Source organism: Quercus robur, chromosome 9 (assembly GCF_932294415.1).
Source record: "Quercus robur chromosome 9, dhQueRobu3.1, whole genome shotgun sequence".
Classification (NCBI taxonomy): Eukaryota; Viridiplantae; Streptophyta; class Magnoliopsida; order Fagales; family Fagaceae; genus Quercus; species Quercus robur.
In genome coordinates, this window is record NC_065542.1 from 32,089,439 (window position 1) to 32,161,527 (window position 72,089).

Below are 72,089 nucleotides of genomic sequence, written 5' to 3' on the forward strand. Positions count from 1 at the left end.
GCAAAAGAACCTCCCAGCTCGACTAGAACCGCATCAGAGTCGCGGTATTCCTTGATTGCATCCTTTTTAGCCCGACAGAGCAGCTTCATGGACTGGGGGATTTCATCCTCCTTGTCCTTAAGCACTTTTTTTAGTGCCTCCCTATATTCCTCTGCCTCTTCTAGGAGCCTCTTCATCAAGTCAAACTTTTTCTCCTAGACAACCTTCCAGGCCTTAAGCTCCCCCAACTCAGCCTCCAATGCCTCCGCCCTCGCCCTCACATGGTCTACCACCATCACCTGGGACACGCAACGGTCCATCAAGCCCTTCACCATGAGCACCCCCTACAAGCATCCAAAATCAAGGTTAGAAAGAATAAACAAACAACATGATGGAAAGAAAAGGTAGACGGAAACATACCTGAGCGAAGCTAAAGAGACCCATCTCCCCCATGGCCTCAATAGAATGGTTACCCAGGTCCTCATAATCTTCACTCGTGATGATGGACGAGAATTGCTTAAAAGCATACTAAGAGTCTTCACGAAGGAGGACAGGGAGTTTTTCGTCAGCAGGTACTTGACCCGTCACCAAGCCCTTCCCATGAACAGGTAGGGGAGGCAGCTTTGTCTCTGTAGGAGTAACCCCAACAGACCCTACCATCACCTTAGGTTTCTTAGATGGACGGTCAGTCTTGTCCACCGGTTTCCTCTTTATGGACGGGTTGGACGGACCCATTCCCTCCTTTTTCCTCGCAGCCGCCTGCTGCTTGATGTAAGCCCTTCTCCTTCCGTCTTCTATTTTTGTATAAGATGGATCAAAAAGGAGTTAGATAGATAAAACTACTATAAAATAAAAAGGAAGGTAATATGTGATAGACTTACGTTTGTGCGCTAAACGATCGTGGCGACGGGCAGCTTCTGTGGGTTCAGGACCCTCGCAATACCAATGGATAGTGTCCAAGGTAACAAGCTTCACCCAAGTTCTCTCCGACAACTTGATCTTAAAGATCCGCTCTAGGAAACTCCACTACTCAAGAGTAATCTTTGGACGATCTCGAGCTGCAAAAGGAGATGGTCAAGACATTATATGAAACGGTTAATAACAAATAAAATGTAAGACCGACGAACACCTACCAGACGGGGGCATTATGCCCCAAGTCTTGTCCACTAGCATGAACTCCTGGTCATCAAGGTGGCACATCCAGTCGACCCCTCAAGCAAGAAGTACCGACTCTTCCAATTCCTATTTGAGTCGGGGGTCTCACACACTAACCTAAAAGACAGCTTCCTTGTAGGAAGCTGTACATTCCCCTAGACTGGAAGATCTTGGATGGACGATAGCAATGGAAGAATTCCTCCACCGTCAACTTGCGTGCCCCCTTTGAAAGAACTCCATACAGGACTTTTACGCCAAGAAAAACCCTCTAGACTTTCGGAGAGACTTGGGTGATGGCTAGCCTAAGGTATTGGAGAAGGCAACGGTGAAGAGCGCTTAATGAGAACCTAAGTCCCGCTTTAGACATTTGCTCGTACACTCCGATGTCATCGACACCCCAGTAGTAGCATTTTTCAAATTTGTATGGTAGACGGATTGGTATGTTGATAGGAATCTGGTATTTTTCCCTAAGGGTATCAAAGTGTTTTTACTTGATGGTAGACCTGAAGTCATTCACCGTCCATAAAGGAAGAAGAATGAACTACCTAAGGCCATCAAGTCCTATGACGGATTGGGAAGGGGGTTCAATACTAACTAAGTCCTCATTTGAGCCACCCTCTGACCCATCCACATTCACATCCTCATCCCCCTCCGCAGAAGATTAGTTGGAGGACGGAACTCATTCATCATAGGAGGTGCCAGGGTTATCCTGACCTGACAGATACACCTCATCGTAGCCCACCCCGTCGCGAACACATGATCGATCACTCGACGCCTCACTAGACATTTGTCACCTACACATCACGGATAAAACCTTAAAACCCTACAATTCTACATAGTGGACGGACATGCAATATTAAAGAAAAAGCAAAAAAATATATATAATAAAGTTCAGCTTAAGCCAAGGAATACTTACAGGTAAACGATGCAAAGAGATGACGGAGAAAATAGAAGATGGTAGCGATCTGACTAAAAAAGAAAACGATATGTTGATTTCTGGTCAAAGACGATAGCGCTCTGACTGGAAATTTATGATGAAAAGTGAAAAATGAAGGGAAGATGCAGCATATATATATATATATAGGAAATGGCACAGAAGACGAAGGGACGCTTCGATCCGAGTAATCAACCACTAAAAGTGTGACATATGCCCCTACGTCATTTATGGCCCTAGGCTAGCCTGTCAATCAAAACACGTTTCTCAAGGGCTAAGTTAGATCGTCACTCCACGAGTCTGTCCATGTATGAGGGTGACGGACCCATGAAGTGAGGGGATAACTAAAGAGGATAAAAATTAAGGTTGATGGACCCGTTCAAATAAACCTGATGATACTAAATTAATGGGATATCAAAAATAAAACGACGGATTAAGGTACTGGACGGAGAGATCACATGACAGATGGTCCCCCATAATAGACGGATGGTCCTCCTATATGGATGAATTCTAGGTACATGGGCTCGAGGCCGATGGATACCGAGGCCACGTGGCACCCATATGGCTTAAGTAAACTCCAAGGAATCCTAAATGGAAATATCTTGCGCCCTACGATAGCCCCTAGTCAATGGAGTCCCTATATGGAAAGAATCCCGCAAAATACGTACATTTATTAGGATCTCTCCTATAAGGAAAGATCTTTTTGCCCAATAAATAGGAATCGGTTCTATACTACTATAAAAACCCCAAGCCCTCAAAAACAAGGTACGCATAATTTACCCCAGCTCTGGCACTCTAAAATTGTGAAGAATTCTCTAACTTAACATTCAGAAGATATTTGGCCGGTACCACACCGGTACTCTCTGTAAGGTCTTCTTGTTTTTCTGTGTTGTATAGAATTTTGTCTAGAGCACATAAGGACTGTACAGCTTACTGAAGATTCTCAACATCATCAATAATAATAATAATAATTATTATTATTATTATTATTATTATTGTTTCAATCACTAGACTACAATGGAATAAATTTTTCCCATCAAATTTTTCATTTTTTTTACATGTGTTTTTACCTTACATTTAAGTGTAAACACAATCTTGACAACTTGGATAATTAAAATAAAAATAAATAAATAAATAAAACAAAGCCTTAATCATATCTAGGAATTTTGAACAAAATATAGTTTTATTTTGTCTAAAGAAGGTTTTTTTTTTTTTTTTTTTTTTTGAAGATAGGTAAATTGTAGGGGAGGGGAGGTGGAATTCGAATCAAATATGGAGTAAAAAATTTAAAAAGAAAATGTCATTACCACCGAACTATCATACTCCAAAAGGAATCTCATGTAAAAATATATTTTTTAACTTTTAGAATCTATGTCCTAGTTCAAGATCACTTTCTTGAGATGAGGAAAAAGCAATCCAATGCATCAATTCATATGTGTTTTGTTATTTATTTACATTACCTGAATTGTGGGTCACACAAAATAATTTTTCATACAATTTCTCTTTCCTCATGGAGCAAGGAGTGGAATAGTTAGTGTTTCCAACAATGATGGGTTTAGACACCCTATTTTGCAACCCCTATTAAAGAGCAAAATAATCATTTCAGATCAGAGGGGCAAAATTGTAATTTTCATCATTTTTTTTTTCTATCTTCTTAGACATCATTGAAAATAAATCTCAAAGTTTAAATTATTAGAATAATATATCATATGCTTAAATTGGACCACCAAATCAAAAGTTATAATTGGATTAATTGTAATCGTTTAATATCTATCCATACAAATCAAGGTGAATCACATATAATTATCACTAATTAATCATGATTGGTCTGTAAAAATATTAAGAATAACTAAATAAGTAGCATAATTTCATTGGATTGTCATGAAAATTGTGGGAATGCATGCCCAAAAAAAAACTCTTAAGAGTTTGAAACAACTAGAAAGTTCATGAATTTTAAATAACTATTTAGTTATCTCCAACTAAGTGTTTAAAAGAATATTTGGACTTCAAGAGGATTAAATTCAGAATTTAGAGGGAAAAAAATAACTCTAAAAACCCATCCAAGAGTCAAAAACCATAAAACACGGTGCAACAAAAGAAGAGTAACTAGGTCCAAGTCTAAACGGACACTTGAATGATTGGTTCATCTACTTGTTAATTATATGTTTAAGATTGATTCATCTACTTGTTGAGCAAGTTCAAGGTTGTTCACAAGTTACATGATTAACTTATTATGATTTTTATGTATATAGTAAAACCATGACTAAAATGTTTTATCCCTTCACGAATATACAAATTTTTACTCCAGATACATTATTTATGTTATGAATAAATTACAAATAATAATTTTATATCATATAAACCAATTTACAAATTTATATAATCTAATTTCAAGTCTATATAAATATATTTTAGACAAGAATATATATAGTATTATATATAATTAACTCAAGTTCTCATGTTCACAAATTTGTTCATGAACACATTATTATGTTTGAACTTAACTGAACTCGTCTAATAATCAGTCTAAACTCTAAAGTTGAGCTTGAACTTAGCTTATTTACTAAAAAAACGAACATAAACAAGTTTTTTCCTCAAGTTAAGTTATAGTTGTTCATGAATATCCTGATTCATTTACAACTCTAATTTTATTACATAGTCCGAGAATAATCAGATATTTGACGAGTTCTAGATACTTACATTAAAAAATAATAATAATAAAAAAGAAGAAGAAGAAGAAAAAGAAGATGATGATGATGATATTAGACCTCTCAAATTAGTGGTTGACTGGTTAAATATCGATTGGAAGAAAGTGATTTCATTTTTAGAACATTAGATACGGGAGGTCCTAGTAGTGAACGCATGTCATCGTACTTTCATAATATTGTGACTCACAATATTATGTCATAAATTTATTGTGTACACCACCACAAGTAGGTACATCCTCTATGCACGTGAATTGTACAAATTTTTAGTGATGTTTGAGGTTTGTTCCCTAAAGATAGGGAAATTTACTTGTATATGGATTGGGTATAATGGATGCCTTACAGACAGTGGTGACCATATACATTCGTGGATCCCATATCTTGTGAGATATTTTACGTGTAATATATGTACCATATACTTCTTGACAGTAAAAATTTGTAGGAACTGGGCGGCTTGATATATTTCGATATCTAAGGCGAAAAATGAATTAAGGTCTTTTATATATTTAAATATGACTTTTTAAAAAAATAATTTAATTATTACTTAAACTATATTCTCTTGTTTTAGAAAAATTACTAATTGACATGAACCTTGTAGATTTTTTTTTAGAAAGTTTATAGACAAAAAATTTGAAAAAACTTTTCACACCAATTGTTGATATGACAAATTGATAGTGGTAAGTTAATAGTGGACGTACTCAATTGTTGTAAAAAAATGTTGCTAAATTTTTTGTTTATTGCTTTTTTTTTCTTTTCTTTCTTTTAGAAGTGCTACATTCACAACATTTTCACAACAAATCTTAGGTGTTAAGTTGTTATTGGTTCTGAAAAATACTTTTTTGACCAATAATTAGAGTCGGTAACAATTTGCCATATAAGATTTATTGTGAAAGTATTATAAAAAATTATTATAAACGTAGCATTTTTTTTTCTTTTTTTTAAATATTATTTTATTTATTTTCTAATATTTGTGCTCAATTAATACTATTACAATGAAAGAAATATATTATTTGTTAAAACTATGGAGTTTTTTCTATTGGGGGCCTTAGTTGATTGCCTCTTTTGCTTATACCATAGAACCGGGACTCTGTAGGAACCATTCTTGTGTTTAGGGTATGGTTTTATTTTCTTATCTTTCTCTCTCACAATCTTTTGAAAGAGGAGGAGGAGAGAAATAAAATTTAAACCTGTTGTGTTCTCAATTAAATATATTATTGGGCCAATGTGATATGACATCTATGCTTTTTATTTATTACGTATAATTGTAATCTTCAGAATAGAACATCAATGACTTAATATGAAATGGCCTTAAATCTTAGTTCAAAGGTAGCAATCTAGTGTTAATTATATCTATCATTGATCAGAGATGATATTTACAATTTGGGTGTGGCTTGTGTCCAGTGGAAGTTTCCACTGGACACGTTGGATGGTGGACACGTGTCCGAATCCGGACGTATCCAGTGGAAATTGGACACGTGTCTGAATCCGGACGTGTCTAGTGGAAATTTCCACTGGACACAAGTCGTGTCCTATTTACATTGTAAGTCAATAACTTGCTCTGTATAAATCCTTAATGAAGTGGATATGATAGATAATTAAACGAAGATGAAATGCTATCTACTCATCGAAAAGAAAAAACGAAGATGGAATGGATTCAAAGTTTATAACTCGAGAGTAGAGATGTATGTTCACACATCATTTTGATGGCTTGGGCCTTGTATTTTAATTGGGCAATTGAAGGGTTGTGGTTTGAGGGATAAAGAATGAGCCTAGTTGAGCTTGTTCATGAATCTATATGAGGGCTTTACAGAGTGAGCTTGAAACATTTGTCAAAGCTAAAAGCCCGTGTGCTGGCCTTAAACATAAAAATAAGATCTAGCTTGCTATATTTGTCACAAATTCAAAGTAATTAACCTAAGTTAAGGATAATAATTTGGCTCATTTAATACGTCCTAACCACATCCCACAGATTTAGTAGGTGCCTTGGGGGTGTTTTCCATTAGCAAGACCCCAAAACATGAAAATGGTCAAAGTTTTCAAGTGTTTCGGTCGATATTGATATTTAGTAGTGGTGGCAATTCGTGTTCGCGTGTCGGATTCGTGTCGTGTCAATTCTTGAGTATTCAACTATATAGGTCAACACTAACCTGACATGTTTGTTAAACGGGTCAAGATTCCTCAACCCTAACACAACCCATTTATTAAATGGGTTAGTCGTGTCGACCTGTTTATCAAATTTTATCAAAATAAAAAAAAAAAATATGAAAAAACAAACAAATAAATATTTTTAATATAGAATTCAGAACTAACGAGTAATTGCATCACAAATAATCATTCAAAACTAAAGCATATCTAAATATTACAAATAATCAATCACAATATGTCAAAGAAAATAAACCACAACAACTAATAAGTTTATGTACCTTGGGTTTGATTGGTATATTAGTAAAATGTCATTTAATTAAACGGTCAAATAGGTCAAACGAGTTCCATATGTTGAACACTAACCCAACCCATTTATTAAACGGGTCAATTATGTTAACCCGAATATGACACTAACCCATTAAACCTCAACCCATAACCTACTAATTTCGTGTCGTGTCGTGTCGTATCGGGTTTACGGGTCGTGTCCAATTTTGCCACCCCTAATATTTAGTAGATTCTCCTAAAATATACTGAATAAAATACCAGGTTGTATTATGAAAATTTTGGATATTTCAATTTTTATATTGATGTTTTATTATATACACAATGGTTTATTTACATGGGATTATGTATTATGCTTGAATCAAGGATAATTAATATGAATTTACTTAGGATATAATAAGGGGACATAAGTAAGGTACCTACATAGTAAAAAAAATGAAAGAGCATATAGTATATACATTAACTCATAAAACATGTGCATATACTAGCTTTGAATTTTTCGTTCCCAACAGAAGTTGATGTAAAGATTTGAAACAAAAAGACTTACCAAACAATAATACTCTATTCCAAGGAGCATAAATTGTATCTGTCAATTCCTAAGGCAGGGCATGGATCCTTGGATTGTGCTGTTACTGGTGTCATCTCTAAATCAGCAATGGATTTAATTAGCAAGTAAATTTTCCTTGAATGACATGGGTGCCAAGGAAAATCCTATTTCTACTAGGCTGGTTCCTTGCTGGTAGACTGGTAGTAGAGTGCATGGCTTTTGTATACCTAAAATAGGTTGCGTCAACATGGTTAAGCTTTTGTAATTTTGATTTAAGAATGCAGATCCTTAATTTGCACTACTTTTTGTGTTTCATTTTATACTCCACCAATCACGGTTTGTCATGTATTATTTCTACTTTCCTTACAAAATAATCAAAGTTTAAAATAGAAAAAGATCAAACGCATCACACATGACAACATATAATTAGTACAATATAAAGTAAAACACAAAAAATGATATAATTTAGTAGCAGTTAGCAGAGAACCTTGTTTAAGGCCTTGAGATGCATCTTTAAAATTCCATCAGAGGTGTGACAAACAAGCCAATAAAAGTAAAACTATTCCTACCTACTTGTTACTTGCAAACACACCACCATTCAGTAGAAGAAACTAGGGAGGGTAATAAATCAGGTTTAGTTGAATTTTCATTAATTCAGCCCTTAATCATATGGTTGTGAGACAGTTTGAATGGGTTTGAAGTGGGTTTAAACCGAATCCGATTATTTATTTAAAATACTAAAATAACTCTAATGTTAATTTTATTTACACAAATCATGCATCTCAATCTCTATCTCTTAGGTACTTTTTAATTTAGTGTAAAAGTATTTACAAATGCTTAAATTAGTCAAATAATATTTAGGTTAACCCGATCTGATCCAACCATCCAACTTACGATAAGATAAATATGGATGGGCTTGGAGTGGGTTTCGGTTTTTCAAATATAAATAGTAAATAGGATGGATTTAATATGTAATTCCCAAAATCTAATAGGGTTTAGTAAGTGTTAAGGATAAGAGCAAATCAATAACCAAACCAGCTGTATCCTAGTTATGATAATGTGATACGAAATACAAAAATTGCAGATTATGATAGGATAGAGTTATTTGTATTTTCAAACTCAAAATAGGATAGAGCTGTTTGTATTTGAAACTCTGTTATATTTCAAATTCTTGTAATCTGTACAACTCTATATAAAGGAAAGGCCTTAGCCATATCAGGTAAGGCTGAAAATATTCAGTAGTTCATTGAGTTCACAGTAAGGGTATGTATGTAAAATATTTAGATGGTTTGGGTTAGGAAAAAAAAAATTGTCCCAAAGCCAACTTGTTGACATTCCTAGAAAAACTTGAGCTAAATGGCGTGAAACCCCGAAGTCATATGCTTGGCACAAAGAAAAACTCATCATCGTTGGTTTAAAATTTCTATAGAGCTGGACTTTGTGTGTTTCAAATACTTTCTTTTGAGTCCCACATTAATTAGAAGTGGAGTGGTTCTAGGACCACAATTTTATTTGTCAAAATTCACAATTTGTCACTTTCAAATAAATTTACTTTTTTTTTCACTACCCATAATGTATCACGTTATAGTTATAGCAAAATTTGTGGAAAAAAAATTATGACCCTAGATTTTGTCTAAGAAGTGTTCTCTTTTTTCGATTGGTACAATTTTGTGGGTTCTCTTTAGTATATTTATTTAGGACCTCGTGTAATGATTGGGTCTTATCTATATAATACCTCCGTGCCTTCCCCTGATTCACTTTTTTTTATCATATTTATTTTTCTTATGCTATAGACCTTTTCATTCTTGGGCTATGAGTTTGTTTGGGCTTTATAGCCATTTATTACTGATGCGGGCTTTGGAAACTACCTGATTTATATATTTGTCCAAGTAAGAGGGTAACTTCGTTTCTTTTCTCAATTCACAACTCTCTCTCTCTCTCTCTCTCTCTCTCTCTCTCTCACACAGATCGTTCTTGCTCTTTGAAACAAGAATAAATCTGGTTCCTCTCTTCTTTCTGTTGGCAATGAAAGGTTGCTTGAACTTTAGTACTTGGAAGTGTAAACACGAAGGTATATGATATTGTATAGTCTTGGGAAATTGATTGGCTAAGTAACCGCTATGCACTAAGTAATCACTATGGGTGACACGAACAAATTTTAAAGACAATGCATATGCATGATTCTATGGCTTGGTGAGATTGTTCCCAAATAAGCAAAATTTGGGATACAATCTAACCAAGTTATAGAATCATGCAAATTCATTATTTGTAATTAATGCTATGTAATTTTTGGAATATTTTATTTATTTTTTCTTCTTGTTAATTTATTAGATTTATTTTTGTTACGAAAAATTGTGTTGTTAATTAAAAATAAAATAAAAAGAGTTCAATTGGACAAATCTTGAGAATTCAATCCTATAAAAACCAGTTCTATTGGGAAATTTGAGGAAAAGTTGAAAACTAAGAATTGAAGTAGGCTTAGAGGTAGGGCTGTCCACGAAAAATCGAGACCCGACCCACCTGCAAAAACCGTCCGATCCGGCCTGAGAACCAGCCAACCCGATGTCAGTGACCGGTCGACGGCGGGTCTCTGCCTCTTGAACCCAAAAATGACAGGTCGGTTGGCGAGTTTGAGGCTAAGAAACCAATTTTCAACCGACCCGACCGTATCTGACCAGCAAGTCGCCAATTTTCTATACGATTTGTTGAGATTAGGCCTGATTCAAGTGAGATCCGTCGAGATTCAGCCTGATCTCTTTGAGATATGCCGAGATCTCATTGAGATCCGGCCAGATATCGCCGAGATCGGCCTGATCTCTTTGAGATCCACCGAGATCTCATCAAGATCCAATCAGATCTCGCCAGATCCGACGACTTTTGATAAAATCCGGCAGATTTTCTCACAACCCAAAACCGATCTGTACCCAATGAAAATCCGACCACTCGAACTGACTCTGTTCACCTGTCAGCTGCAAGTCTAGGCAGAGAAACCCGAAGTGAATCGGGTTGGTTTCTAGGTTGGGCACAAACCCGACCCGTGGACAGCCCTACTTAGAGGCACAAAATGAAATTTTTCTTTAAGATAATATTTGCCCAACATTAACATGATTAAGATTGCTAATCAAATCATCTCTAAGATACAATTAAATCAAGATTTTCCAACACAAGTACTAGTCTTGGAGAATCCTATACAACTTTCTCTCTATGGTCAGCAAAATCTATAAAAATTTGTATATAATGGATGTCAAATTTTTTTTTTTAGAGAGTTTTAACCTATGATGTCCGTTCCTGATGATAGCTCTTTATCACCAGACTAAAACACCAATCAGTTTTTGGTGTAGGCGGGAATTGAACTCCAGATCTCTTATTCAACTATCAAAAACTTTACCAATTGAGCTAACTGAAACCTACTAACATATGTCAATTTATAAGCAATAAAGAATTATTAATGAGAAGGCACCTTTAAAAGGTCACTTATATTAAGGCAAACATTCTAAACTTTGAATTATTAGGCACCCAAACAGATTTATACATGCTAATTGTCACGTTACAAAAAATGGTCCTTTTAATAAATGCTTTTAAAGTATTTGTTAATCAATTTTTTTAAAAAAATTAATACTACTTTTATTGAAAATATAAAAGGGTTAAATATCATTTTCATCCCTAAACTATCACAAAAGTTCGTTTTTCGTCCCTAAAGTTTCAAAAGTTCTATTTTCGTCCCTAAACTTTTCCAAATGTACTGATTTTCGTCCCTCCATCTGTTTTCGTTAACTTATGTCTTATGTGGCCTGACGGAGTGTTGATGTGGTATCTGAACTGGATTAAAATTATTTTGTTTTAAAAAATGCAAATACATGGCAAATAATTATAGGGCACGTGGGAACCATTTTTTTAAAAGCCCAAAATTACCCCTCACTCCCTCCTCTTGTGAATCACTGATTCTTCATTCGTGAAACCCTAACGCCTAAGCCCCACTATAATCGATGACCAGAATCAACTAGTCCAAACCCGCTGGAGACCCCAAACGGTCAGCCTCCTCCCTTCACCGACATTAAGGAGGTGAAATAGGGTTCAGAACTCCGCCGTGAAGCTGCTGTTGAAATCAAAGCTCGTACTGACTTATAAGGTAAAATTGTTGGTTTTGCTTTATAGCTTTATTGGAATGTACATATATGTTTCTATAGCTTGATGGGTATGGGTCAAAGTATATTGATTTATACGTTTCCAAGACAAAGTCTATTTTCAGGTTTTCAGTGTAATGAAAATACACAACAGTCCACTTTAAACCTGAGTTTTTTATATTTCAAAAGTTGCTCCAGTGGAAAAGTGACAAGGCAAACTGCAAGGCCAATGAAAAAGTGTGTCATATATATAGAGCTTTTTAGTTTTGTCACTATAACAAATTGGTTTACATAGAGTGTGCTATGCTACTGAAAGGGACAAGGGTTTATGTTTAAAAATTGGCGTAATTTGATTTAGTGGTCCCTAGTGTTTAGTGTTGAAGACTCCATCAAACATTGAGGGACCACATGCTATATTTGAGTGACTAATAATTTTGTTTGGCTTGCTATATAGTATTTGCACATGGTAACCATTATGTAACTTAGTCCACTAATTTTTTTAATGATATCACAAGGAATTATTGGCTCAGAATAACCGAAACAAATTTACTTGAATTCATCAGAAGATTGTTAGCAATATTAATGTAGATGTTACACTTGAAGTTTGTAATAGATAGGTACTTCGTCCAATATTTTCCTTTGTATTCATGATACTTCTTTCTTTTTACACTTTGTTTGTTATAGGATGGATGAAAACTTTCATTTCACCATATGTCTTCATTATGGTGGGAAATTTAAAAATAATCCATTCAGGTATGATGGGGGGAAGATAAAGAAGCATGAAGACTACAATTCCAATGAAATGTCAATGATCGAGATGATTAGTATTATTATAGTTTGGTTATGGGCCCCTTAATTTGTTGTTATATAGGGATCTTGGTTTACCATTTGTGGGAGGCTAAAGCCCTTAGTATATGACAATGATGTTGTGAAAATTGTAGAAATTATTAGAGGGCACCATGAAGTTGAGCTATACGTGACGTTCTTGGAGGACTTTGGGCACGAAGATACAAATAATAGAAAGGGGGGAGAGAGGGCAGAGGTTGATAATGGGGCCATTAAGGAATATGATAGTGCTTGGGAATGAGGAAGTAACACTAATAGAAAATACAAAAGGGAAGGAAATATATGAGGGAACATCAATAAATGGCAAGAAGCAATAAATGGATAACCATATGCATCCTTGTATATGTACAAAGGGACATTTGCTTATTTGTACACAAACAAAAACGCACACAGATACATCAATTTCACTAAATATAAATTCATAGATAATTCTTATATTGTGAAATTTTACAAGCCAATACCCATCACTTCCTTACATACTCATGTCAATTAATTGTACGTACATCCTATTACATGAAACAATCCCATTTTATACACCATTTTCCAAAATTTAGTTGCTGCCACAATGCCACTTGATTCTCTAGAGCTGAATTTAATTATCTTTGTTGCACCTGCACATACTTTGCTCGTTGCCACTTCATCCAATCTGAACATAAAATTAAGACAACATAAAAAAGATTTTAGCCAAGAACAACATAAAACCCAACTTTAAGAAAAACAAAAATGATGCTAAACTCTATATTAATTCCCAACAAAATTTAGTAACAAAAAAACTGAATGGTCACAATTATTCCAAACTCATAGAAGCTATCTACTGTAGCAACCACAAATGGTCCCAACTATTCCAAGCATTGACAAAAAGAAACATTCAATTCCAAATATGAAGGAAAGCTAGAATTTAACAACCCATAAATTATGAACAAAAAACTAATAACAACCCATAATTTAACAACCCATAACTGTATAGCACAACTAGTGAAAAACCTAAATTTCTTTTCATTAAAAAATTGCTAGCAACCCAACAAATAGCACAAAGAATAAATAGATCATTTCTTTTTATCCTTTACATATATCCTTTACACTGAAAACCTGAAAATAGACTTTGTCTTGGAAACGTATAAATCAATATACTTTGATCCATACCTATCAAGCTATAGAAATGTATATCTACATTCCAATAAAGCTATAAAGCAAAAAGAACAATTTAACCTTATTTCAACAACAACTTCACGGTGGAGTTCTGAACCTTATTTCACCTCCTCAATGTCGGCGAAGGGAGGAGGCTGACCGGTTGGGGTCTCCGACGAGTTTGGACTAGTTGATTCTGGTCACCGATTATAGTGGAGCTTGGGCGTTAGGGTTTCACAAATGAAGAATTCGTGATTCACAAGAGGAGGAAGTGAGGGTCACGTGAGGGAGTGAGGGGTAATTTTGGGCTTTTAAAAAAATGGTTCTCACGTGCCCTATAATTATTTGCCACATATTTGTAATTTTTAAACAAAATAATTTTAATCCAGGCTAGATACCACATCAGCACTCCGTCAAGCCACATAAGACATAAGTTAACAGAAACAGACGAAGTGACGAAAATCAGTACATTTGGAAAAGTTTAGGGACGAAAATAAAACTTTTGAAACTTTAGGAACAAAAAACGAACTTTTGTAATAGTTTAAGGACAAAAATGATATTTTACCCAAATATAAAAAGATGTAATTTTTTATAAAAAAAATTAAAAAATACTCCCTCCGTCCCACTTTGTTTGTCCTCTATTCCATTTTAGGATGTCCCAAAATATTGTCCTGTTTCTAAAAATAAAAGCTATTAGTTTACTAATGTTCCTATTATACCCCTAAGCCTCATTAAGAATAACTCTTTTTAAAAAAAGCTAATAAATTTATTTAAGGGTAGTTTTGTAAATTTATATATTTTTATAAGGCAGACAAAATAATAAATGATGTTCCTTTAAAATGTTTGACTTTTCAAACAGAACAAATAAAGTGAGACGGAGGGAATAATTTTTAAACCGATGCCGTTAGACACCGTTAACTTTTTCTAATGAAGAAAATGTTTTTTTTTTTTTTTTTTGGTGAGAAACCCAACGAAGAAAATGTGTGTGGCGGTTCATCTCTAATCATTACCTCCCTCAATAATTATAAAATAAAAGCATCACCATATTGGGTTCCACGTCCACCCCTTCCAGCATATATACATATATTATAATAAGCCCTTTACGTAAGATAGGTACACGTTCTCAGCATAACATAAGCTCATCGCACTTTGCTCCACAAGTGGCCAACCATTATTTGATGGTAGCCTCAATTATCTCAGCTGTCATTTGTACTGAACTCCTCCACTTCGTGTTTAACAAGTTGTGATGTAGTTCTCAAAAAAAAAAAAAAAAAACAAGTTGTGATGTGAGTGGTAACTTATTATTTTCAAATAGGAACATCATTTTTATTACTCAACAGTCAACACTCACAACTCACAACCTACCATCAACACCTTGTTAAATAAATTGTGATTGACATTTTCAACATCATATTATCTAAAGAATTAAGATGACAAAGGTGGGTTTTTTTTTTTTTTTAATTAAGAAAAAAAAAAAACCATCTCATAAGAAGAGCCAGTGAGTCAAATCTGAATTCATCCATTTGGAGGAGAGTCGCTGAAATTAATGAAGAAGCCTTCTCCTCATTGGCTACGATAAAACAAGTTTTACATTTTACCATTTAGTTAAAATAGTACGTTTTACCTTACAATTCAAACAATGTTAAAGGCACAAAATATTTTGTAACTTTATTTTTTTTAAAATTTGTTAAAGTAATATGTAATAAATTTTAATTTAGGAGAGGTTTAATATAATTTGAGACCTAAGGCAATAACTTTAAATAAATTTTCTTATTCTTCTCAAAAAAAAAAATTAGATCTTCTTATTTTCAAATATCACCTAAATAATATTTAGTTTATATTCTATACTATATATATATTTTTAATTCATAATTCTTACTTTTTAATTACTAAGAGTCTATTTAGATACCGCTTATTTTGCTGAAACTAAAAACTTATTGTTAAAAGTACTGTAGATAAAGGTAAAAGTTAGTTGAAATAGTACAGTGGGGCACATAAATAGTATCAAAAATTATAATGGGACCCATGAATAGTAGCAAAAATAAGCTGAATAGTGAAATAATTTATAATTTTAATTCACATCCAAACGCACACTAATTCACTTAATGGTGATTGGGTTGAATTTCTATTAATCTATCATTTTTTTTTTGAGAAAATGCTAAAATTGCTATAAATTTTCCTTTTAAAAAAACTTACAAATTAACATTAACATGTAATAAATGTAATTAATGACACTTCAACAAAATAATAAATTAGTATTTAAAGTAACTTTTTTTTTTTTGAGAGTCAAAAGTACCTTTTGTTATTGGTAATACATCAATGGGTAAAACCTATATATAGTAGGATTTATATATAATCTTCTTAAGAGTTAAAAAAAAAAAAAAAAAAAAAAAAAAATGAAGAAGAAGAAGTTACAGCTCAAATACTTTTTAGATTAAAAAAAAAAATACCACATATTGCATCCCTTTTGGATGCCTTCTCCGGTAGGAGATCTAGGTCATGGTCTAAGTTAGGGATGTGCAACCAACCCACCAACTTGACAAAACCGAACCGACCCGACCCAACCCGTTGGGTTGGGTCAGTTTTTAGGGCTTGGTGGGTTGGGTTACAAAATTTTTTTTGATAGTGAGTTGGGTTGGGTTTGGGTCATAAAATTTCAAACCTGTCAAACCCGACCCAACCCACCCATATATTTAATATATATTTAAAATATATTATATAATTAATATTTTTTTTTAAATAACCAGCTTTTCCTCCTATCCTATATAAAAGCCAATATTAATGTATATTAGTTCATATATTAATGTATAACTGAGTTGGAATATTAATTCATATATTAATATATATTTTGTTTATTAACTCAGGTGGCAGGTATGATATATTTTTTTCTACTCAATTTAATAATAATAATAATAATAATAATAATAATAATAATAATAATAATAATAATAATAAAAATTGTACAACCCATGGGTTCAACCCGACCCATATAGGTTGGGTTGGGTTGGACTTATGTGATGGGTTGGGTTGGGTTGGGTTGGGTTGGGTTGAATTTTTTTTAACCCACCATGGTGGGTTGGGTTAAAAAATCCTCTTAACCTGACCCAACCCGACTCATGCACACCCCTAGTCTAAGTGACCTAGGCCTAGAAGCGGTCTGTGACTCTATTGTAATGGGTGTAATTTTATTTTTACTTCAAATCATTATCAGCATCATTTTTTTATTGAAAAATTTAAGGAATGCCCTAAAAATATTGGGTTTTTTTTTTTTTTTTGAGAGAGAGAGAATGAGAGTTTTAACCTATGGCGTTCACTCTTGATGACAGTTTTTTATCATCAGACCAAGACACCAATCAGTTTTTAGTGTAGACGAGGATTGAACATCAAATCTTTTATTCAACTATTAGAGACTTTACCAGTTGAACTAACTGAAACCTACAAAAACATTGGTTTAGGATACACTTTTATTGAAAAATACAAGAATAATTAATTTTTTTACGGTTTTTTATATTTTTTTATAAAAGTGGTATCAAAATTTTCTGAAATAGTTTATTAACAATTCCTCTAAAGGCACTCGTTAACAAGACTTTTTTTTTAAAAAGAAGAAAATACTTATTACACATAATTTGTTGCGCACACATTTATACATCTAAAATTGCACTGAAACGTGACTTAAAATTTTAAGTAATAAACATTGCTCTTTTTTATATGCCATTAATATCCATGTTGTAATCACCGCACATTCTTGATGCGATACTCATTCCACAACTATAAGTGCTTGTGAGGTGTAGGGTCGGCCCAAGGCCTAGGCCTAAGGCTCCCACCACAAAAATTATTTACCCTTTACAAAAGAAGCCCCCCATCCCATTATAAAAGGCCCAAAATTTTACAAAAAATATGAATTTTTTCAAATTGTTGTGCACTTTTTATTATTAGTGATATTAGAGATATCACAAATTTTACTATAAATTTACAAACTGACATGTTACCAGCCACAAAAAAGTATTTTAAATATTCATTAATTACATTATTGAAGCTCATCAATCACTATTATTGTCACGCTATATTATGAATATTTTGTAACACCTTTAACATTTTCCTTTTTTATTTCTAAGAAGGCTTTAAAAAAAATTTGCAAATGTATTAGATCATCAATGATGATTAATCTCCCCTAATAGTTTGAAACTTTAATATTTGTAAACTAATCTACTACATAGCCACACATCAATTAATATCATAGATTATAAATGTAATTAACTATGTATCGTTATATATCCAATATAAATTACTTTTCTTATAAATTTTTTTTCTTTTTGTTAAATTAATTTTTCAATTATGATATTCAATTCTCTATATGAAATTAACCTTAGTTTAGTTAGTATTATTCATTAAATTATGTATTTAATACATCAAACTAACCTCAATTTGATTAATATTAAATAATTTTATTTAATTAATATTTATATATAAAAGGCTCCACCTAAATCTTTCGCCTTAGCCCCAAATTAGGTTGGGTCAGACCTGATGGGATGTAGGGAAGTAAAGGTATGAATTTAAATCTCCTAAAGTCAATTTCACACACATATACAGAATATGAATAATAATTACCATAATAATTCTCAGTCTAGAAACTTTCTGTTTCGTTACAGAATTTCAAGCAAAGTAACCGTAAAATTAAGGATGGGGGCATGCAGATGCAGAGACTGAAAAAGACGTCCACTAAGACAGAGCGCGTACTTATTACATCGTACCCAATCGAGTAGTCCAACCACGATTATTCTTGCCTCCTAATTTTCCCTTCATATATATATATATATATATATATATATATATAACATATATGTTAAGATTCTCAGTGCACTTATTCTCTCTCTCTCTCTCTCTCTCTCTCTCTCTTCGATAACCCTTTTAGTTTATAGCTATTATAGAGTCCTCTCAAAAAAGGTTTCTTTCTTTTTCTCTTTTTGTGCCCAGTCCACGCAATATTCCAAAACCGCTAAGAGTGATCTCACCCCCTTTCTACAAGTTTCTGAAGTCTCCTTCTTGTCTATTTGTAAGTCTTTCACTCTCTTTTACTCATGTCTCTAATTCAAGTTATAGATTTTCATGCTAGTTTATGTAAATTTGTTTGTTTTAGTTGTTGGGTTTCTTTCCTTTTTGTGCTTTGACTTTAGTTTTGTTGTGAACCTTTTATTTCTGGGTCTGTTTTCTTGGTTGCTTTATTAAGGACCTTAAACTGTAAATTCTTCCCTGTGAGTTTTTAAATTGTAATTTCTGGATTGGGTTGTGATTGTGTTTTCTTTATTGATCAAGTTTCCTTCTTTTTTGTGTAGCTTAACTGCGAAGTTGGAGAAGTTTGAACTGTAATTATTTTGAGTTTTTGTTTTGGTGGAAATTTGCTTCTTGAAATTGAATTGAAATTTAGAAAGCAGAACTTGAACGATTCTTAATCTTATTGCAATTGGGCAATTACTGGTTAATCGTTCCTGATCAATGCAGACTCGTTATCTGTCCTCCAATCCTTGTTCATTATTAATTTACAGGGTCTTAACTATGTATGTTTTAAGATTCCAAAGCAGCTTTGCAATTATAAGCAAACCTTGATAAATGAAAACCTTCATACTCAATAATCTTTACATTATTTTTTTTTTCTTATTAGCCAATCTGTCCCTCTTTGATATCACAAAAAAGATAGAAGAAAAAGGTCTAAGGTAGGTAATGTAGTGGTCAATGAGATTGATCATGGCACTGAATGCATAATTAGCAAAGCCCTTTTCATTGTTTATTGGTAATTTTTCTATAATTGATATTAGTCATGAAATTAATTGTTTCTTTGAGGCAAGAATGTCAATTTTTCTCTTTCGGGGAAGGGCTACTTTGCTAGTCTCTTAAAGCACAGAAAGGCAGCTCGCATAATCTTCTGTCATTGTACATGCTTTCTTTGATCAAGGGCAACTAGGAGTCTAGGAAGATGCCAATAAATGTTATTGTCCACTTGTTTTATCATCATATCTGATTCTCAGCTTCAAATTTTGTTTAAAGAAGTATGAATATATGCTAAGCATTGATGCTTCCACACTGTCTGGTTCTTTAATAGAAGCATATCCGAGGACATTATTAAAAAGTTGTCAATTTAGATGAAGATGATGTGCCCTACTTGTTCTATTTATCCCTTTCTCATTACTCTCTCTCTCTCTCTCTCTCTCTCTCTCTCTCTCTTTCTCTCTCTCTCATATGCGCCAATGCGCACACACAATATTCTCCACTTCAAATCTAATCTTGTGGGTAGAGTAGAATTTATTAACATTGTTCACTACTTCTGATCCTCTCTTCTCCCCCCTCTTTCCTCTTTTTTTAGCAATGTATTTTTTTTAAAGAATATGTTATTGAAAGGTCTGCTTTAAATGAAAGATGCAGTGAGCAGAACTATATTTAAAAGTCACTCTTAACTTGTCTAAAACAATGAAAATTAACGCAGTAGGCTTCTTATTTGTAAGATTTATGTTACTTGAGAATGTAATTCCACTAAGTTGTTGAATTTCTAAGCACTAGAATTTCTTAGGTTTTGCTTTAAAAGAAAGATACAATGTGCAAATCTTTCTTACACAAACGTTCTTTTGCTTAAATTAATGGAAACTTTAGCAGTAGTCTGCTTAAATGTAAACTTTATATTGCTTGGGAATATTTTAGCAATATGTTGTTGAAATTCTTAGGGTTTGACGCTGATTAGATGCCTTCACTAAAGCATTAAATGTAGAATTAAAAACCAATGGGAGTGTCATTTTTGGTCATCATCTCTGTTGCTACCATGGAAATTTACTCATCACTACATTTTGTATTACAATATTGATTAAACGCATACCTATGCACATGAGTGTGCGTGTGTGTGTGTGTGTGGTCATGTATCTCTATTAACCAATCTTTTATCCACTTTCTTGGAGAAAATAAGACGCTAACTGACCTCCCTGTTACCATTCATTTGCAGACCTTTGCATAACCTTGGTTCTTGAATTCCTGTGTTTGATATCCAAAGTTGACACGAAAGAGCTCAACTTTTCACTCTGCCTATAACATCCTAAAAGCTCATGCTTATCAAATAATGCAGCTATATCATCACCCATACTCTCTTGATAGCCAAAAGGTGAGACTTGCTTTGGAAGAGAAAGGCATTGATTACACATCATACCATGTCAATCCTGTAACAGGCAAAAACATGGACTCCTCATTCTTCAGGATGAATCCGAGTGGAAAACTCCCCGTTTTCAAGAATGGCGCTCACATCATTTTCAACACAATAGAGATTATCCAGTATGTTTTATTCTTCACTCGCCATTTTGCGGTCACTTTATACATTGGAAAATACAGGATGTGTTTGGAAGCATTTCAAAATTTGAATCTCATCATAACATTTAGATTTCCTTATACAGAAGAATCTATAATGTTGTTCAAAAGAATAGAAACATTTAGATGAATGGTCATGGGTTTGGATCCTCTCATGTTAGTCTGTAGCATGACGAAGTAATATTTGCTTTATCACACCACAAAATTAAATTAAGCAAAGCTGTGAATAAAAATGCGCCAACAGAGCCTCGAACTTAAAAATCATTAGAACGGAGTTTTCTAGAACTTAACAATTGGGTTTGTATGCAAATGCTGTTTATCATCTCTTCCTGCTCTCTCTCTCTCTCTCTTTTCGGCAATCCAAAATTGTCTTATTCCTTATCCATTTCTCTCTCTAAAATATATACACCATAAAGCCTCACCCAGATACTGTCAGGCCATAGAATTCACTCATACTCTCAAAACTCTCCTGCTCTCCTTGTCTCTCCACCTGAACCTGCAGATTGTGTCTTGTTTTATTCTATCTGAGGTTTTGTCTTGGCTTCATTCACTCTCAAAACCCATGGGGATGGCAGTTGCCAAAACTCCATATCCTTGTTAGATGTCTTCTTCTTCAACTCTTGACAACGGAATAATCCAATAGTCAGTTGTCCATCATGGTGGGGTTCCCAGATCAGCCACATTACCAGCTATGTTGACATCAATTCTAGTGTGGAAATCTTTTTTTCACCCAAAACAATGACATATTTGATCATCTTGAGTAAAATGCTTTGTTGGGAAAATGTTGACCAACTTTTTTTTGTTAGGATTTATCTTTGCATTTAGGTAATCAACGTGCTTGCTATTACTTTCAAATTTCTTCCTTTCTCCTTCTCTCCCTTGTCTCCCACTTGTCTTATTTTGGGAGTGTGGAAGGCATCCATATTTGAAATTGTCTTCAATTATATCTTTACTGAAGACTATAGGAAAGATAATAATGTGAAATAAAAATTTTCAGGTATTTAGAAAGAATTGCAGCTGTCTCGTCAGGTGGTGACAATATCTCCTTTAGTGGTAGAGAAGTGGTTGCATGGATGCAGAAGATACAAGAGTGGAACCCTAAGTTCTTCACACTTTCCCACATCCCAGATAAGTACCGCTTCTATGTTTCCAAATTCATAAGGCGGGTGCTGATTGCTCGGATGGCTGAATGTCCTGATCTAGCAGGAGCTTACCATAATAAGCTAAGAGAAGCACATGAGACAGAGGACAAGTTGAAGAACAAGAATGTTTTGCAAGGGAACAGGGAGCATTTAATTAGACTTCTTGATGAAGTTGAAACACAGCTGAATGAATCACAATATTTAGCAGGGGAAGATTTTAGCATGGCAGATGTAATGCTCATCCCAGTGCTGGCTCGCTTAGTGCTCTTGGATTTGAAAGATGAGTACATAAATAGCAGGCCAAACATTGCTGAGTACTGGGTTTTGGTGCAGCAGAGGCCTAGTTACAAGAAGGTGATTGGGAGGTACTTTGATGGCTGGAGAAAGTACAAAACACTGGTAAAAACTTGGTGCTTCGTTCGTATTAGAAGTATGCTAAGAAGATATTGATGAAATATATATGGCTCAGGGTTGACCGAATATTGAGAGAAAAATCTGATTTTTATGCTGTATACGAGGTTGTTCATTTAATGGGGGAAAATAAGCAATTCTTGTTTTTGGTTTCTTCTTATTTTGGGGGTCACCAGAAAAGAAGAAAAAAAAGGGGGTGGGAGGAACTGGTTGGCTGAAGGATAAACTTTTATTTGGATTATTTGGTTAGAAAAGCAATAAGAGATGCATTTTTGAGTTTTGGGTCTTGCTAATGCAGTTTTGATGGCTAAACTTGGACTGTTAAAGAATAAAAAGAATACTATTATTAATACTAGTGGATACCCCGCGCGATACGCGGTGTATTTTGATAAATTTAGTAAAAAATTATTTATGATCCATTAATTTCATGAATACTATTATTGTTTGTCATAATTAATATATGAAGTTTTCTAGTAAAACAAAATTCAAACTAAATAAATTGGGAAAAATTCCTCTAAAATTCATGCAACCAACAAATGTCACCATATTATGCTCACAAACTAGGTGGTTCTTAGGTGTCTTTATTGTGTGATTTATGTTTTATATATAGATTTTATAGTATTAATTTCTACATTTCTTACGTCACTAAAGTCTCTATCTCCATTATATCAACACTTATAATTTTTATGTCATTGAAAGTAAATTTTCTTTAGTTTTAGAATTGATATGAGATAAAATTAAGGCCCATTAATATTTTAATTGAAGAAAATTTTGATTTTCTAAGACCTTAATTTTAATAGAGTGAAAATTGAAAGAATAATATCTTAATTAGTTAGCTATAAAAATTGCTAGAATTTCATGATACAACAATAGAAACACTAAAACAATAATGCCATAATGGTGCAATAATATCACAATTTAACCTCCAAATTTTAATTGAGCTAAAAGCAACCAAAATACCAAATATATTACAAATCCTTACCAAGTATATGCATCATACAGAAAACCTAAAATCTAAATTAGCACATAATATGAAAAAATCATCCCAACCACATTACAATACTACATTAGTAAAAATGAATACATAAAATCTAAACAAAATATTAAATATGAACATAATATTTTGGAAGTTAACATACCTCTCAGAAAGCGAACTAAAGATATTGTGAGAGAAATTATGGAAGTTTGATTTTTTAAGTCCAAAGAAAATGGGGATTTATATTAGACAAATAATCATATTACTCAATATTCATTGAATTTGACTCTTGCAATTTTGCATTGAAGTTAGTTTTATGCATAAAATTGAAAAGTTTTCTTAACTCCTATCTTTCCCATTACTTTTTAGATCCATCCGTATCTATCCAAAGCATTTCAAATTATAAATATATACAAATTCTTTTAATTTTATTAATACATCGAAATAAATGCATATGTCATTACTTAATAGTTTGATATAAATGCTAAATTTAGATGAGATGGAAGCCCAAATGAAAGGGGGAAAAAAATGTCATACAATGTGCCACTTGACAAAACCTTATGCTCTCGCACATAAGATCTCTGCTTATATATATATATATATATATATATATATATTGATTGGGTATATGATTTTCACCTTATATTGATTAGCATGGTCATTTGACTCATCTCTCACTAAAGTCATTCAATCAAATCGGTCAACATGTAGCAAATATGTGTGATGCAGAGTTTATGAGCATTTAGGACTCTGTAAACACTATACGAAGCATGAGTGCGGAAATAAACAGTGTTGCTAACCCATACTGAAAGGTAGATCTTCAAAAATTTTATATATAAATCTCTCCAATCCCTAATATGAATTAAATTGAAAACAATATAACACAAATCGTATGTACTAGTGAAATTATATGTTGAAAAAAATAATAGCAAACAGTTTGTAGATTATGTATCTAACGCTCCATTTGTTTTGATTTGATGTAAAATATTCTCAGGTTAGACAATTACAAAAGATGTAATTGATTGAGGGCACTTTAACTTCCCTTCGTTCACCGCTCAAATTCAAAGTGAACTCTAATGGCTGTCACAGTATCACTATATTTTTAAAATAAATAATTGGGATATTCATGTTTAAGTAATTGAGTCTCATTTGGGTAACAATATTGAGTGATTGGTCATACTCTTATCACTTAAATCATTTTTTTATATATCAATCATAACATGTTATATCAATAGTTCAAGAAAATTATCACTTTAATCAATTTTTTATGTTAATCATAACAAGTTACATTAATATCACAAAAGAGGTGGTATTATGTGTAATTGTTGTATGCAATATTATCTCTCATGGAAATTGGTCCTAGACTTTGGGATTCACCTCATGTGAGAGGACATAGCTTGCAACATATTACACAAAATAATAAGCCCTCACATAGACTCATAAAATAATTATTTTTAATCCTCTCCAATCCAAATACCAACACAAACTTCATGATGCTACTTCGGATGTACATTTTGGCCTTCGACATTGGAATCTAATGACTTTGGATGTTCATACATGCATACGCATAAACATTCACGCTCACATATAAAATATGCTTAGAATTTACCCAATACTAAAAAACATGAAATGGTAGCAACCATATTGTGACTTTAATCTCATTTAGATGGACAAGTACCGCAGTGTATCAAAGAGTATTCTAGCATAATGTAAAATTAAGATTACATCTTGCACTATCCCGTCATTCCCAAATGATCATCATTGCGCATTTTTAGTTTCTGCTTTACTTAATATCCCATCTGTAATTTTCTATGATTTTGTAGAGGTAAGAAAATCCTAGTTCATAACTGCTGAAGTATTGTTTTGCATGAGGTGCTTGTGTCATAAATTAACTTGCTAGCTGTCTCATTAGACAACAAACTCTTGGAAAAGGAGATCTGCATCACTCTCCTTCCAAAAGTAAGAGAATTGATACTATTATTACATGATACACAGTTCTAACGGATGGGGCATGTATTCGCATATCCATGGTTTACACCTCAAGGGAGAGTCCAAAGGGCTTTATATTGGTGAGGTTCCACATTATCAAAAAAGAATAGCATAAATAAATCTGTTAGAAACAAGATATTGAGTGGTGAGAATGTTGGGGAACAATGTCTTCCAAGATAATAGAATGGAAGAATAATTAAAACAATTCCACCTTCAATCATGTACATCACAATGGGGAAAAAATGAAGAAAAAGCATAACTTGATTGATGGCACCAAAGAATCGATTATATGTCCCTTATTCCACAGATCTTTTAATACATTCATAAGCCTTTTAATTTCTATGAGAATGATACATAGACAAGAATGACTACCTCTTTGAGGCGACTGATGGCTCAATATTTCTTGAGAGCACATTGCCAAATTAGGAGTAACTCTTTCCCCTGAGTATGGTATAAGAACTTGACTAAGAGAACTGGAAATCTGAAATTGAATGAAATTTTCATTAGTTATAATCTGGGAAACAAAGAATGTAGAAGAAATCCAGTAGCTCTTCAGAGTTTGTCCTATAAATCAGTGATGGTCTTGGTGCTGGGAATGCTGATAAAAAAAATTTCCAGCTTTTTCCACTCTACAGCCTACATCCTCTGATAAATATGAATTTTTCGGCTCATTTTCTACATTCTCTATTCCTATGCTGCATGTCTCACCTCTTGAGTTGTCTCCCATGTGTTCCCAACCATTCCTCTTCCGAATCCATGGGGGCCCTAATTTTGTATTATTCCACTTCTGCTGCCTGAAATACCTCCTTCCCAAGTCATATGAGGAATCCCTCGCACGCTTAAATGTCTGTTGGCTGTTTGCACATGGAGTGGTATCATCTGCATAAGAGGCAGGGCAGTTGCTGTCCCTACGTTCTTCTTCTGCAGGTTGATTAATTGTCAAAGGATTAAGAGAATGCAAAGGTGCATGGTCTTTGTGATCCCGGGGAAATTGAGGCAATGGAGGAAAAGGATAGAAAGGCATGCCAGGAGCAATAACCCAACACTCTGCACTTTCTTCCTGGGGTGTGCCATAGTGCTGTACAATTGACAACGGAATTCCATAAGAGACAGGCAAGCGAGAAATGAATTTCTCCTGTGGCTGCCCAATAATTGCATCATCAGGACACCTGGTATGGCAAGCATTTTGTTGATGGAGATCAATAACAGTTGAAGAAGCATTCAATGTACCCAGAGCTCGGGGAGATGAAAACCCAGGTGGAACATCCTCAGGGATGTTCTGCCTTTCATTGTCAGCTCCAGTAGCTTCATCATGCTGACACTGATTTTGAACACAACCAGGGCAATTCCTGTTCTTTCTGCTTACACTGTCTATATGATCCACTGCCACTTCAACAACCCCTTGTGATGGCCTGGATTCACATTGCTGTAGCAATGTAGACTCAATCTTCTGTTCCTTCCGCTCAGAAGATCTTGAATCTGGGTTTGTCTCTGCTGGTTGATCCCATCTGCTTTTACGTTTACGAGGCTTTGTCTCCTTAGCAGGGCAACTACCAACACAAGGAGAAAAACAGCCCTCCTGGAGACCAGTATCACCTGAGGTTGTTGCAACCATTGCTTGCTTCACACAATCAATTGCTTCTGTAGGTCTTACATGCTGATCATGCCAATACCCAGGTTGTGCTGAAGACCTATTGCAGTTTGAACCCCTGCGACTCTCCATCCTACCATCATCCCTGTCCAAGTAGCCAAGTTTTCTGACAGGTCTAGGAATCCACTTATCTCGGAAGTTCCGTGCAATTTGATGAACCTGTATGTGCACATCACACCAATTAATACTCAAATCTGACCCAAGAGCAGACAATTAGATATTGATGCATCAACCCCCCAAAAAAGTTCAAATAATAAAATGACAAACGTAAAAAATAAGCTAATGAATTTCTAGGCAACCTAACCACTCAATATTAAATGGAATTCAAAAGGCTATGTATGAGTTTGCCAAATACCTGTTTGTCATCATGCTCCGTAAATGACAGTATTGATGCCCTAAAGCTGCACAGAAACATGTCTCAGGGACAAAAGAGCTACATGCCTAAGATAATAAAATTCATTGACTTGACTAGTTTAAAAATAAAAATAAAAATTCATTGGTTTGAGTTTGCATCGCAAATTTATAGCCAACCACAAGAATTTGCTGCCTTGGGACCAAGAGATAAAAGGTAACAGAGGTAATAACAATGTCCTTCTCAAGTTTTTACCCATTTTGAAAAAACATTTTAAAAATGGTGAACCAAATGGCCTCTACATGGTAAACATGAAATGTTTTAATCTTTTCCTTAACCTCAAGATTTAAGGGGCAAACTTAGGAAAAGACAATTTCAAGTAAAAGCAAACCCCATTCTAATTACACTGATTCATATCAGCATCATAGTGATTCAAACAATGATTCCATATGAAGCTAAACAGGAAATAACAATATCGTTCTAAAGAGGACTTTGACACTACCCCATACCTTACAGGAAAATATTTATATCTTGCAATCACTAAAACATACCTTTTGGGACCAAGGCTTTATTCTTGTGGTTGGTGGGGGCAGGATTTGGGGTACATTTAGCATAAACTTGTGAAGTATACTATTATGTCAAAAGTTCTGTACTTTTCAAACTTATTTCTTTACAACCAAGAATAATCTAGCACAAAATCCATCAACATACAATTGGGGACAGCAAAGGGCCAACCTCAATAGTCTGGTCTAAACTGTTTCAGAGTTGTAACTTTCTTTGAAGAAATTTGTTTTTGAACTTATAGCCTTTCCAAAAGTCTCTTGTCCTTTCATGTATAAATATGTCCAGTGGGCTCCCAGTATTTTTTAGATCATTATCATTGTGAAAAGCCTATATAGATGACTAAAGTTCAAAATATTTCTCAAATGCATTTTTCTTTGAGAAAACTTGCTTCAAATTCAGGCTAATTCCTTGGAGGATCACAAAAGTAATATCCTCTTACCCATACTTTTTCCATACTTTACAATTTATATTTCAGTTTTTAAAAAATCCTGCATAAAAATCCTCCTCCCAAAAGGAATTATAAATAAATAAATAAAGCAAATAACATTTTATACCTTATATTTTAAGGGTAGTTTCAAATTAAGGGTGTGCTTGGTTCACTGTAATGGTGATTACATTCTGATAGGTACAAGTATTACAAATTTACAAGGAATGAAGAATGCTGTAATGGAATAATTATACCCATTCATCCATTTAATGTTCCTTAAGATAATGTGGGGAGTGACATCATAATTTGGTCAAATTTCATAAAATCCTTTTTTAAAAGAAAAATATATTTTTACACTCTTTGTGATAATTGCTTAGCATTCTATTATGTATATATTGGAAGAAAAAATTATATAATTAAATTAAAAGAGCTCACGAACTAGTTTAACCCAACAACAAACATATGACAAGGTATTAATCCAACAGGCATAATAATCTAGGAACAGTAAGGCCAAATTAGATAATATCTTCTAACCTCTCCATTCCAGGACAAGGAGGACCTCCATTAATATGTTCTGGTGTTAGTATCTCCCTCATTGCCAAATACTCTAAGACCTGCAGAAAAAGAAAGTGAGTACACTGTTCCCCTTTGATATTACTGAAGACAATTTTCTATTTATTAATTTTTACTTAAGCCCAGCCATGGTCTTCCATAATAATGTGCTCAGATACACACCCCCTCACACGGAGAAAAAGAGTGCAAAAATTCTGTTCCCCTTTCATATGCCGGACAACAGTTTCCTATTTATTAATTTCTATTGAAACCTAACCATGGTCTTACAAAAAAAGAGAATAATAAATAAATCATGCACGCATACACACACAGAAAGGTCCCAGCCACCAATTCGCTATAGGCAAAATATTGTCACCTTTTGACTGGCCAAAGAATTAATTTTCAAGCTCAACTATTTGAAAAATTGTTTCAACTTGATTATCCTCACAATTTAAAGAAAAATAAAAATAGACTTGAAACCTGCAGATCAAAGTCCAACCTGATTGCAAACAGTATAGGGGATAAGAAAGAGAGATAGGCCAACCATATTAAGATAATTTATTTGTCAAGTTTCATCTTTTCTATGTTTTGGGGTCGCTAGCCAGCATTATACTCACTATTATACACAATTTGTACTATAAAAGGAATGTTGTTAATTTAATGCAATGACTGTCTTGAATAGATTCCCTAATAATTAGAAAAGATGGTTGTCAGCATCTAATGACAAATGATATGACATATTTATAATTTTCTTTTGGTAGTACAGCAGCAGATTAGATATGATATGACATATCTAATCCCAGCATCCTTCATTGAGTTTGATCAATAAAAAACACAACTTTATCATCATTCTTTCCAATATCTTGGTGTCTTTCTCTCTTCTTTCCTACCACTTGAGAACTGATAATAGAAGGGTAATTACCCCACAATAAGTGCATTTCCTTAAAACTTGTGTATCTTTCAAAGGGGACACTTGTTTGTAAATATTGGATATATATCAAATTTTCAGAATAGGACTGATTTGAACTTCTTTTGGCAGTATAGTCTGGCCTAACCCTTACTTTTCACTATCAGCTTATCTAAACAGAAGTATTTGACAACCAATTTGTCATGCAAAAGATCATGTGTTACTCTCATTCTGCAATCCATAAGAGGACCTAAATCAATTGAGCTATGCAGGGTTCCAAAACAGCTTTTTCTTAAATTAACAAAAAAGTTATTAATAAAATAAATAGATAACTAGTCTATCCATATATAGAGGAGATTATATGAAAGATGTAACTGATGCTTTCCACTCCTTGGGTTGCTGGTCATCTACTGGGAGTTTTGGGTTTAATACTGATATTTTACCAACAAATCCAATGAATCTGAGTGTAGTGCTCTTTTTTTTTTTTTCTTTTTTTATTGAAAGGAAGTGTGTAAAAGTTGTTTATTTCAAGAATAGTACCTTAAGAAGCTTCCGGAGGATAGGAATCTTTTTGAAGTCCCTTCTGTACTGCTTCATTATGTTGTGCAGCATCCGCAAACCTGAAAGTCAAAGCAACAGAAATGGTTTGAAGAAATACAGGTATAACTACATAATTTTAATTTCAACAAATTTGGGAACAAATTGTAAAGCATGCAACAAAGCTAAGAACACCTACCATTTTTGTTAATTATATCAATCAATACAGCTCGTGATTTTGTTTTCAGAAGTGCATCAAGGATCATTGAAAGATCTCGATTGCTGTGAAAAATATGACAGAAAAGCACTTGAATATAAAATTGTCAAATAAACACTACACATACAAGACAAAAACCCAATAAACCATTAGTAAATGACCTTAATTACAACATAAGACAACTAAATGAAAAGAACTATCTATGAGATACCTCTGAATTGCTTCACCATTGCCACTATCACCTGATGCTGCAGTGAGAAGCAGAAGCTTCAAGTAGCCTTTCGGGGCATCCTGTGAGAAAAGAATGTGGCTTAAAAAATGGAGTAACAAAAGCTAGACATGCAGAAAAGGGGTACAAGTTGCAAAATATATTTTAGTATAAAATTTCATTGAAAAAGGAAAAGAGAATGCCACATAAATAGATGCAAACAGATCAAAGAATACATGTCACTAGGAAATCAATAAAGTCTACAAAAGACATCAAAGGGGCGTTAGAGTCCGAGAAATAATATTGTACTGGGTTGTACTATTGTGCTGTATGGGTGGAAACTTCTAGAAAAGTCTAGAATATTTCAATGATGAGGTGTCCTAGTGAGTTGTCCCTACCCACTGGCACTATTAGAATATTATCCATCTGAAACCAATTCTCCAAATATAAGTAGTAAATGGACTGAGGCAGAATGTGAAACTCCAAAGACTGTGGGGGGGGGGGGGGGGGGGGGGGGAAGAAGCATTTTGGATTAGAGGGCTTCAAAGGGATAGATTGAGGATTTAAGTTTTGTTGTTCAAGGAAAGTCTGAGAACCACTCCATGTCTCTAATCGGCAACAGTTACTACCTTCAGGTGACTTAAATAAAGCTTAGGGCAATCTAACACAAGTTGCTATTGGATTAAGAGATGTAAGGAAGTTGGTGACTTCAATGGCTGGCGTTCATTTTGGACAATCATGGAGGGCTATCAAACTTCAATATCTTCACACCCACAAGATCAATAGTCGGCTAATGCAATTAGGGGAGCAAGAATTTAAAGCATCTTCATGATCAAATTTATAGCCACCATCCAGATTATTTCAACTGGTACGATACTTAGTAAGGAGATAATGATACTTTTGTGAGGATAACAAAAAAAAAAAAAACTAATTCATTGGGAGACGTAGACAAGTTGCTATCTTCGGAGGAAGAAGGTTCTAGTCCTATGTTCGTGGAACTGGTAGTAACAACAAGTCCTTCAGATCAAGAGTGGGTGGTGCCACTAGAGATGGGAGACCAGAATTTTAAATATTCTCAGCACAGACCATCAAAATTGAGTCATGAAGAAGCTCAAGGGTTTAGGAAAATTCCTGTGTGCATCCTATGAGGGTTTTGAAGATGATGTTACTTGCTAATTACTGGCTATTGCGGGTAATTTCCTTCAAAAGGAGTCCCAAGCCAGTGTCTTAAGGGTCATAGAGAGTTGAAGAATCTGTAACGCTCAGTCAATTATGGGCCAGTAGGTTCAAAAAGGAGTAGCAACAGAGGTGATAAGGCATTGTACTTGATTACTTGAATCAGAAAATTTTATCTTGAAACATGAGGGGTTTAGACGATAAGGGAAATAAGTTGAGACTCAAGACTTATTCAAACTATGGAAGGCAGACATCATTTGTTGGAAGGAAATTATATAGGAACTCATTACAAGAGCTTTGTTAAGGAGCATGCAGTGCTATAAACATGTATATTTGCTAGGCTCAGCAGGGGCGTCTGGAGGAAAGCAGATTATGGAAAATTGAAGATGTGGAACCTTGCATGTCATACAAATTCAAAAATTTCACCCCAACCAGTTTGAATGGGCCTTTTTTGGAGTTTATGTGCCAAATTGTGATAGTGACAGGAAGAAGTTGTGGGATTAATTGTCAGGTGCTGGTGGGAGGTGCCTTGGTGCGTAGGTTGGGACTTCAATGTCATTTATTACTAAATATTCATATGGAGAGGGTAGTTTTACTTGGAAGTAATAATTAAGCGAACCAATCATTCTCTAGAATTGAAATTCTTTTAACATACAAGTTTGAAAATTTATATTGAAGTGAATAGAAAACAATTCTATTGACATTCTTATCATTGCCAGTTTTAGAGGATTATTTCCAAATATGGTCCAGCAGAGGCTTCCTCATTTGCTTTCAGATCATTTGCCTTTAAAGTGGAAGAAGCCCATTAAGATTCAAAAACTTGCGGTTAAGAGCTAAAATTTCATGGAGAAGGTTAAGAAGTGGGATTCATAATATTTCCAAGGCTCCCTGAGCATGTATTGGCTAAGAAACTAAAGAGCTAAAAGCTTTGAAAATGGACTTGAAGAAATGGAACAAGAAGCTGGGTAAGGTGGGCTAGATGAAAAATCAGTTATTAAAAGAGATTCACAAGCTGGATGCAATTGAGGAAAGTAGACCTTTGTCAGTTGAAAAAATAAGAGGCTCACTCTTTTGAAGGAGATTAGTTGGAGACAAAAATCAAGAGCCTTTTGGATACTTAGGGTGAGTTTGGCATCAGCTTTAAGCTTTAACTTTTAGCTTTTATGTACAACTTTTAAAACCTCACTTTTTCCCGCCTTTTCTCACTTTTTCAAATTTTTTCAAGGTACAATTATACTTTAACACACTTTCAACAAAAAAGTTTTCAGTAAAAAGCTAGATAAGCTATTCCCAAACGAACACTTAGTTCTTTCATCGTCTAGCCAAAACACATTGAAGAAACAATACCGTAGGCAACATGTCTATAGATGGGGAAGTGACAGCTGATCAAGATGGCGTTCAACAAACTATATTGGATGGATTTCAGTTTTCAGCCATAAATGAAGATGAAGCCAATTGGATGGAAAGACCTTTTAAAGAACAAGACGAGGTGTTCAACAAGGTGAGAAACATGTATGGAGATAAAGTTCCAGGCCCAAATGACTACGCAAGGTCATGTTTTTAGTCTTATTAGAGCATAATCAAAGATAACATCAAACAAGTGTTTCATGACTTTCATGAGAGGGATAGAGTGATTTTAGAGGTGAAGCGGATGGCTTCATTGGAGGAAATATCGTTGAGATAGAAGTCTAGAGTTTTATGGCTCAAGGAGGGAGATAATAACTCAAAGTTTTCTCATCAGATGGCTAATTCCCATAGGAAAAATAATTATTTAGGTGATTTAGAGGTGGATGGTGTGGTATATGAAGATAAGGCTGAGGAGGTCGCTCAAGTAGTGGGCTTTTATCAAAAGTTATATAAGGAGACAGAAACATGGCAACCAGTGGTGGATGATTTGAATTTTGATACTATTGGGGAAGTGGAGAATGGTCTGCTTGAACGGAGATTCAAGAAGGAAGAAATTTTACAGGTTGTGCGTGATATGGAGGGGGGACAAAGCCCCAAGACTTAATGGATTTACGATGGCCTTTTTCCATCATTATTGGAGGGTTTTGGAGAGTGATATTTTAGCATTCTTTGATGAATTTTATGATTATGGTAAATTTGAGAAGTCCTTGAATGCTTTGTTTATTGCTCTTATTCCTAAGAAACATAAAACCTCCAACATTAGAGATTTTAGACCAATAAGTCTACCGAGTAGTGTCTATAAAATCTTGGCTAAGGTCTTGGCATACCGATTGAGAGGGGTGCTAGATGGCCTCATTTCTGAATCTCAAAATACATTTGTGGGGGGTCGTCAGATTTTGGATTCAATTTTGGTTGCAAATGAGTGTGTTGATGGTCGTATTTGTAGTAAGATAACTGGGGTAATCTGTAAATTGGATATAGAAAAAGCCTACGATCATGTAAATTGGGAGGCCTTGCTTTACTTGTTGGAAAGGATGGGTTTTGGAGTCATATGGCAACAATGGATCCATACTTGTATCTCTACTGTCCAGTTTTCAGTTTTAGTTAATGGCTCTCCAACTGGTTTCTTTGTTAATTTGAGAGGTTTAAGGCAAGGGGATCCTTTAAGTCCTATGCTATTTCTTCTAGTGATGGAAGTATTTTCTAGGTTGCTTAGACATATGGAGGAGGCTGGTATTATTAGGGGTTTTAAGGTGCGTGGTGTGGGAGGTGATGAGTTATGCGTATCTCACTTGTTATTTGCAGATGATACCATTTTGTTCTGTGACCCTAGTGTTGAATAGTTTTTCTTCATATTAGGATGTTACTAACTTGTTTCACAACAGTTAAAGGGCTAAAGATTAATGTTAGTAAAAGTGAGATGGTTCCGGTTGGTGAGGTGAATAATTTACACGAGTTAGTAGAAGTTTTTGGCTGCAAGATTGGGGTTCTGCCTATGACATATCTCGGTATTGCCTTTGGGAGCCTCCTACAAGTCGTCCTCTATATGGAATCTGATTTTGGAGAAGTTGGAAAAACACTTGGCTAGGCGGAAAAAAACATATCTTTCTAAGGAGGGTCGCTTGACTTTGCTTAAAAGAGTACACTTTCAAATATTCCCACTTATTTCTTATCTCTATTCACTATTCCTACTAGGGTGGCTAATAGGATTGAGAAGGTACAGAGGGATTTTCTCTAGGGTGGTTTGGCTGATGAGCATAAACTTCATTTAGTAGGGTGGGATAAGGTGTGTCGTCCTTTTGTTGATGGTGGCTTGGGGATTAGGAAAATTACTACCTTTAATAAAGATCTTTTTGGTAATTGGTTATGGCATTATGGGGTTGAGGAGACAAGATAATGGAGGCATCTGATCGCATTGAAATTTGGGGAGGAATTTTTTTTGGGGGGGGGGGGGGGGGGGGGGTTCTTCAAAGTCGTGTAGGGCATTCAGAAAGGTTGGGAGATTTTTAGTAAGTTTCTTTCCTTTGAGATTGGTTTGGGGAGCAGAATTTGATTTTGACATGATCATTGGTGTGGAGATCTATCGTTGAAGGGAACTTTCCCGGAGCTATTTGAACTTGCAACTTATAGGGAGGCATCTGTGGTAGATATGATGGTGAGTCACACTTTGGAGGAAGGATGGAATCCAACGTGGTTTTAATGAATGGGAGATGGAGTTGGTGGGGGCCTTTACTCATACATTGGAGTCGCTGGGTCCTCCTTTTGAGGGTGGAGATAAGATGAGGTGGTGTTTGGGGTCGAAAAGGGTTTTTGCTGTAAAATCCTTTTATGGTGCATTGAGGGGATCAAGCTTTATTGCTTTTCCTCAGAAGAGTATTTGGGGTGTGAAGGCTCCACGTCATGTGTCGTTTTTTGTTTGGTCAGCTGCATGGGGGAGGATTCTCACAACGAACCATTTGAGGAAAAGGGGCTACACTATTATGGATTGGTGTTGCTGTGTAAATGTAATGGGGAGAGTCTGGATCATTTGTTTCTACACTATGGTGAGGTTTTTTGGTTATGGAGGTTTTTTGGTTATGGAGCTTTGCCCTTAGATCTTTTGGCGTTTCTTGAGTTCTACCTAAAAGGGTTATTGACTTGCTAGCTGGTTGGAGGAATTGGTTGGGGAAGCATTCTTCATATGTCTGGAATTTGGTACCACATTGTGTGGTGTGGATTATTTGGAGGGAAAGAAATAATCGCATATTTGAAGATTCAATGCTTTCTGGGGATAAGCTCTTAGTGTTGTTTGCGACCACTTTGTTTGATTGGTCTCGTGCGTGGGGTTTTACTTATTCGAAATCCATCCTGCTGTTTTTAGATTCACTTTTTTCTTGTACATAAGTTGTTTTGTTTTCCTTTGTTGCTTGTAAATATTTCCTTCATTTACTTCATCTCTTTGATGGAGTAGCTTCTTTTTAATACAAATTTTTCTTACCTATCAAAAAAAAAAAAAAAAATGAGCAACATAAATTTGTAAAAAGCTTGAATACTACTTTTAATGCACTCATCCCAAAAAGTTTGAATACTACTTTCAACACACTCATCCAAAAAAGACCTAGGGCGTTGGAGGTAAAGGATTTCAAACCTATAGCCTAGTCGGTGAGATCTATAAGATTCTGATGCAAGTATTAGCCAATAGGTTGAGGATAGTACTTCAAAACATTTAATTAGTCTCAAAATGCCTTTGTTAAAGTAAGGCTAATTCTAGTTAATTTTTCTGAGGGTGCTAGGTAAGTTAGATGTGGAGAAAGCGGTGTTAATGGGATTTCCCTATTTATGTGTTAAGTAGGTGTGGTTTTATTGAGAAATGGAGAAGGTGGGCCTATTTCTGTATAACCACAGTTCCGTTTTCCATTGTTCTTTATGGCAGCGTAATGCGTTTTTAATAGCTTGCAAGGGTTACAACAAAGAGACCCTTTATCCCTACGTATATTGTTATAGTGATAGAAAAGGCAGTTGAAGGGGTGGGTTTTTCCTACAATTTAGATGAACTCATTGACTATTTCACATCTTCTTTTTGATGATGACACATTAATCGTTTGTGATTTCACATCTTCTTAAAGAATATTCCATCAATACCCTTGTAGGAGTTTCACTTATCCACAAAAAAAAAAAAAAAAAAAAAAAAAAACACCCTTGTTTAGGAGTTTAATTGGAAGGAATTGAAGAGCTAGAGAGAATGTGCATTCCATTCCCTCCTAAGCATTCCTCCCAAAAGTGGGAAGAACACTCATTTCTTTAAAATGGAGGTGAAGTACCGATTTAATCCCTACTTAGGAAAAACAAACAAAAGGTAAAGGATATAATGGTAAAACTATATATTCCATTTCCTTCCATTGCTTCTCGTATACACTCCCAAAACACTAGATAAAATACACCACAATCCATTTCCCATTCCCTTGTTTTATGCTCTCTATTCATTCCATTCCCTTTTTTTTATAAATTAAAAATATATATATATATATATATTCATAGTTTGATCAAATGGAATAAAATCTGGGACCCATTTGCAATCTATGACTCATTCCAATGTGAAGGCTTGGGCATTAGAAATTTGATTGTATTTGATCAAGAAATTTAAGGGAATGACTTTAGCATTTTGCCATTGAGTAAAATGATCTTTGGCAACGGGTGGTGGATAAGAAGCATAGTAGCATGAGGGGATGGGCTTCAAGTCCTGCCAACAGGCTGTATGGTGTTTTTGAAGAAATTCATAAGGAGAGTGTTAGGACCATTTCTGGACCTAAGTCCCGCTTAGGTCAAAGCCCAGAGTGCTGGACGACATTAAGGCCCTAGAATGGCAATCCTTGCACCAATAATCTCCGTTTTCACATGGCTACTTCATTTCACTCCCATGCGCAGTTCAACCCTAAGATGACAATCCAAAGCTCAGATGGATGTTATTTCAAAAGTGCACTTGCTTAGCTAGAGTTAGTTAAAAATTAGTTATTCTAGATAGAATAGCTTGAGTTCATTAGGGCTTTAGCACATGTATCACATTAAACATGTGTAAATCCTTACGATCACAAACTGAATTCTTTAGCCAATGATTTTGAGCCATGTGTGGCCAATAGGATTACAGTATGAATTGTATAAATAGATACATATAATACTTCTTTGTACCATGCTGAAAAATAATAAAGTTTTTGCCTAGTGCAAGTTTCTCTCTATTCTTTTCTTTCTCAAGGAGGTAGAAACTCCCAATAAGCAATCTCATCATGGAGAAGGAGACTCTCTCGAAGAAGTCACAACCTATTCAATCCATCCGTCATTTCCATGCAAACCAAACCATAATCTCATTCCCTAGAAATCTTAGCTACTCTCTCAACAAGATCTTATATCAAACCCTTAACCCACCATCATCCCAAGCCCTAACCAAATTCCTAAGCCCTGAAACATAAAATTACAGCACCTAAACCCTCAAGAACCAAATTCCTTCATCAAAGAACACAAAGCCCAAGCTTGTTCTTTGAAGAGAGGATAGGGTACAGTGTTTACGTACGGAAATCAATGGGAGAGAATGGGGTACTTTCTCTTGGTTTATTAGCTACAATGTTGGGGATGGTAATATTCATTTTGATGTTCACTTTGCCAAAGTGGCACAAGATTGGGAATTGGAGCATGTAGCTTCCTTCACATATATGGTATATTATGAGAAAATGGAAAGGATAAATTGTGTTGGAATTGATCAAAATGTAGAGTGGTTGAAGTCAAATCTTTATAAAGTTTCTAAACTCCAAAGAGGCTCATCTTTCCCTTGGAAGAGTATTTGGAAACCCAAGGTTCCATCTAGAGGTATTTTTTTCTTCAGATAGTAGCTATGGAAAGAATTCTCACCATGGATAATCTCAAGATGTGACAAGTTAGTGTGATTGATTGGTGTTGTTTCTGTAATAAGAGCAGAGAAACTACTGGTCACTTGCCATTCATTGTGATTTTGCTAGAGAAGTGTGGTACTTGGTTTTCAGCCTATTTGGAATTCAATGGATTATGCCTCGTGGTGTGACTGACTTCCCAGCTACCTGGCAAGGCTTTGGTTGATATCATAGTATAGGCATTTGGAATGTCATTCCTCATTAGCTTTATGTGGTCAGAGTTTTGAAGGAATGAAAGATCAGCTTTAGAACTTTAGTCCTCATACCCTAGATCCTTATATAAGTGAATATTAGCTTCAGCACCGCTTCCATTTATAACTCAGCTAAGATGCTTGATCTTTGTAATTTTCATTAGTAGTTGTTAGTGCATCACTTGTATACTTCCTGTCTACCTGGGTTGCGCCTCTACTTATCAAAAAAAAAAGTACCTGGGTTGCGCCTCTGTGATCTAATGAATTATTTACTTATCAAAAAGAAAAGTAATCTAAAAAATGAAACAGTTTAGATATGCAAATACCAGAAACCACATAGAATTCTTCTGCTAATTTAGTTGGTAACATTACCTTTCGCTTGCTAATCCCCCCATCAGTATCCAGTAACTCATTAAGTTTCTCTTCAACTGCAAGAATAGAAGTGCATAAATCATTAATACAGCATCCCTTATGAACTACTCTAGTTGTCAAGACAAGCAAAAATGAACACTCCGAACCTGCTTCAGAACGGCCATTTGAAGAACCTTCCAGTAATTTTTTTGATTTAATAGACAGCACCTGAGATTTGTTTGGCGTCACCTGAACTTGGTTAGTATTCAGGGGACTACTTCTCACTTTTTCCTTTTTGACAGAACTAGATGAACGAGAACCTTTCATCAGAGAATGTGATTTTACAGAAACCCTCTTGTCTTCAACAGTCTCAAATTTGGACTTCCTATTAGCATCAACACCATGACCTAACGATTTGCTAAGCATAGTTGGAGAAATTATCTCTAATCTATCACCATTGAATGAGGTTTTGTTCACAGTCTCCTCTTCTATGGAAGTCTCTTGCAGAACAGCAGGCAAATGTTTGCATGTTACATCTTCTGTTTGATGGGACAGTTCTACTGGTTGAACAAAAGATGGTGAATTTCCCTTGGAGTCCTCCAATTCCAGTGAGCTGAGTAATTGGGAATTAGCAGATTGGTTCATAGGCTCCTCTTTCTCTATGGTACTCTTCAATTGCTCAACAACAGCTGTGGCTTCATCTAATCCATTTCTATCTTTTAATATACCCTTCGCAGCTTTAATTTCAGCACTATCAGAGGGAATTGCCCTAGGCATCATATAGACCAAACCATTTCTACCTTTACCACCTTCAGGAACCATAACAGGTTCAGGAAATTCTTCATCTGAATCACCTTGAACAATTACTTCAGTATTAAGCAAATCGCCACCTATATAACCCCGACATTGAGATGCACCACAATAACATTTCTTGGCAGCAGCCCCAAACACCCTGACATAGTTGTAATCAAATGTCAACTCTTCACCCTGACCAAAAAGAAGAAAAAAAAATTGAAGGTTAATATAGGATAATAGTAATGAATGCAAACAACAAAGAGAAAAAATTATTAGGAAGCAACAATGTCTCCAGAGGTGATATTATGCACTTATGCATTAAGATCTCCAGATTACAAACCCATAAACGCCATCAACTTATCTGTTTGTTCTACATGGTATTGTCAATTATTCTCTAGAAAAAAATCCTATTATGTTGCTTTCTTCTGTTTATTGACCAAAGCGGAAGAGTCTTGTCGCTTAAGTGCACTTTTTAAGTTTTACCAACACCGATTCCGTTAAACACTCAATTTGATTATCTCATTTGATAGGATGACGAATTCCTTTCTTTGTTGGATAATTCATTGCTACTGCTTCAAGATAACTGCTGCTCGTTTTTCTTAGACCTACTCATGATGCCCCATCATAGATGAGAGCCTAAGCCTAAGAAAATCACATCTAGACCATGCAAGAAGCTATTTCAGTCCAAGAATAAGTGTACTTGGTAGTTTATTATGTTCGTAGTAATTGTGGTTTAGTTTTGATGTGGGAGTCTAGCATCCTTCTACTTTAGCTACTATCTATACTAAATATGGGGAACGCTGTGGAGGGTGGATCAGAGAGCAACCTTGGGGTCCTCCTAGGGTTAGTTTGTAAAAGAGCATCAGTGGGGGTTGGGAGTCTTTTTCCAAGTTCTTACAGTTCGAGGTACAAGATGGCTCTCAAGTAAGATTTTGGAAAAACAGTTGATATGGTGACCATTCTCTTCAAAATTTGTTCCCCAATCTGTTCACCTAACGGCCTAGGCAAAGGACAAGGAGGCCTCAAAGGTCTTGCATTTAGCCAAGACCCATGAGGGTGAGGTCCAACACCAAAAACCTTGCCTCACCAGGTCCCTCCATGATTGGGAACTGGAATCCATAGCTCCTTTTGTTTAGCTACTCTATGCTAAATTGCCTATATCCAAGGGTAAAGACCAAGTTATATGGATGCCATATTCAGAAGGCATGCTTAAGATTTGATCATTCTATAATAGGTTCTAAAGGTATTCACTTCCCTCGGAGGAGCATTTGGATAGTCATGGCCCTCAAAAGGTTTCATTCTCTGTGTGGACTATGGCTTTAGGGAAAATCTTGACAATTGATAGCCTCTGAAAAATGATGATAAAGAGACCTTGATATACTGCATTAGGGAAAATAACATGCTGTGCTATGAAATTTCTTTTCTTTTTTTTTGATAAATAATGAAATTTCTTCATATATAATCCTGAAAATCATTCATCATGCCTATTGATAAGTCTTTGCCCCTTGTTTTAACCAATAATAGAAGCAAAATGCGTTGGTCTTCTTCCACTAAGATACTTATGCACACTCACATGCCCCCTATGATGTGTGCACACGCAAGCACACAAACAAAATCACACCACACGTGGGAGTGCATACTATATACCCACCAACCTCTCCCCCCCCCCCCCCCCACTCACCCACAATGCATATATTATCAAATTAATAATTTAAAAAAAGAATTCCTGAGGATCAAGAGTAAAATGTTTATGAATTGAGCTATGGAAATAAAGAATCTGCACCATATAAATAAATTATGTTGATGTGGACTCCAACCAAAAAACAAGCCTGAAGATAATTAATGCAAGGAGCAAGTGTACCTTCTTAATATTCCTTAATGCAAATAGTCCAATACAAATTTCCCCATTGACAATCCACTGTTCAAAAAATATAAGATATAAGTAATTCATAAGAGAAGCAAGAAAAGATAATAATCATGAATAGTGAGTTCTATGGGGATTATAGCTCAAGCAACTGCACATATGAAATGAGGTTAATAGGTAAGTTCCAAAACAATGGGAAAGCCTCTTTTTTTTTGGAAGAATAAGAAATATATTCAAAGCAAAACAGTATTACAAATGATCACTTTTACAGATAAGCAGCATACAGCTACAGATCAATATTCTTACATATAAAAGGAAACACTGATTAAAAAAAAACATATAAAAGGAAACAAAATAAGCACTAAATCAATTGGAAAGTCTCTACTCTTACATATACAAACATGCTAATGGAGTAAACAAAAAGAATATTACACTTCACATATGCAAATCTCATCAATTACTAAATCCAGATCTCTTAATTTAATGTATATGAAAATTTAATGCAGTAACATCTGACAGGTATTAATAGCAGAAATTTTCTTTAAGACTACATCGGAATACAATAAATTCACCTTTTCAGTACGGCAATTAGGATCACAACTATGGTTAATGAAACGGCCCAAATTTCCTTTTGCACATGCATCTATTACCTGAAACAATGGAAGATGTGAATGTCCAATAATCAAGATAGAGTGAGACAATAGAACTAAAAATTATATTTGAAGAGGAATGAGGACCAAAGGAAGAAAAATTAAATTTGACAATACAGCCTATAACATGAAGCCAATCATACAAAGATCAAAGGAGAATGCTTTTAAACAAGTTCCCATTTAGCTCTATGCCCTAAATTGGCTTAATTTGTCATTTATTTGGTTTGTTTTTGTGCAATTTTACGCTCTATTTGTTTCAATGGAAAACTTTTAAAGATAGTTTTCCGGTGTTTTCCAGTATTTGGTAGCATTAGAAAAAATGATTAAAAGGAAAACTTTATTTGGTAAACAAAAAAAAAAGTATGGTTTTATTTTTAGAGATTGCTTTCCATTAAAAAATTTTGGAAAATAACTCTATCTCACAACAAACTAAATAAGGGAAGTTAGGAGATTGTTTTTCAATTCATTTAAGGTTGCTACCAAACATAAAAAAATGAGATAGTTTTATAGAAAATTCTTTTTGAAAGATGACTCATTTTCTAAAGAACATTATCACCACCCCACTTGAATATCCTTTTTTGGTCTTTCTTTGGTCAATCTGCTGTGATTAGGCAGAGAGCACTTTGCAGTGGTTAATTTTCGGTTAAGACGTGTTTTTCTTTTTGACACCTCCCTGCGGTTGATTTTATCTCCCCCCTGCACACCGACAAAGCCAACCACACCAATCTGAAAAACCAAGCTCAGTGCAACTTGGCATCTCCCCCCCCCCCCCCCTCTCCCCCCTCCATTGGGGCAGATCAGTTCCCAATGTTGGGAAACTGACTAGGTGGGTAAAAGTTACGGAGACTTACCAATTTGGTAATTCAGTGAAAAACCATACTTTACAAATTACAATTTTTTTAAACTTCACCTTTTTTTTTTGATAAGTTTAAACTTCACTTTTTTCAAAGTGCTTTTTCAAACGGACAAAGTTTTCATCCAAACCGGTTTGGAGGAATCTCCTCCAATGCATTATGTGGCAACTCATAAAATCATCCACGTATATTATTTAAACAAATCACATGACTTATTAAATAAGTCATGTAACCAAAAGTATACATAGATGATTTTATCAATTACCAGATAGTGGGTTGGAGGAATTTTCCCCCAAACCAGATTGGATGTAAACTATTTCCTTTTCAAAAAGCTAAAAAATAAGTTGTACCAAATGGACATCAGGTTAGTGCTGAAAGAAAACCTCCACAAAAACCAACAGCACAGACCAATGAACATCCCTATTCCAACTGACCTCATCAATCCCAACACCCAACCTGTCACTGATAAAGAATGGCCAAGAAGCATCTAACAAATCCAATTAACAACCAACATCATCTACCATCTTAGACACCAACAAAGTTTCTGATGAAGATAAGGAAGAGCTCAAAGATTCAACAATTGTGGTCTAGTTCTAATGTCGGACCTTCTTAGCACCTTCGATAGGTCATTTTAGTTATTAGTATCAAGTCTTTTAGGTTGAGAAGCTGCTGAATCAGTTTTATTTAAGTTCTATTAGAACAAGGGCAATTTGGTAATTTCAAGAAATCTGGAATGGGCTGTCTTTGGCCGTACCAAAGGCCCATGAGTCTTTTTTATGTTTATGTATTATTAAGTCTTTTATTTAATCATTATTAGTATTCCTATTCATTCTAAGAATAGGTTATTTAGAGTCCCAAGTACTACTAGGAAAAGGATAACTATAGCCTCTATATAAAGACTCTTTTGTGATCATGTTATGGTAGAATACTGTGATTGATTAACAAAATTCAGCAACTTATTTAAGCTTTGTTTGTGTGATGCAAACTTCTCCGAGATGTGATGCCAAAGAACCCTAGGTGCGATGCTTAGGAAGACCTAGGTGTGATTGCCTAGCATTTTATTTATGTTATTTCCTGTTTATCCCCTGTTTCAGCCCCAAACAGCCGTCAACATTCATTCTTTTCTAACTTAAACTGTTAAACATCAATCCTTATTCAAGAATTCGTCGAGAAACCTAATATAGTGCTGAATTTCTTAACGGTCCTGCATCAGTTTCCCACAAGAACAACCCCCGTAATAAACATTGTAACAACCTGAGATCCTAAGAAGAAAATACCAAGACAACTTATAAGATCAAGCTGAGATATCCGAAACTATTGTCCAACAATCAATGGCCTAAAAATCATAACACAGAATGCATTTCTAAATACTTGTTTACATTAACATGCCTATTCATTTATACCATCCTCAATGCTTTTCCTACGTCACAAGTACATGCTTTGCTCATAAGAAAATAATCTCTTGTTTTTGTAAGTCGCTATAACTTTTCGTTGATGAAAAGTAAACTGGAAAAAGACAAACAAGATTGCTACCCTGAGAAATTGAATGTCTAATTTTGGGGGGCAGGAATGGGGAGCAGAAAAACAATTGGACACCACATAGAACAACAGATACACATAAATCCAGAAGTTTCCAAAATATATGTCTATAGAACTTAAGTTCATGAAACTACCCTCATTGAGGACTAAAACCAGAGAAGCTTTTCCAAACAATAAAGCATTTAAAACCACAAGATGCTACTATAAATTTTTTATTAAATAAGAAGTCACTGAAGTTTGGGGGAAAAGCGAATTAAAAGGAAATATCCAAACCTTACCTCACTGCCATTCAATGTCATGAAATAGAAATGTCTATGGCCCTTCAAAGCGTACTCTTTTTGTCTTGCCTCATAAGCTTGCATATTAAGCACCTGGAGGATCCATATATTAAAATTATTGTCAGAGAAAGTCACGTTACAGATACACTACACCTCCACACACACAAACACACATCAAAGCACTTAAGTAGATATAACTGGGTCAAGGGAAAGTTCCTGTTAAGATTTTATTCTTATATACCACTGAGAGATTTACTAAATTAGCGAGATAAGAAAGTTCAGCTATGTGTCACCCTTCATTGATGGAAAAGATAATGAAACTTATGTTGCCAGCCAATTCAGCTAAGCCTTGTTCAATTAAATCAGGCTTGGTTACATGAATTCTTCTTTGCAAGTTGGTTATCAGTTTGGTATGTGCAGGGAAACCATGCAGTTAAAAGTAAAGAGGCTTGCCATGAAATCCTTGGTCTCCTTTGTGTGTGCGAGTGTGTGTCATGGGTGGGTCTATGTGTGTGTGTGTGAGAGAGAGAGAGAGAGAGGGAATTCACATGGAAAGCAATCTAACCTTGCTGCACTGCCAACATATGAAATGGTTTTTGTTAATTTTGGAAGAAATGATTTTAAATTTAAAAATTAGCAGAAAGAAACAAGGCTTTGTATTTCCTCATTTAACCAACAGCATCTGAACTTACCACTAGGCAGAGAAACCTATGGACTCATCATAACAATAAAAGACAAGAAGAAGAAAAAGAAGAAAGAGAAAGAGAGAAGAGTTCTTATGTTACCTCTCCAACATATTCAATAAGAAACTTCCCTTCGGATATATCCTCAAGCAACTTTAGCCCATAACCTTTCTTCCCACATCGAAACCACTCCAGGTTGGCATACTTCTGTTTCTGAAACTGAAAGCGAAGATTTGGACTAAAACAATGCCCTTAAAACAAATAATTAAATTCACTAAAAGAAACAGGTAAGCACATAGCAGCAATGAAAAGCTGAAATACCTGTTGATTAGAACATAAGTCCCCACATGGGCAGGCGCCTTGGACACATTCAATGCTAAGCATCCGGTTCAGGCATCCTTCTCCACAACCCAACTGGCTTTTTGAAGGTGGCTTGCAACTGCAAACCATTATCTGATGAGAAATTTGTAAAATACACAATGTTAGAAAGGATGAACTGATCTACAAAGCCTCAGCTTGCAACAGCCTTTTGCACATAACAAATACAACTGATAAAAAAGCAAAAGCTAATGGAAAATCGAATGCTAGTTTATTAATCATATCAAGGGCAAACATCCAAGTGCTAAACAAAAAGAGAAAAAGTAAAAAGAAACGGGAAAAAAAGATTAATGATGTAGTCAGGACAGCCAAAAAACTCAACTAATAAACACTGAAAATAATACACTCCTATGGAATCACACACTGTAATTACAAATCCTTCATTCGGGAATAACTACAGTACTGTCAAAGTTAGAGACTAGAAGACTTGACCTCCAATATTAGAACTAGTAATGTCATTTATTTTACGCAAATGACATATTGAAACATCAATAGTAGATACCAGAAACAAAAGAATGCATCAAAACTGGAAAATGGATGAGATACCATGGTACTCGAGAAAACATGGGGTAAGACACCACTACAACCAGAAGCAGAAGTGCTAGACTCTGCTGGAAGATAGAGTACCCCATCAATGTTCAAGAAACATAAAATAAGCTAAATATCAACATCAATGAGAGAAAAAAATCATGAAAGTAAGGAATCTTCACACATACACACACACACACATATATGAAACGGAGAAACTAGAATCTAATATTCAACACAAAAGAAGAAAAAACAGATACTGAATGCCACATCAGTAATTGAAGATGAAACCCAACCAATATTGGAAATTAATTATTTCAGAGCGAGAGAGAGATTGATAATAATCACATTGGATACAATATGTGTTACCTGACAAAAAGATATATCATTTATATTGCATACAAATTTAATTGATCATGTGAAAATAGCAATTGTGAATTACAGTACAGTAATTAAGATCTGTCTGCCACTGAGCTATGGCTCAAATGGAATTTCCTCCTACTACAATATTGTGCCAAGAGTGAGATTATGGGTTCAAAACCCACCCACTCTAGATGCGTCACTTACCCAAAAAAAAAAAATTTCAAGATCTGTATAGTACCAATTTCCATTGAATGGGTTTAAAATTAATCCATCCAATTCCTGTGCACCCTCCTCTTTCTTTTTTATTTATTATTGGTAAGTTATATACTCACACCCAGTGGGTCTTGAGCCCACAACCTCACCCTCCATCTAACACTTGTAAGTGGAAGAGTTGCCAGTTGAACATAGTTTGTTGGCTATTCTATATTAAAAACAAGCAAAATTTGTTTTGGCATGCTAGTCAGCATCATAGTTATTGTACACATGTAAATGAGCTACAACTCTCACTAGCATGTATACAAAAACTATGATGCTTCTTTATAATTTGAACTTTAAACATGGCCAAGCAGAGTTTAAAATGTTCAGGCCCAATCCAGGACCTATCAGATACAGATCCAACATGGCCACCATTCACCTTCACGTGTATTTTTGCTTCTCAACATAATACACACTGCATTTCCATGCATGTGCCCCTCAATGCATGTATCAAAGGCGCCCTAAGAGAGAACAGAGAGAACATATGGTTTCGAAGTGTGTTTAAACAAAGTGAAGGGGGGAAATTTTGAGAGAGAATGAGGAGGAAAAGCAAATTGGGTAGAATCAATTAAAAAAGAAGTTACGTTAATTTCATTCTAATTTATCCAATAGGTAAATTACAAATATGATTTTTTTTAATGTGTTTTTTCATTTCTCTAGTTAAAATGGGTGCAACATGGGAGTCTTCAGCACAAAACCAGATTGAAAAATAGTAGAGGGGTTTGCTTTGTTGATAGTATAGAATATGTTACTCAACATGCAGCACAAATCCTTTTCATTATTAGTACAAGAGCAGATAAATTTTTTTTTAAAAAGATAAGTAAATAAATTCATTAATAAAATGTGCAATCCCAATACACAGGCTATGTACAGGCACAGAAAAGACAAGTTAAAAAAGCTTCAAAGTCTAGTGAAAAGAATACACAAGGTAGCCAAATAAAGAATAGCAAAATATTTGAAATTATCTGTCAATTACATACCTCATCGATAGTCTGACTTCTACGCTTACGATGCAGAAACTCATTAGTAGAAATACATTTAAAAGTTGAATCTTGGTAACCTGCAGCGCATTCAAAACAAACAAACAAACAAAAAGTGTCAGAATTCAAATGACCTTACAAGAAAAGGATGGCTTAAGGCCCCAAGCTCAGGCTGGCTTCAAGCTTGCAAATGACCTTACAGGTCTGCTATCTGTAGCTAAGATCACATACCTATTGAACGCCTACAATCCAATCCCTTAAAATTTAAACGGGCACCACAAGCATCTTCTTCACCAGAGGCATCAGATATATCCAACTCCACATTAATCTCTGCATTTGACTTCTCTTGGGGTATTGAGCAAGCAGCAAAGGCTTTATCCAAGTTGTCCTTACAGGTCCTTTGAAAATGAAAAACACAAGCAAAATCAAATGCAAGACATTAAATGAAAGTTTCGGGTAAAAAAAATATGACAGCATACATATTAGCTATGTATACCTTCATAATAGAAAGTGAAAACATAAAACAAGTTGAAATAATGGACTATATATTATACCAAGTACCAAAAATAGAAATTAAAAACACACAATGTATTGAAACCACATACGGTTCCATGTACCAAACTACAGTGGAATGACAATATCTTCAGACAACAGAATCAAAAGTACCAAAACAGCAATGAGATATGGAACTTCTGCAAAAGGGTGAACTCCAACACAGCAAAGAGGGAAACTCTCTACATGCGTTTGGGTGAAGAAATTGTTAATTACATATAAATTTACAAATTATGGGATTCACATTCCAATCATTCACAAATTTCATTGTTTGGATGTAAAGTACATAGAAAATATTAAATTATAGGTATTGTTAATTTTTTCTTTTTTTTCCTTTATGTTCTTTAATTATTTTTTTTACATTTAAGTATGGTATTCTCAGGTTGAAATAAATTGTTCTTTTATTATTCTTTTATGGTATTTTTTTAATTGCATGGAAAGTGAAAACCAAGTCAGTCGCAGTTTCTCATTGGTTCTTCATTCTTCTGACATTGACACAATTTCTAGTAATCCTGATTAAGAACTGTGAATTCTAGCACCCAGTAATTATATTCTCAAACACTCATATAAATATTTAGGAATCCTCAAGGTAGTCAAAGGCGAAAGGCGACCTTAAGATGCCAAGGCCGACAAAAAGGCGCTAGCCCGAGTAAAGCGAGGCACCAAATTCTTAATATATTTATTATACATATAGAACTTAAATCATATGTACCTGGTGTATTATAATATTATAATGAAGTGTTTTTCAATGTGAAGCATGAAGAAATTAGGTCTATAAAATTATTTCAAAATAGGATTAGCATGGTTTAGGCTCTATTAGTTAATTCTAACAATACTTTTTACTACAAGCTTCTATATAACAATAAGTTTTACAAAACAAATTTGTAAATTAATTTAACTAACAATAGGTTTTATAACATGCCTTATGAAATTAATAATCTAAAATAGGTTTCACAACAAACTTCTATTAAAAAAAATTATTTAAAAAAATAAATAATATAACTTGAGGCTCTCGCCTTAGCACCTTTTTCATGGCTTAAGGCGGTCGCCTTGCTTGCCTAGGCTCTAAAGGCGCCTCGCCCAAGCACCTAGGCGAGCGCCTGGCTCCCCTTTGACTACACTGGGAATCCTCTTGCTCCTTCTTGCCAAGGAGTATAAAAAATTATAATTTATAAATTAATTTATTATATGGGTGGCGAATTGGAGGGTCTACTTCTTCAAGTGTCTGGAATCTTGTTCCTTTATGTCTGTTGTGGACTATATGAAGGTAAGGAACAAAGTGACATTCCATATTGCATTGTTTTGGGAACAGAGACTAGTGGCATAAAGGCCAAAGTCAGTGACTAAAACAACAAAGATTATATTACGAATACAGCCATGGAGCCAGTGGAGTCAGTGACTAAAACACCAATCTTGCAGCCATGTTATTAATGAGTAGAGGCTTCTTACACCTTGAGGATGCAATTGAGTTTCTTGTAGATAGTGTGGAGCCTTTTTTAAAAAGAAAAAAAGAATAATGGTATTAAAAGAAGACTGCTTCATGCAGAGAGGGCAGGAAGTAGCAGGAAGTAGCCAAAGAATACAAAGGACAAAGACTAAGAACAACGGAATAGAATCTAGTCATGAAACCCCAGGCACAAGACCAATCAAACAAAATGCCTAAAAAGGCGATCATAAGCTGCTCCCCCACACTCTCCATAACCTCAAACATATGTCTATTTGATTCCCTCCATATGATCCACATCAAACATAATGGACATATTTCTTGGAAATTGGAAAAGATGCCTATTGAGGAGGAATTTGTACAGGCCAGAAGTTCCAAGGATTGTCTTCCATTACACGATACTCAGAATTTACAGCTAATAAAATTAAAAACGTTGGCTTAACCCCTAATTTAACCCTGAGGGCCACAAATCAGTAGCCAGTTCACAATGTAGAAGAAAATGATCTACCGATTCACCACATATCATACACATGCAATATCGATTCAAAACAATTATTCCCCTTCTCCTAAGATTGCAAATTGTCAATATTTCACCTTGTCCATCCAAACAATGCTACCAATTGTCGTGTGCTTATCATCTTAATGACAATTCATGTGAAGCTTTTATTAAATTTTATTAAAAAATGATTTTTTTTTTCTTATAAAGTGGTCTTCTGTCAGTTAAAATTGACAGAAATGGGACAGAGGATCAATTTGGTCAACATTAAACCTCGGGGGTCTAAAAACAAAATTGATGTGTGTTTGCAACTAACCTAAACATCAAGGTGTCGTATTGCATTTTGGCCTTAATTTAAAGCCAAAAACATAAATACTGAGTATCTTAAGGTTTCTATAGTACTATAACCTTTAAAATGATATAGTGAGATATAAAAGATGAAGTACCATGTGCAATTTGTTTTTTCAATAAAATCTGCAAGCACAGCTGGTATACGACGCCATTTATGACAATCATCACACAGCACCCAGGCCTTTCTTGGGGGCAAAAGCTGCTCCTCTAGACCACCTCGCACCATTTCCAAGTCAGATTTGTTAGTGACTGCAGTATCATCACCAGTGTTGGCTTCTCCAATGCCATCAACTTTCTGACTTCCTACAGCATCAAGTCATGTTAAATTAGAAGCAGACTATGAATTCCCTAAGCTAAAAACAAGTAGCCAGAAGGGAAAAGTTAAAGAAGTCTCTAACCGAGAACACAGACACAAACATAGCGACAAGAGAATTACAGAAATAGATATGAAAAATATAGACAGATCGAGAGAGAGTATATATTTTTTATTGGTAAGTTATAAAGCACATAATGGGTCTTGAACCCACGAACTCACTCTCCATCCCATTATTATGGAAGAAGAAAGTGCCATTTGAGCTAGATCTCGTGTGTGTGTGTGTGTGTGTGTGTGTGTGTGAAGAGAAGTATACAAGAGATACAGCAACAATTATGAATGAAAATTACCCCACACAATATGTGTGCGTGTGTGTGTGTGTGCGCGCGCGCGCGTGTGCGTGTGGTGTGTGCACGCGCCTTAGGCAAACTATTACCACTTTCTGGCTGAGTTTCCACTTTGCACACAATCTGATTACAAGCATCCTTATCCTTGACTTTGCAATTATTAACAGACTTCCGTTGCTTCTCCCTCTGTCTTTGTACATTCCCTCTTTTGCTTGCTGATTTAGAGGCTTTGGACCCATTACTTATATCTTGTCTGCACCCATGTTTCTTTGATGGTTTAGCTTCATTCATACGAACTGGACCCTGTGATCCATCTTCCAGAACAGAATTACGTGAACGAGGAAGCCTATCCTTCTTTCCCCTCTTACTGCTGGTACGACGTCTTCGAGCAGCAACATCTTTGGAGGTAGTCAAAACAGCATCATGCAAATCTGCTTGATGTCTTGCAGCGACTTGGACATCTGGAATTAAATTGATCACTTCCGAATCAGGTGAAGTTCCAGGATTTGTACACTTACTATCAATTTCCCCTCCCAATGCTTCAACCACTACATGTGAGGGAACCTCAAGATAATTGTCTGCATCTCCAGCTGTCTTATCTAATATGTTGGTATTCTCAGAGCCCGAAGTTGCAAGTTGTCCATCCATAATAAAACCATCTGGCAATGTTTTTGCCTGCTCTGGGAGCTTGCTGAAACACTGGAGGTGCAATCCTGTCTCATCTTCCCTCAATTTAGCTTCTACACCATTAGCTAACTTTGATAGTTCTAAACCAGATCCAGAATGCATCTCAGTCTGATCATCACTGGTAGTAGCATCAGCAGATGCTAACGTATTAACAACCTCTGGAACCATAGTGCTCAGACAACTTTCACCAGCTACTTTCCCCACTTTAACCTTCAAACGAATAAGACCAGTTGAAGCACAACGATTTCCCCTTGACCCTCCTGAGTTTCCACTTCCCCGAATCTTTTTCTGCTTTCTGCTTCCTTGGCCACGCCTTGCTTTTCCCAGTCCTTGATTATGAAATTGATTGACCCCATCAAGCATGTTGCCCTGTTCAAGAAATTGCGTAATATGCCCCAACAATCCCCACATAGAAGAACGAGCTGGTTTTGACAGACAGCTTCTTTTCCTTCTTCCAACCTTCAAAACAATTCCAATACTTTCATGTGGGTGTGGTACATTGGCTGCATTCTTGCATTTCTTCGCAGCCCTTTTTCTACAAGTTTTCTGTCTTGATTTACTTCTCTGGTTATTCCTTCGAGAAGAAGAGGACGCAACTTCAGGACATTTGGTTTCAGAAATACAACCAACTCTGACATTATCTTTTCCTTCATTATCAGTATGTCCAGAACTTTCCACCACGCTACTAGAATTAATAGAACCAATAGCATCCTGATCTGGGGTATCCTTAGAAGTACTCTGATTGACAATACCGAAGGGTTGACATGATTGAGGAGAAACTGATTTCTCAAAATTACAGTTATGAACTATTTTGGTATCACCTTCCTCAGACTTGCAGGAATTTTCTTCTAAAGGTAATGTATGGGTGTCAAATTCAACACTTACAACAGTAATAATATCACCTTTATCTTGCACAAAATTTGAAACCCTTTCTACACATGGACTATCAACACCCTCACCATCCTTCTGCTCATTCTGTTTTGCACAGATACTCAGAGATTCAGCCTTATGCAAATTCTCTGAGTCACTTTGGCAACCCCATGAAGTTGATGCTTGGGTGCACGTATCAACATCGTTTTTGGTTTCAAGAATCTCTGTAAATGTTTCTTCAGAGAGATCACCGACAGTCTTTTCAACCTTCTGATCACTGTGCCAGTCACCATTACTCACCAAGTCACCTGAAGGTAAAACGGGTTTGCAAAAGGCAGTTTCTGTCTCTGCTGAAGAATCTCTTTTCCCATCCATAACCTCCAAAGAAAGACCACCTACGCTCTTAGTGTCCTCCTGCTCGTTCTGCTGGGTATGATTATCAGGCAAACCAGTCTTCGGTACTAAATCCGAAGGCATTTCACAACCCCGTGAAGAAGATATTAGGTTATGAATATCAGTCTCCACCCCATCTAAAACACCACTCTGCTCATTCTGTTTTGCACAGATACTCGGTGATTCAGCCTTATGCAAATTCTCCAAGTCATTTTGGCAACCCCATGAAGTTGATGCTTGGGTGCACGTATCAACATCATTATTTGTTTCAAGAATCTCTGTAACCGTTTCTGCAGAGAGATCACTGACTTTCTTTTCATCCTTCTGATCACTGTGCCAATCACCGTTACTCACCAAGTCACCTGATGGTAAAATCAGGTTGCAAAAAATAGTTTCTGTCTCCGCTGAAGAAGCTCTTTTCCCATACATAACCTCCGAAGAAAGACCACCTACACTCTTAGTGTCCTCCTGCTCGTTCTGCTGGGTATGATTATTAGGCAAACCAGACTTCGGTACTAAATCCGAAGGAATTTCACAACCCTGTGAAGAAGATATTAGGCTATGAATATCAGTCTCCGCCCCATCTAAAACACCACTCTGATCAGTTTTAACCTCAGTGACCCTTTCTGCAGATGAACTGCTGACACACTTATCATCCATCTCATCCATTTGAACACAGTTCCTCCGTATATCAGTCAGAGGTGAAGATTCCAATGGCTTTTCATAATCACCCTCACCTTGAGACCCTTCTTTCTCCAAGCACAATCCGCCATTTTCCAAACTACAAACATCACCCAGACACAGAATCTCATCCAAACAGTCCCCACTGATCCCACATTCATTTCCCGGCACTTTCTCCAGCATCAAATCACCCACATTCTCTCCCTCACCCACTAAATCATCTTTATTAACATACAACACCTTCATACCCTCCTCTGTAGCCTCAACAGAGCTCACACGAAAAGTGTCATCAACCTCAGACGAACCCAGAAACCCATCCGGAGCACTTGCGAGCTCCACATTAGACTCAAACACTCTGCAAGCTGCCTCCAAACACGCCTGCTCCTCAAAACCCGATTGCACCGAAACTGAGAAGCTCAAATTCTGCTCAATAACTGATAAAGGTTCCTCAATTACATCCAAGTTCACATCTTCATACGAACCCATCTCAAAATTCAACCAAATCTATCCCAAAAAAAAACAAACCTAACGCAAACTCATTACGCCACTAAAAAATTCAATCAAATATTAGTATCTCACTAAAACTAAATTATAACCGAGACCCAACACAATGCAAGCCCCGAATCAAAACCCTAACCTCGTTATCACTTATCACCCACAAACCCTCTCCAAATTCAAACTCAACCACGAACTCCAGTACCTTAAGCCGTTAGAATTTCTAGCCGCACAGAAAAAAACCCTAGAAACCACCAAAACCAAACAAACCCTAATATCAGAAAAATTCACCATAATGCAGATAAACAAAAACGCACACAAGTATAAACATAAAAAACAAAAACAATTACAGAATCAGAGACAGAAAAAAAAAGAAGCAAAAAAATACCTGTGCGTGGAAGAGATTGAAAAACCAAAAAAAATGTGAAAATTCTTTGTGGTTAATAATTGTAACAATTTTCTTTTGCTATAATCGTTTTTTTTTTTTTTGGTGTTTTATTTTTTTTTTTTTTTAGAGAGAGAAACGAAAAATTGGTGTGAGGGAGAGAGAGAGTGAGTGGTGTCGTCAACCATACAAAACGGTTGTTTGTGAGAGAAAAACAGGAGAGAATGGGAGGGCTAACTAATAAAGCACGGTGTGTGTTAGATTTTATATGTATATATATCAAACTATCAAAGTTTTCTGATGCCGATTTTTCAAGAGGACCGTTTTAGCCTTGTACCACTTTTGCAATCTACTTGTAGGACACGTGTCCTAACAAGGGCATTCTCGTCACTTAAATATGTAGAGATGATTATGAACTATCTTATCATTGCTTTGGGGCTTTGTTAATGCACCTTTTTTTCACTTTTTTTTTTTTTTGGGGGTGGAGAGGGGTTGTTGGAGGTCAAAATTGGTTGATGGGTTTGGGAAAAGGACATGAACATATGCAGTAGTATGCTAACGTTAATTTGAGGATTCTACGGTATATTTGTACAAAAAGGTTGAAAAAACATTTGTGTATGTCTGTATAAACAAGGACTAAAAGGAGGTGTTATATTTTGTTGACTTATGAAATTACATATATAGGCAACGTCCACAAGTCAAATAGTCGGCGCACGCAATCTCTTTTGTGATTCGAGTTTGTAGATATGGAACTAGTCAAAAATAAAAATATTCTCAAAAAAAAAAAAGTCAGAAATAAAATAAAATTCCTATGTTCTATCATTTTTCTTAAATTTATTTCATGGGCATTGCTTTCCTTCTAGGGTTTACATTTTGCTTTTTCTTTTTTCTTTTTTTCCTTTTTGTACCACGTGGATCAAACTCATAATGGATGGAGGAATTTTTAGAAGCAGTGGTGTGGAATGTTCAGATACGTTATAACGGCTCATTTAACTGACTAATAAATATTGTTGATATCAATGTTTGGGACATTGATTTAACTGGTTAGCCATGTGTGATGATAGGTACAATAGTCAAGTGTCATCCACTCTATTGTCAGTCTATCACTCTACTGCGCATCGCACACTACGTGTCAACTTGTGCCCTTATTGTCAACTGCACACCTTAAGTGTCCTCTTTTGGCTCATAACTAAACCAATTGTCCAACCCCACTCAATTATGTTACCTTTTATAGAGTTTAATCACTCCAACGCAAAGCCAAGCGTCCAAAGGGGGTAGCTCAGCTACAAAAAGATCAATCCCAATAAAAGATTTCTTTCCTCCTCCTGTAAGCAAGCATTACCATAAAAGCCTCCAACATACCATAACTCTCGACAAAACATAAGCACCCTCAAAGAAGAAAGAGAAAGATTTCGAGAACACTTAAAGCAGTAACTCAATTAGTCAATATTTTTCATCTATTTTTCCCACCCCATATTTGATTATCCACGCTTCAAAGTTCCTTATTATATAAAGGTTGAAAGGCTTATGACACTTCTCTCCTAAAGATTATCTTAGACCCTAATTGGTTGGAGTGTAAATGAAGAAGAAAAAAGTGGAAATAAAATGGTAGAGCAGTGCTGTTTTTCTCCTCAAGCCCACCAAAACTCAATCTCCCCAACATGGAGAGAAAATATGAGTGGAAATGTGGAGCAAAAGCTCTCACTAGTTTGAACCAAAATACCCACGGCCCAATGTTCACTTTTTAGAACGTTTATAATTATTTTTGCATCTATTTTATGATGTTTTAGTTTTTCTTTTCATTAGTTTTGAGGGTTTTTTTTTTTTTTTTAGAAAACAATTTGTGGTTCTTTGAATTTCTTGTGTTCTTTTTATTTATTTTTTTGATACAAATAGAGAGATACTACGTCCACAACATTTTTACAACAAATCACAGGTGGTTAGTTGTTATTGGTTCAAATTTGAACCTAACACTAAAATTACTTTTTTGCCCCAACAATAACAACCAATAACAACCTGCCACTTAGGATTTGTTGTAAAAATGTTGTGGATATATCATTTCTCATACAAATATAGCATGTTTTTTTTTTTAAATAAAGACATAATTGTAAATTTATACGAACTAGTTTTTTTATACTTTCATTTTTCTTCCCAACCAAACAAAAATAGTTTTCTATTTCTCTACTTTTCCACCCCTAAACCAAACACTATAAGGGAAAATTTAAAATCTCTCCTATGCCTCCAATTTCTCTCATTACCTATTTTCTATCCCCCAACCAAATAAAGCCTTAATTATCCACATGAGTTTTTTGTTAATTCTTTAGGGGCACATTAACCATTTTTCTTGATGTTACTCTTCATTTCATTAAAGAATACTAGAGTTGGATGAGCTCTCATTTATGGCTAAGTACTACATTTAACTTTTGTGACATACACTTTTTTTGTTGTTGTGAAATACACTCTCTCCATACCATTCTCACATATTCTCCTTTTTAAAGATATTATGGAAATTACTATGTATATATGCACTAAGTTATTATAGGAAGAAATCTCATGAAGGTGGCTTCAAGATGCCGACAAGAGGTTTCGAATCCAAAATCTCATAAATATCATAAGTCCTTAGGAACCACTAAACCAACCCCTTGGGGTTTTTCTAAAGTTAATAAAGTGTTCTTTTTATATTTTTATTTTTAAATTGTGGTTGATAACAAAACCAAAAAGAAATTGAATTAAAATATAGCTATGTTTCAAGAATCAAAAAAGACTTGGTCATGATTTAATGCATTCTTCTCCCTAACAAATTTTTATAATTTTGCAGGGAAGCATCTCAATTTTATTGAATCTATCTTATTATTAGCAATATAATCCTGAGTCCTGACGCACATAGAAACTGACTTTAGTTTGAATGGTTGGTAACAGGTTTACAAACTAGGATTGTGGTTGCATCGGTACTTGACAAGTCACACGCTGATGTGGTACAGGGCTGAGTCATGGGTCTGGGTTTTGTTAGGGCTTTTCTGGATGTGGTGTTTTATTAGTGGTAATGAAGTGAGGACCTTGGGGTGGGGACATTAACGGCTTTGTTGTGGAGGTTTGGTGGTTGCTCGGGTTTTTGGGTATGAATTCTTTAATGGGTTTGAACTCGGTGATGATTGGTGCTGTTAGGGTGGACTTATAATGGTCTATTTGTGGTACTGGATTTTGGTTAGTGTGTTTGATTTTTTTTTTTTTTTTTAGTTTGATTTGAATTTATAGTTTGAATAATTTGTTTGGTTTTTTTTTTTTTTTTTTTTCCATGTGTGAAAATCTAGGAAAATCTTTGCATGTGTAAATTTTTGGGTTGCCTAAATTTTCAAATATGGCTTTTTTAAGATTTTAATATCATTTGATCCTTAACATTTTAAATGTATCGATTTAGTCGCTAAGATTTTAGCATTGTGTCAAAATAATAATTTTTTTTATGAAAAAAAAAATCATTGTTAATGGAAAATTAACATGGCCAACGTTGATGTTAAAATAATATTTTTGTTGCCATGTGTTTTTAATTTTTAATTTAAAAATGAAAAACTAAACTAAAATCACAAACCCAGCCCATTTGGGATTAAAATCCATAGAAAGACCCGATTGAGATTAGGAAGAGGTAGAAGACTAGAAGCTGTATAGCCATTTGGATATGCGTGTTTCATCTCAACCATGATATCTTGGAAAACCGACTTGAAAAAATGCAAGGAATCATAAGTGATTCTTCAAACATTTCCTCAGGTTTGTGATTCTGGTTTAGTTAAGTTTTTTGCTTAAAAAATAAAAAAATAAATTAAAAACCCTTGGCGTTCAATGTGGAAACTCATAAAATATATATATATATATATATTTTATTGTCACTGTTAACCATATTAGATTTTCTCATATCACTTACTGTCAGGACTATTTTGACGCAACATTGACATGTTAGAGAATAAATTAATACATTTTGAATTGTTAGAGATTATGTTGACATATAGGACAAACATAGGAGTCAAAAGGATAATTAAACCCTTTTTTTAATAACTATTTTTTATTATTTAAAATAAAATTTAGTAATTTTTAATATTTAAATACTTTTTAATAGTTAATGGGAGTTGTGTACGGAAAGATTAATTATTACAGCAAATGTGAACTTTTTTTTTTTTTTTGAGGAAGAGCAAATGTGAACTTAAAAAGACTAAAATGAAAAAAATAAAATAAAGGGATAATTACACTTTACCCACCTGTGGTTTGCCTCTAATTCTATGTGCCTACCCGTGGTTTAAATTTTGACACTTTACCCACCTGTGATTCTCACCGTGAGTGTGCCGTAGTAACCCACCTCTGTTAAAATTAAGGGTAAATAAGTATTTTTGTACAAGTTTTATGTCTCTCTCCTCCCAAAACAAAAAATAGCACAAAAATATAAGAGAAAGAAGATCAAAAAGTGGTATTTGTCTCTCTCCCCCTTCACACAAATCTGGAACATGAAGAACATACCCAAGAAAAAAAAAAAAAAAAAACCCAGATCAACCTATCACTAACTTAATGAAACATAAAAATCATTAAGCTGTAAGATTAGAACCCAATTTTCATGGAGGGACAAGGAACTGATTCAGCTTCAGTCACCACTCTTCGCCGCTTCCGAACCTTCAGATCAAAATCTCAGCTCCTCGAAGAAACAGCTCTCAGTTTCGGCTTCGGCTTCTCTACAAGCTCTGGTATTCGACTACGACGGCGTGATCCTCGAGTCCGAGCACTTGCACCGCCAGGCCTACAATGATGCCTTCGCTCTTTTCAATGTTCGCTGCCCCTCTTCTTCTGATGAATCACAACAGCCTCTCAATTAACAGCAGCATTTACGTTTTTACGCATCAGCTGATCGTTCCGCCCACCCTTGGAATCACAAGAAATAAGTGTTGGAGTGACGGTTCGGTTTCCTCTATAGCCAGTTCCAATTCATATTAGTCGAAAGAGTTCCAGATCTATTGCTATGCCCGGATCTAACTCTCTCTCTCTTTCCGGCTTAGCTTAGTGAATGAAGAGAGGGGCCTTTCTTAAGGCGCCGAGCTCCAATTCCCAAGCCAAAACCAGTGACCAATTTCCAGTCTTTCGCCAACCCAGGTTTCAAAACTTGAAATTGAAGAAAATTTTAAATCACTGAACTTTACCAACCAGACCCCACTCCAACTTCATAGAGCTCGACCCCAGCAAAAAAAAACCCAGATGACCAACCAGATTTTGGGCATAACCCATATTACCAGTAACTTCTAAATGCAAAACCCATATGAGATATAAGTTCCAAAAGCAAAGTCCAGATCACGAAGTGCTTGAGCAAAGTCCCAATTGAGAAAACTCAAAAGTAAACGATAATCTATTAAAATTTTATGGGTCATGTTCAAAATTTATGGGTTTAATTTTTGGTTAATCTTCAAGATTTCTGGGTTTAGTTTTTGGTTTGGGTTTATGTTCAAAAATTCTGGGTTTCACTTTTTTTTTTTTTTTTTTGTGTGGAGATAATAGACAGAACTATATTAATATAAAAGAGTAACCATATACAAATATAAAGAAAAGAACAACGCCTGGGCTTGCTCTAGTGAGCCAACTAAAGAGACAAATAGGAAAAGATAAAGCGCAAGACATATTATGTTATTCAGATTTTTTTTGGGTATGTTCTTCATGTTCAAGATTTGATGAGAGTGTTTTGATCCGTTTTGAGGTTTGTTTTTTACTTATTCTATGTTAGAGTAACGGAAAGTGAAGAGGTGGGTTACGGCACACTCACGGTGAGAATCACAGGTGGGTAAAGTGTCAAAATTTAAACCACGGGTAGGCACATAGAATTAGAGGCAAACCACAGATGAGCAAAGTGTAATTATCCCTAAAATAAAACTTAAAAACTAAGATAACAATTAAACAAATTTGAAAGGTGTAATTTATATTTTTGTCTTTATTGTAATATCAGCTCTAGCATTCAATTCGAGCCTCACTTTCACATGTGGTTATAGTGTCATGCTGCATTTACAAAATCAAATTTCTAGGACTTGATCCTTGTTTATGGACAAGTACAGTGGATTTCAGTTTCAGTATCCAACTTCTAATTTTCTATTGGTGTGCATAAACCACACAACGTTTCTTCTTTCATTCCTATACAATATAATACACTGAACTTTAACGAAATATGACATGATTTTTTCATATAAAAATTTTTTGACACCTCTCTCTCTCTCTTTCCCTCTCTCTAAAATCTTTTTTGTTTTTTTTTTTTGTTTTTTAAAGCAAGGCCAACCCTTACTTTTGTTGTTTATTTAATTTGTTGATTATAATTCTCTTATGTTCCATTTTTCACATGTAGTAGAGTTCTCTGACTCTCTTTATACTTGCTTTTTTTTGGACATTTGGGGAGGAGGGGGGTATGGCGGTAATGTTCTCTAGTTTTTCTGGATTTAAACTCAAAGAATAGAATGATTCCTTTTGAATGGTTCGAAGAAACGACGCCAGGGAGGGATGAGATAAATGTGAAAGGCATATTTGCCCCTGTTAGTGTAAAAAATACGCACCAAGGTAAATGGGTTGCAAGTCTTGCCAAGGTATATATACTTGAAACAAACGCATAGGAAATCACATTGTCATCATATTAAACATAATTCAATCCCCCATAAAATAAAAGATAATAATAATTCAATCATTTTATTTCCCAAAAATTTTTTTTTTTTAATTTTTGATTTTTGATTTTATTCTTTCTCAAAAAAAAAAAAAAAAAAAAGATTTTATTGTTGTTGCATTTTAATTTTCAAGTGAGTTGCTATATCAAATCCTCAGCAAGATCACAAGCATCGGTCTCAGACATCACCTCCCCATTATTTTCCTTTTTTAAAGGTCTAGGAGCATCTCCAACAGGAGAGCTAAACACAAAATCCTCTCTACTATAGAGAGCAAACCCACAAAATAGGTCTCTAATGGACTCTTTATACCTGGAAATTTTTCTGGCTCATGAACAGTAGCTCATCAAGTCTAATGGGCTATTGTTTATTCTTCAAATGTTTTTTTCCTATTATAATAATCTGGTATTGAATAAAAAAATGTTGGAAGATGTGTAGTTGTTAAAAAAAGAATAAATAGTGAATGAAGAAATAATATTTAAATGAGATAGAGAATGGGATAGAGAATCTGTTGAAAAGTGTATTTGAAAAAGTGGGTAGCTAAAAGGTAAAAGTCACTGTTCATTCTCCAAATAGTACAAAAATTTGCCTAATCTGCTGGAGATGCTCTTTTTAGCCACGACAAAACCGTTTTTCTTGCCATATATAGTGTAATATTTCATGACATCATTAATTAATTGAATTAAATATAATTCCCACCTTAGATCCTGTATTTTTGTATTTTTAATTATTTGTTTCCTATGTTTCATTAATTGATGTTGTTATCATACAACTTCATAGGTTAAGAGCCATTTGTTATTTCTTCTTTCACGCCTCTACAATATAATACACAATATTTGAGCATTCACACCGGTTGGTGTATAATATAAAAATGTGTAGAATTTAGTCAATTTACGCAATTTTGTTTAAAAATGACCAATATCAATTTGTATGCATTTGTGTAAATTTATAAGTTTGCTATAATAACAGTATAAATTTACATCAACACTATTCATTTTGCATTTAGTTATTTATTCTTTCATTACATATCTTGAGGATAAAGTAAGAGAGTGGATGTGGGTTCTAATTAACTCAATTAGTAAAGTCTCTAATGGTTGTATAAGAGATCTGGGTTCAATCCCCGTCTACACCAAAAACTAATTGGTGTCTTGATCAGATGATAAAGAGTTATCATCAGGAGTGGACGTCATAGGTTGAATCTCTCTCTCTCTCTCTCTCAAAAAAAAAAAAAAAGTAAGAGAGTGGATGGTGGTTGTTATGTGTGAAAAAAAAAAATTTAAAATAAAGAAAATTTGATATTTTAATGATATGTAATGTAAAATAGATAATCTGATATAAGGTATTTTGAAATATATGTAAAATAAAAAAATTAGGTTTTTATACTAAAATAGAAAGAAAAAAAATTGTACGAAATAATGCAATGCTCTAACAAAATAAAATATAACATAATTTTTTCATATAAAAAAATGTACAGACCCCCCCCTCTCTCTCTCTCTCTCTCTCTCTCTCTCTCTCTCTCTCTCTCTCTCTAAAAGCTTCTGTGACTGTGATGATACATACTCTTGCATAAACAACATTCTCTTATGCTTGTTGATAATATCATAAGGTCAACCTTTTGTTTTTTTTCAAAGCAAGGCCAACCTTTGCTTTTGTTGTTTATTTAATTTGTTGATTATAATTCTATTTTGTTCCATTTTTCACGAGTAGACTGTAGAGTTCTCTGATTCTCTCTTTATACATAGCTTTTTTTTGGGACGTTGGGGAGGAGGTGGGGTATTGCGGTAATGTTCCCTGGTTTTTCTGGATTTAAACTCAAAGAATAGAATAATTCCTTTTGAATGGTTAGAAGAAACGACGTCGGGGAGGGGTGTGATAAATATGAAAGGCATATTTGCCCCTGTTAGTGTAAAAAATACGCACCAAGGTAAATGGATTGCAAGTTGTGCCAAGGTATATATACTTGAAACAAACGCATAGGAAATCACATTATCATATTAAACATAATTCAATCCCCCATAAGAAAATAATAATAATTCAATCATTTTTTTTCCAAAAAAATAAATAAACACATTTTAACGACTCATGCAACTGACTAATGGACACTGTTGATGTCAATGTTTGGGTCATTGATTTAACCAGTTAGCCACTTGTGATGAAAGTTACAATAGCTAAGTGTCACCCACTTTATTGTCAATCTGTCACTCTGCTACGCATCACACACTACGTGTCAACTTGTGCCCTTATTGTCAATTGCAAACCATCGGTGTACTCTTTTGGCTCATAACTAAACCAACCCCACTCAATTATGTTACCTTTTATAGAGTTTAATCACTCCAATGCAAAGTTGGTCATCCAAAAGGGTAGCACAATTACAAAAAGATCAATCCTAATAAAAGATTGCTTTCCTCCTTTGGTAATCAAGCTTTACCATAAAGCCTCCAAATTAACTCTCAACAAAACATAAGCACCCTCAAAGAAGGAAGATAAAGATTTCGAGAACAGTACTTCAAGCAGTAACTCAATTAGTCAATATTGTCAATCTATTTTTTCCACCCCAAATTTGATTCTCCATGCTTCAAACTTCCTTATTATAGAAGGTTGAAAGGTCTTATGACACTTCTCTCCTAAAGATTATCTTAGGCCATAATTGATTGGAGTGAAAACAGGTAGAATAGAAAATGAGAAAAAAAAAAAAAGTTGAGACAAAGTGGTAGAGCACTGTTGTTTTCTCCTCAAACCCACAAAAATTTAATCTCCCCATAATGGAGAGAAAATAGGGGTGGAAATGTGGAGCAAAGCTCTCACTAGTTTAGTCCAAAATAACCATAAGCCGATGTTCGCTTTTTAGTTTTTAGAACGTTTATTTTTGTATCTATTTTCTGCTGTTTTTAGTGTTTTTTTTTTGGATTTTTAGAAAACAATTTGGGGTTTTTGAATTTCTTATACTCTTTTTATTTATTAAAAATCCCCCAACCAAACAAAGCCTTAATCATCCACATGATTTTTTTGTTAATTCTTTAGGGGCACATTAACCATTTTTCTTGACGTTACTCTTCATTTCATTAAAGAATACTAGAGTTGGATGAGCTCTCATTTATTGTTAAGTACTACATTTAACTTTTGTGACATACTCTATCTCCATACCATTCTCATATATTCTCATTTTTTAATGATATTATGGAAATTGATTACTATGTATATATATCGTTTTGTCTTATGATTTAGTTTGCAAGAGTCCTAAGACATGTTGTAGCATTCAAAAGAAAAAGAAAGCAAAAAAAATAAAGAAAGAGATCACTGACTTCATTATACAACTGCCTAATTGCTTGCCCACTTTTTCTAACAATTCATCTGTTTTCACTATCTCTACCAATGTATGCTTGCAATTGTGAAGCAAGTGAATAAAAATTATCTACTTTCTGGTACCGGTAAATCAGCTTGTAGAGATGAAAGATTAAAAAAATCAGGACCATTATGAACCTTCTAAATTAAAGGTTAGTAAAGTGTTCTTTTTATGTTTTATCTATTTACTTTTATAAAAAATAAAATAAAAAAACCAAAAAATTTGAATTAAAATATAGCTATGTTTCAAGAATCAAAACAAGACTTGGTCATGATTTAATGCATTATCCCCAACAAATTTTTATAATTTTGCAGGGAAGCATCTCAATTTTATTGAATCTGTCTTATCATTAGCAATATAACATTCCTGACACACATAGAAACTGACTAAGTTTGAATTGACAATTGTTGGTGACAGGTGTACAAACTAGGAGTATGGTTGCATTGGTACTTGACAAGTCAAACGCTGATGTGGTACAGGGCTGAGTCATGGATCTGGGTTTTGTTAGGGCTTTTCTGGACGTGGTGTTTTATTAGTGGTAGTGAAGTGAAGATCTTGGGGTGGTGACATTAAGAGCATTAGCATTGGAGAATGCTAATGCTATATCTAAGGAAAATTTAGCATTTGTAGAGCTAAAATCATCTGCATCAGAAAATTCTAAAAACAACTATTGTAAAATTTTTCAAATACTTGCTATAGTGCAATTCTATCTTTAGAATTGCACTGTAGCAGTATTCTAAAAAAAAAATTAATATTTTATCTCTACTCTCTCTCCTCTGTCTCTCATCTTTCTCATTTTTTCCTGATCTCTTCTCTCTCTTCCGTCTCTGCTTCTCTATGCTCTCTCGGCTCTACTCTCCATCTGCTCTCTCATCTCTCTCATTTTTTTGAATGGGTTTGCTCTACTCTCCATCTGCTTCTCTATGCTCTCCGGTGATGATTTTTTTTTTAATGGGTTTGCTCCGGAGGCTCCGGTATCTCTACTCTCTCTCCTCTGTCTCTCATCTCTCTCTTCTGTTTCTGCTTCTCCATTTGCTCTCCATCTGCTCTCTCATTTTTTTGAATGGGTTTGCTCCGGTGGCTCCGGTGATATTTTTTTTGAATGGGTTTGCTCCAGTGGCTCCGGTGATGATGTTTTTTGAATGGGTTTGAATGGGTTTGCTCCGGTGATGGTTTTTTTTGAATGGGTTTGATCCGGTGGCTCTAGTGATGATTTTTTTTTAATGGGTTTGAATGGGTTTGCTCTGGAGATTATTTTTTTTGAATGGGTTTGCTCCGGTGATGATTTTTTTTTGAATGGGTTTGAATGGGCTTGCTCCGGTGATGATTTTTTTGATCGGTGGCCTGGGTTTTAAATCGGCGGCGTGGGTTTCAGATCGGTGGCTTGGGTTTGCTGATCGGTGGACTGGTTTGATGGTTTGTGAGTGTGGCTCTGTTGATGGTTTGTGTTTGAGTGTGGCTTTTTGTTGCTGGTTTGATGTTTGTGTGTGGCACTTTGTTGCTAGTTTGGTGTTTGTGTGTGGCTCTTTGTTGCTGGTTTGATGTTTGTGTTTGTGGTGATGGGTTTGGGTAGGATGATCGGTGTATCATGGGTGTGTGCGTGTTGTGTGTTGAACCGGTGCTAGAGGTTGAGAGAGAGGAATAAAAATTGCTGTTGGAAAGCCTAGGAAAGCCCAGGAAAACGGTTGGAAACAAAATAATAAAAAAAAGGTAAAAAAATAATATTTTAATAAAAATAGAGTTTTGGGATGTGGAGGAATTGTAAAATGGTATGGTATATTGATAAAGTGGTGTTTTAGAATGGTAAAATAGAATAGCATTGGAATTTTCCAATGCTAATGCTCTAATGGCATTGTTGTGGAGGTTTGGTGGTTGCTCGGGCTTTTGGGTATGAATTCTTTAATGGGTTTGAACTCAGTGATGATTGGTGCTGTTGGGGCGGACTTATAATGGTCTGTTTGTGGTACCGGATTTTGGTTAGTGTGTTTGATTTTTTTGGAGTTCCTTGATTTTTTTTTTTTTTGAGTTTGATTTGATATATAGTTTGAATAAATTTTTTTTGGGTGTTTTCCATCATTCCATGTGTGAAAATCTAGGGAAATCTTCGGAGTGTTTGATAGAGTAGTTTGAAAATTGTTGTTTGGAGTTTTTTGAATTACGTATGGGTGAAAAAATATATGAAAATATGTGTAATGTTATTTAAAATGTGAAAATATGAATTTGAACTCACTCACCAAACAAGCCCGGTCGTTTGTGTAAATTTTTGAGTTGCTGATTTTTTTTTTTGGTTCCAATTGCCTGAATTTTCAAATATAGCTTTTTTAAGGTTTAAATATTATTTTAGTCCTTAATGTTTTAAATGTATTGATTTAGTCATTTAGTCATTAACATTTTGGTATTGTGTTAAAATAATCATTGCTGTATCACCGCGTACCCTTAATGTGATGGTCATTTCACAAGTACAAAGTTCTTGTAGGATAAGGGAGTAAAGGTCAAGGTTTAACTCTTTAGAAGGAAACTTTACAAACATATAAACTTACATTATATTATAGTATAATTTATATTTTGTGTTAAAAAAAAATAGTCATTGTTATTAAATGGTGAATGGAAAAGTTGACATAGCTAACGGTGATATTAAAATAATGGAAAATCTTTAAATGGCTAATGGTTATATTAAAATGGGTCCGGTTAATGTGTGCCCTTAAACCTTTCATTTTTTGAAATATTTTCTCGAAAATTAAAAAAGCTGTCAATACTTTTTCAATTCTTGATAAAAATTTTCCAAAAATAGTTAATTATTGTGTGCCCTTAGGGAACACATTAGCAAAATCCTATTAAAATTATCATTGCTGTTTGTGATTCTAGGTTAGTTATGTTTTTTTTTTTTTTTTTTTTTTTTTTTTTTTTAATTAAAAACCCTTGGCAGCCCATATGGAAACTCGGATGACATCAAAAATAATATTTTAATATCACACTTAACGGTAAGGATTATTTTAACGCAACATTGACATATTAAAGACTAAATTAGTTCATTTTGAAATATTAGAGATCATGTTGACACATAAGACAAACTTGAGGAGTCAAAAAGGAAAATTAAACCTTTTTTAAAAACCATTTTTTATTATTTAAAAGAAAATTTAGTAATTTTTAATATTTAAATTATTTTTAATAGTTAATAGGAGTTATGTACAAAATGATTAACTATAGCAACTATGGAGGCCGGTTAATCAATAATTATTAAAACCGAGCTGACTGGGCTTATGGCCCATTCGAGGACGTAAAACTGTTCGAGGAGGCTCATATCAGGTTATAAGGGTAACCAAATGAAAAAGAAGAGTAGATATCACATGAGGTGAGTTCAGTATTCGTCCGAGGACAAAATCCTTCTCGGCAATATGTGTCCGAAGACGACCTGAACGTCATATTGTTACAAACACACTTCAGAGCTACATTACCACTAAAGGTGGGACATGGGACCAAGGGTAAGAAAGAAAAGGTAAACAAATATCTTGAACAACTGCTGCCTCCACATTAATTGCCTCTCAACCAACTCTCTGACCAGATTAATGTAGAGGTGATGCCTGAACAGTGACAAAACAGCCTTACAGCTGCTGGTTAAAGGATCTAGGAAGTGTTGGATGGGACAGGAGGGGATTCCCCGAATCCAACCTACACGTGTGTGGTAAAGATGACACCAAAAGGGCAGTATATAACATGGAATAATGCATTGAGAATGGGGGTCGGAACTTCTAAACAAGTGACGCTTAAAGGAAAACCTTATGAAATAAAGAACTTAGCTCGATTAAAGGAGAAATTGATCGTAATATTTGTGTTAATCCATCTAAAAACATTAAGTTTAATCGTTTTTCTTTTGAAGTTAATCTAGTTCTTTTATATTCACGCTCTACAAATTTATTGTTTGGGCCTTTAGCGTTCGAACCCAATACGAGTTTGGGATCGTTACAAATTGAACTCTTACAACAACAAATGTAAATTTAAAGGACTATAATGACAATTGAACAAATTTAAAGAGTGTAATTTGAATTTTTGTTTTCATTGTAATATCAGCTCTAGTATTCAACTCAAGCCTCATTTTCACATGCGGTTATAGTATCATGGTGCATTTACAAAATCAATTTTCTAATGCTCAATCCATGGATATGGTCCAATTTCTATCGGTGTGCATAACCACACAACGTTGCACTTTGCGGTTTTTTAATTTTTAATTTTTGATTTTATTGTGGTTGCATTTTAACTTTCAAGTGAGTTGCTAAATCAAATCCTCAGCAGGATCACAAGCAACAGTCTCAGACATCACCTCCGCATCATTTTCCTTTTTAAAAGGTCTTTTAGAGCATCCGTAGCCAATGTTTCATAAAAAATATCATTTTGACACACCAAAAGCCTACTTTATTATTTTATCACATCATTTTACAATATCTCATTTATCAGATGTTTTATCATTTAATTCTATACATTAAAATAATATTTACTACACATTAAAATAATATATTATCTCCTCCCCATTATCATCAACAATAGCAACAACATCAACGCCGATCAACAACAATAACAACATTAACAGCAACAACACCAACAAATTCCAAATCCAAAAACCTCAACAAAAGAGGGGGGGGGGGGGGGGAACTCAACCAACCAACAAACCAGGGATGAAAAAACACCGACCCAAACTCAACCAACCAACTAAACTCAACCAACGATCGGCCTAAAACCCCGGCCCAACCGACCCAAAACCTCGACCCACAACCCACACGACGCCGATCCAAAACGCTGACCCAAAGCCCACATCGAAACCCATGAGGCGGCAAGATCGGCGGTGAGTTGTGGAGAATGAGGTGGCGAGATCAGTGGTGAGGATTGGCGAGATTGGTAGCGAGGACTGGAAAGTGAGGCGGCGAGATCGCAGCGAGGATTGGAGAGTGATCTTGAGTAACTTTCTTGAGCAGGGAGGAGAGGAAAGAGATAGAGAGTGACAGAGAGAGAAGAAATGTGATAGAGTCGACGGAGAGAGAGATATATGTGGAAGAGGAGAGAGAAAAATGTAATAAAATAATAATATTTGATTTTGCCATTGTTGTCCGTACCGTCTCATATTTGAGACAGTACTGTAGCAATGTGGCATAATTTTTGAGATTTAGAACATCTGATAATGCTTCGTTTTTATGTTTGGTGTGTCAAATATTTAGCATTTGACACATTTGGCATATCTGCTATGAATGCTCTTAGCCATGACAAAACCATTTTTCTTGCCATATATAGTATACTATTTCCTGACATCATTAATTAATTGAGTTAAATATAACTTCCACCTTAGATCCTTTATTTTTGTATTTTTCATTGTTTGTTTCTTACGTTTCATTAATTGATGTTATTATCATACAACTTCATAGGTTAAGAGCCATTTGTTACTTCTTTCATGCCTCTACAATATAATACACTATATTTGAGCATTCATACTGATCATGTATAATATAAAAATGTGTAGAATTTACAAAATTTTGTTTAAAAATGACCGACATCAATCCATATGTATTTGTGTAAATTTACAAGTTTGCTATAGCAACAATGTAAATTTACATTAACACTATTCTTTTTGCATTTAGTTATTTATTTTTTCATTACGTATCTTGAAGATAAACGAAAATGGTGGACGGTGGTTATTGTGTGTGAAGACAAAAAAAAATATTTAAAAATCAAGAAAATTTGACATTTTAATGAAATGCAGTGTAAAATAAACAATCTGATGTGAGGTATTTTGAAAAGTGAGGATGTAAAATAGAAAAATAAGGTTTTTATGCTAAAATAGATAATAATAAAAAATTGTACGAACTAATGCGAATGCTCTAACAAAATCAAATATAACATAATTTTTTCATATAAAAAATGTTGAGACCTCTCTCTCTCTCTCTCTCTCTCTCTCTAAACGCTTCTGTGACTGTTATGATACTAGACTACTTGCTCTTACGTGAACAACATTCTCTCATGCTAGTTGATAATTTCATAAGGTCAACCTTTTAATTTTTTTTTAAAGCAAGGCCAACCTTTGCTTTTGTTGTTTATCTAATTTGTTGATTATAATTCTATTTTGTTCCATTTTTCACATGTAGTAGAGTTCTCTGACTCTCTTTATACAAAGCTTTTTTTTGGACGTTTGGAAAAAGAGAGGGGGAGGGGGGTATTGCGGTAATGTTCCCTATTTTTTTCTTGATTTAAACTAA

At 34.8% G+C, this 72,089-nt stretch overlaps 2 protein-coding genes across 5 annotated transcripts; one reads left to right on the top strand and one right to left on the bottom strand.

The window, feature by feature from the left end:
* Nucleotides 1-18,703: 18,703 nt before the first annotated feature.
* On the top strand, nucleotides 18,704-23,019 carry LOC126700607 (glutathione S-transferase TCHQD). Of its 2 annotated transcripts, none has more exons than XM_050398824.1 (3): nucleotides 18,704-18,898; nucleotides 20,831-21,153; nucleotides 22,184-23,019. In XM_050398824.1, exons 2-3 carry the CDS (start codon nucleotides 20,945-20,947, stop codon nucleotides 22,776-22,778), a joined length of 804 nt encoding a protein of 267 aa, XP_050254781.1. In that variant the 5' UTR covers nucleotides 18,704-18,898; nucleotides 20,831-20,944; the 3' UTR covers nucleotides 22,779-23,019. The 2 variants fall into 2 exon arrangements, with proteins under 2 accessions (XP_050254781.1, XP_050254782.1); XM_050398825.1 differs by lacking the exon at nucleotides 18,704-18,898 and having other exon boundaries at nucleotides 20,835-20,986; nucleotides 21,079-21,153.
* Nucleotides 23,020-25,847: 2,828 nt separating this feature from the next.
* On the bottom strand, nucleotides 25,848-56,083 carry LOC126700608 (histone-lysine N-methyltransferase ASHH2). Of its 3 annotated transcripts, none has more exons than XM_050398828.1 (19): nucleotides 55,846-56,083; nucleotides 54,644-55,701; nucleotides 52,421-54,196; nucleotides 51,767-51,974; nucleotides 49,060-49,226; nucleotides 48,829-48,908; nucleotides 46,646-46,777; nucleotides 46,427-46,543; nucleotides 45,642-45,734; nucleotides 42,893-42,970; nucleotides 42,318-42,374; nucleotides 39,829-40,648; nucleotides 39,683-39,738; nucleotides 31,123-31,202; nucleotides 30,894-30,976; nucleotides 30,698-30,777; nucleotides 29,233-29,312; nucleotides 27,711-27,756; nucleotides 25,848-27,514 (listed from the first exon to the last, which is right to left on the bottom strand). In XM_050398828.1, exons 2-19 carry the CDS (start codon nucleotides 55,446-55,448, stop codon nucleotides 26,276-26,278), a joined length of 5,997 nt encoding a protein of 1,998 aa, XP_050254785.1. In that variant the 5' UTR covers nucleotides 55,449-55,701; nucleotides 55,846-56,083; the 3' UTR covers nucleotides 25,848-26,275. The 3 variants fall into 3 exon arrangements, with proteins under 3 accessions (XP_050254785.1, XP_050254784.1, XP_050254783.1); XM_050398827.1 differs by having other exon boundaries at nucleotides 25,848-26,185; nucleotides 26,413-27,514; nucleotides 52,421-55,701; XM_050398826.1 differs by having other exon boundaries at nucleotides 52,421-55,701.
* Nucleotides 56,084-72,089: the final 16,006 nt, after the last annotated feature.

Bases quoted from the DNA above. Each gene is read 5' to 3' on its own strand.
- LOC126700607 (XM_050398824.1), top strand. From the start codon at position 20,945: ATGCAGCTATATCATCACCCATACTCTCTTGATAGCCAAAAGGTGAGA. The intron at 21,154-22,183 runs GTATGTTTTATT...AAAAATTTTCAG, and splicing joins AACACAATAGAGATTATCCA to GTATTTAGAAAGAATTGCAG.
- LOC126700608 (XM_050398826.1), bottom strand. From the start codon at position 55,448: ATGGGTTCGTATGAAGATGTGAACTTGGATGTAATTGAGGAACCTTTA. The intron at 51,975-52,420 runs GTAATAGTTTGC...TTGATGCTGTAG, and splicing joins GGAAACTCAGCCAGAAAGTG to GAAGTCAGAAAGTTGATGGC. The intron at 42,375-42,892 runs GTGAATTTATTG...TTTTTTGAACAG, and splicing joins CTAATTGCCGTACTGAAAAG to TGGATTGTCAATGGGGAAAT.